General features: G+C 37.1%; 1 protein-coding gene across 2 annotated transcripts; it reads right to left on the reverse strand.

Moving 5' to 3' along the window:
• Positions 1–9,824: 9,824 nt before the first annotated feature.
• TFEC (transcription factor EC) lies at positions 9,825–47,097 on the reverse strand. 2 transcript variants are annotated; one of them, XM_082308955.1, is made up of 7 exons: positions 46,852–47,097; positions 44,467–44,562; positions 26,211–26,325; positions 25,285–25,338; positions 20,744–20,819; positions 12,438–12,585; positions 9,825–11,523 (listed from the first exon to the last, which is right to left on the reverse strand). In XM_082308955.1, the coding sequence occupies exons 1-7, from the start codon at positions 46,930–46,932 to the stop codon at positions 11,143–11,145; spliced, it is 951 nt and encodes a 316-aa protein (XP_082165081.1). In that variant the 5' UTR covers positions 46,933–47,097; the 3' UTR covers positions 9,825–11,142. The 2 variants fall into 2 exon arrangements, with proteins under 2 accessions (XP_082165081.1, XP_082165080.1); XM_082308954.1 differs by having other exon boundaries at positions 25,285–25,341; positions 46,852–46,994.
• Positions 47,098–72,089: the final 24,992 nt, after the last annotated feature.

Genomic DNA, 72,089 nt, shown 5'->3' on the forward strand with positions numbered 1-72,089 from the left:
TAGCTGTGGATTTATTAGAATTATTTTATACATGCCCACAGGTAAATATTAAATACAAAGGATGTGAAAACTCATATTTCTTTCTACTTCCTACATGGAATATATATATAGATTAATGGACACCTGACAGGTCTGAGTGTTTTAAAACAGGATCTGTTTTCTACTCTATACATTTCATTTCTTTTGTTGATGGAAATTACACAGTGCCACTAGAACTAAATTGCACCAAAAAAAAGAAAAGAAAGAAATAAAAACAGTAAACACAATAAAAAGTAGTCTAGATAACATTCCTACGAGTTGGTATGTTGTCCTATATAAATGGTTAGGTACAGCTACAATAAGATTAGGGGACTATCTAAAAAGCCAAGAAATTTTCACATGCTGTGTCTTGTTTGTCCCCACTGCATTTCCTGCTCTTCAGGTATCAATATATTTAATACTCAAAGTTAAGCCCAAGACCAAGTATTTTTAAACTTGTGGGATGTTCAGAACAAGTCTTTTCTTCAAGTCTCCTCTGTTGTTTAGACAAAATAAATCTGATTATGCTCCCCTAATCTCAGCTGAACTGCTTTGAAAACTACAAGAGTTTCCCTACATATATAAAACCAGCTAAGCTTGTTTTTTGCACCTTCTGCAAGAGAACAGCTCTAAAGCTACCTTCCTTCAGAGGTAACAATCAAGGTCAAACTCCATTTAAATACTTTGAAAAATCAGAGGTATCTGCAAGTATTAAAAATAAACTACTAAAAATCCTATTAACATTTCAATATTTTGGCCAGTATACTGGTCATAGTATTTCTTCTGAATCCAGCTTAAATGTGTAATACAAATGGCTTTTGTTGCTGAAACACAGCAAACAATTAAATTGAATGTTGTGAAATCAGAAGAAGTTTAGCTCATTCTGCAAGTACAGCTTCTATACAACTTTATTTTATGTTGATTTTTAGCAGTAGTAGATCATTCCCTAGGCAGGAATAAAAGAATTCGTGTGATGGGAAACTACACGAGCAGTCCTCTAGCGATGTTCAGTGCCTCCACGCTGCCTCCTTGTCCCCAGAAGGGCTTTGATGGAGCCAAGACAGTGATGGATCCCCTCCAGCCACTGCCCCCAGGACTCCTCTGCTCAAGGGAGGTTTACACATTGCAGAGGAAGAAAGCACCTGAATTAAAATAACTCAGTGCTAAATTGGCCAGTTCTCTCTGCTCAGTTTTGAAGAGTCCCCTTTCCACCCCCTCACCACCTGCAGTTCTTGACCTCCTTAGTGGGTTTTATAGGAGGAAGACGAATAAAGAGAAAAAAAGCTGTGGAAGCAATAGTCTACCATGCTGTGATCCACCTCCTAATGGGTGCATTGGGATATATCCCCTTGCCTAACAAGGCAGAAGAGACAACTTCTACCTGGGTCACAACTGGAAATATTCAAAACTCTGGTGCAGATTCATGCTGCAGCCAAGAGTATTTGGCTCCCGTACAAATGCCATCACTACCCCTGGGCAACTACCCTTCAGGACCAATCTTTTCACCCAGGGAGTTCTGCTCTCCCCCAGCAGGTCCTGGCATAGCAGCCAGCCCCTGACAAGAGAAAGAAGCTCTTCAGTCAGCCAGGACAATGCCAAAATTTTGCAGCAGCTATTTTGGCCCTGATGTTCTCAGAGTTAGAAGCTGCGGGTCCAAAAAGTACAGCACAGTGAAAGATGACCCTCACCTTTCTTGTGACCTTGACAAGCCTATTTCAAACCAGTGCTAGGAAACTCCACATAGTTTCAAAGCAAACAGTTAAGTTGAGGATTACACCAGTTGTTTTCAAGTGTTCAGTTCTCACATATTGCACACTGTGAAGGCAATATTCGCTGTCAATAAAGGGCGCTTGACTTGTGGTTCATTCTCCCTTTAGCACTCCTCTTACAGTGATATTGGATACAAAGCCATTTCCTTTCATAGGGCAATACATGGCAGAATCTAGGATGTAATTTAAGGGTCTCTATTGATATCATAAATTACAAGAAGTCTGCTGAAGCAGTTTATGAATGGCAGTAAAAATCTGAAACTGAATTACATCATTAGAATCATGCACCACATACATGTATTATTATTTATAATACAGACCTAAGTATTCCTATACTTCATAGACAAGGAAGATACCATAGGACCTTGTGCTAAATAGGAATAAGACTTCCACAGCCTCTTGCTAACAGATGTGCTCCAATAATGGAATAGAAAAGCAATGTTTATGGAGTTACTTCATAAAGGAGGAAAGAAACACAGGTCTCTAAGCTTGGGAAAGTGCGATATCACTGCAATGCTTTCTACAGGATCAGTTCCTTCTGTCACTCTCTGAGCAACATCTGTGCTCCACATGATAGAATTGAATTTGAGGAGGACGCTGAGGATTTTAATTATTTCAGTACACAGAATCCGTGTCCGTATTTCAGAGTACATATATGAAACTGATTTGGACAATAGCTGTCAATCAGATCACTGTCTCTGTGCTTTGAAATTCTCTGGCTGGTACCATGGTCTAGCACAAGCACTTTAAAAATACAGTTACGCAAGGACAGAAAGAATAATAACAAAGCTGCAGTCTCGTGGAAACAGTCTGAGAACGGTCTCAATTCACTTGCTCTCAGTTCGCTTAAGAATTTAGTTCCCTAAAACAAAATAATACATGGCGTGTATTGAGACTCCAGACATCTCCTTCAGAAAATGGGCTTTGAAGGGGAAAGACCTAGTAGGCACATTTTTGCAAGTATTTTCATGTGAAATGTATTTATTTCTCTGCCTTGCTACACTGGCAAAATAGGACATGAGGCTGATAGCTGCAGTAATAAGCATATTTTTATTGGCCTATCAAAAAGATAATTTTGTAAGCTCAACCATAAAACCCCTTATTTAGAAGAAAGTCCCCAGTAAAGCCAACAGACCCTTGATGTAAAGTCTGTTCCCACCAGCAAGGTTATCAAGAGCAAGCCATGTGCACCTCCTGGTAACACTGAAAAGTGCCTAGAGTGAACAACCATCCAGTTTGGGATTTCAGGGGCCTAAGGGAACCAAACATCTATTTATTAGTGGATTTCAATACACTGAGCATCAAAACTAAGTTAGTTCTTCTGAAATGGCAAGGCTTAAAGGGCAAATAAGTTTATTTTATTCCCACATTTGGTAATACTGAGGATCAAGATATGTAGAAAACCATTTCTGGCCTTTTAAATAATCATATTTGTCACCAGCAGTGCATTGGTATTGTTTCACAGTTACTAACCTGTTAAACCACTGACTGATCTGCCAGGTTCAGCTGAGGCTGCAGCTGGTCTCTGACAAGCAGGAGGAGCTGATGCTCCTCACACTTGCACCAGACTCTGAAAGAGGAAAAGCAGTAAGGACAGGAAGGAAGAATATTTGTGTTTTATCCTCCAGAATTTGGGACAGTTTGAAAAAGGAGAGAATGATGTGAGAGGGGTGGGTGAGGAGCGGTAACTTACCCCACTGGAAGCTGCAAATACCCTGAAATAAGCTCGTTTCTTTTCCTCTGGGAAGGGACAGGCTCTGCCAGAGCCCAGCCCAGTACTCCCCTGCCTGCTTTTCGGGCTGACATTTGCCTGTAAGCAGAGGTCTTCCTTTGGGTACACCAGATACCATTTGTGCTATTTTGGGATCAAGAATGTACCTTCTTTTGTTTTCCATGCTCCTTAACCTCAGCTGTCTCAGGCTTTGCTTTCACCTGCCCAAAGGATGCTCTACCCACTGCAAAAAAGCAAGTCAAATTTAGTGTAACTTAGAGTGTAAATTCCCAAGTGGAGACAATGCCCCTGGAGTGTGTATTGCAGAAGTCAGTTCTCTGGTCCATGCTTACAGTTGACCATGCTTACCTTACTTTGCAGTGAGACTAAATTGCTTTGTGTCAGTTTGTTTTTAAAGCAAGCTGGCTCTGTATATTAGCTGTCCTGCAGTAGAAACTGTTTTCCAGTGGAAACGATGGCATGGTATTTCTGCAATTACTTTGGGTATTCACTTTACTTTCCTAATGGGTCTGTAGAAATGCAGGATTTTTTCTTGGGTTCCTCCGCCTAATGATGAGGAAAAATGCCCATGCCACAGATCAACTGATAAAAAGACATTATATTAATAATTTTTAATGGTACCATCTTATGTTTCCTTTAACTCAGCCTACTCCTAGGAGACTATGTAAAATACTTAGCTAATAGATTTTTTCCCAATTCTGTATATTAAACAAATAATTTGGAGTTATTTGGTAACTGCAGGCAAGTCCATTACAAGTACCTATAATGTACAAACGCGTGTTTATGTAAAATGCTTAAAAAAACCCAACCCAAAACTCCTGTCAACCACCATTCACAAAATCAAGGTTCTCACTCGGTTTGCAGAAGGGAGAGCTCTTGGCCTGTGCTGGCCTTTGGCTACCCTCTTGTTCAAGCCCTGCTCAGGCTCAGTGGGAGGAAGCCTGGGAGGTCTGCAGAGGAGCTCAAGCACATTGCCAGATCCTTGCTTGCTATCATGGGCAACCAGATTGTGTAACCTCAGTTTTGTACTTACAGATTTTGAACCTGTTAGCAGGGTTGCAAGGTGACCCCACTCTGGATATGAGGCAGGATGATTAGGAGACATGTGCCAGCTCCAAGGAAGAAATCCAGGTGGAAAGTGAGGCTGGGGAGAGGTGTTCCTCCCTGAACTGATGAGAGGACAGGGCTCACCACCAGAGGCTTTGTTCATTTGACTCTACCGGCAGTGGGACTGGTTGCAGAAAAGAGTGATTGCTGTCACAGCCATCTGCATTGCACAGACACACTGTCCTGGGACATCCCTGGGGTATCATCAGGGGGTGACTTAGGGCACATAAATGTTACAGGCTTGAACTCCAGAGACTTAAATGAGAAAGTAAATTTCTAATCCAAGGAGTAAGTTTTTAAAATGCAAAAGCACGTTGAGGGAGACATTACTTTCTGAATGGATCCTCTTTTGCAAACACAACACCCATGTAGGAATGTTTATGTTTTGATTCCAGAAAATTAATAGATATAGTATCACTTGAACCAAGGCACTTCACAGAAAACACTGTTTATTGCCTCCTTTCACACAGAGGGAAGTTTCCAACATTAATGTATCTGCTAACGGCAGCAACCTGTGATGTAGCTCTCTGGATAACCTAGCACCAAAAAAATTATTTTTTTAATAAGTGAAAATTAACATCTTAAGTCCCACCTAGAAATCAAAGGGAAAAAAATCTTAAGCCTAGGGTCTAGGTGCTGATGCAAGAACTGCTAGGTTTTCCAGGGAAGTAAGATGATTTGGATAACTGTCCATCCAAATCTTTTGAGATCTACCCTGCTGTATCCTGCTATACTGCTGTAAAATAGGAGAGTAAAAATAAGAGTCATGAAATTTTCTGAGGAAACTACATGGCACATAGGGATGCCAACATACTAAAGTGCATGAATGAAATGAATGTATTAGCCACGATCTTAGCACTAAGTACACATACTTAGGTACAGGAATCTCATTTGGGCTAAAAATGCAGTTTGGAAAGTAACCAAGATCATATATCTCAATGACTTTTGAAAAAAAATACAGGTTATTTCTTATGATTTGGGGCATTTCCCCTTCTTATACAAAGTGTTGTCTATCAAACTCATAAGCATATGAATCTCTTTGACTATACTATTGTTCAATCTGCCTGTTCATAACTCAGCCTCTTATTCCATTATAATGCTTGAATGATTCACATGCAATGTTTCCAATCCACTTTTCCTATCTTGTGAAACTTTTTAACGAAATGTTAGCATTTGCAGGCACCAGATGTTTTGACATAAGGAGAAGCAATATGTAAATTTTAATCCATGCTAGGAACAATAGCCTGGAGGCACCTTTTTCTTATTACATGAATCATATACTTAACCACAATGTGGTGGATTATATCAAAATCATCACCACCCTGAATATAGAACACTTGTCTTGTGGTTGCCAATTAATGAAACTGATATATATTTAACTTGATGGGTACCAGCGATTTAACCAATAAGCCTTAGCATACTTCACTGCTGCAGCCTCCTTTATAATTAGACTTTTGGTCTGATTATTATCAGAACTTCATACATTTTCCTCTAATCTCCCATTGGTTGTCAGTACAAATGACGCTGACATTAAATCTGTTTGTCAATTGCAAATATCACTACTTTTAATCAAGCAGTGTATCACATAGTGCTTTTCTAATCTCTGAAATCACTTTTGATTTTATTTTCTGATGCTGTTTATTTAATCATTAAGTGTCTGAATCTGCAACAGGCTGAGCATTGCCTTTCTTCAAAGTGAACTGAGGGTTCTCAGTCCCTCACAAAGGAGCGGAGTACCTTTTATGATGAAATCCTAAGTGCATAATAAATATGTAAAAAAGCAAAGCTTCTTTCCATGGCTAATCACTGAACTTTAAATAATATTTAAAATAATATTCTGTTCTAATACTGATAGGGGTGTCTTAACAATTTGATGAAATAAAGAGCCTGGAGAATGTCTTTATTACAAACAGAATGTTTATCTGATGTACACAAACAATGAGCACTATTTTACATGAAACAATGAACTATTACAAAACTATAGCTGAAATATATATTACTACTCAACAACTTTTGCATCATTTCATGCACAGAAAGCACCAAATATCTTCTAAAGAAAGCAGCACTTTTGATATTAGGAATTCAAAATGCAATCCGAATCCTTACTTAATTCATTAAGTAAGAGTATCTTTTAGCTCCAAATGCTACCTAATTATCAGCTTTAAAAAAATGTTTTACATCTTAAAATACAATATTCTGTTTATCCTAGATTGTCTGGGGAACATCTAGTACAGTAAAAGGTTTTTGTAGAGCTTCTTAGTGATTTAACTGATATCATCATGCCTGCTAGCAATTTTGCAACATTCTGAAAACACTTTCCATAAATCAAAGCCTTAGCAGCAGGAATAAGCAGATGGCAGGAGACCATATTAAAGAATGTATCAATTATTTTTATTAATGGGAGGCTACTGGATCATGATGTATCATAATGGACTAAATGTTTAGCAGTTGTGAAGTGTTTTGTCTGTTAGGTATCTCAGATGTTCTTAGCGGATGTTATTATATTGTCTTGTGATGGCATTCTTTGAGGGACTGGATAGCGAAGTTTCACAAGGGACATATAAAGAGATGTTTTAATTTCAGTCCTTTAATTGTATTCATATGATAAACATAAAATATCAGCATGTATAAAATGTAATTTTAAAAAGATTGCATGTACACTGTGTAATAAAGTACATTCTGTCTGCATACATTGACTTAGAAAACAAGATACTATACGGTTAACAATGAAAAATAGCAATTATTATAAAAATATTCTACAGTCTCATAATAGTAATGTAAATGCCTTTACTTATCTAAGAGACTTAACATAATTTTAAATTACAATAATTTTATATCCTCCATTCATATATACAGCCCTATTAAAGTCAAAAGGTATTATAATAACAATGTTCTTATTAAGATTAAATGACTGAATTATATTTAGTTATTTTACTGTATAAAGCAACTGTGTTGCTGTTTGTTAAAACTGTTTCTGTAGGTTTTCACACTATCCATGCCATGCGCGACGAAATAATTTAGGTTTCTGTTCTTGGTATACTATCTATATCCATTTCATGAATTAAACAGGATGTTAATATTTCATCTCCCTTTCCTTTTGTGTAATTATCAGTCCACTGTTTTGTGTATTCTGTACGAATATGTCCACCAGCTTTGAACAGCTGCTACTGAAAGGAAGCAAGAGCTCCCCATTTAATACATCTTGACAAAAATAGCCAGTTTCCCTCACCCCCTGCCCTGCTTGAGGTCAAACTCTCTAAGTCCTTAAATTCTTTTCGAGGCCCGGAGCCACAGACATGTTATGCATCTCTTTCATGAGATTTCATTAAACAGATCTCTGTAGGAAATAGCTAAATGTGTATTTCGCTTGCACCATGTTTTAGTCCAATAAAACTCGCATGGACAGCAAAGAAATTCTGCCTGAGGAAGGATGTCAGGATTTGTCCCTGTAGTCATGAAATCATTTTCCTTTGTGCAAGCTGGTAGGACCATGCTCTGCTCTGCTCTAAGTCCTCTCAGCTACACAGCAGCCTCACCAAACCTGGGGTGGGAGAGGGAGTGCTTATTCCAGAAAGTCTGGGATATGGTTATCAGCACACACATCTTCTAAATGCCTTCAGTACCATCTATTTATCCCTCGAATGTCCTAGATTACAGTTTCTTGCACCCTGTATCACCACTTAATTTCAAGAGTGATGCTGTAATACAGGATATAGTTATTAGCTAAAACATTAATTATGATGATTTCCTACTAGAAAAACCGTAATGGTAGTGAAACAACATTGCCATAATACACACCTACAGGTACGGATACATTTAGTGTTTTGGGAAAGGAGGTTGGGAATTTTGTGTGAATGAAGAGAGCTTGAATATGTTTAATGATAGATGCAATACGGTATATTGCAAAAGAAGCATTCACTATCTTCTGTTAAGTAAGTTTCTCATGCAGGAAGAGAAAAAAAAATCTGGTGCTTCAGACTGAAGCAATTGTCAGAAGAATGAAAATCAACTTTAAAAAATTTAATGGATACACTATAATGTTTTTTTAGAACAGTGCTTATAAAAGTGATGAAATTCAGGATGTTATTTAAAGTCAATATAGTTTAGAAGTATGATCTAACTCCCATGTAAGAGTTCAATGGGAAAATCATGTAATATATTCATATTTAATTTCTTTTCCTCCATTGTGAGCAATCCACACTGGTGCATTTAAAACTAACGTATTAGAAACTGCAGTACAAGGACAAATGGCATTTGATATCAACTAAGTATGCCCTCCTCTCATCAGCTGAAATGGACAATATGCATCCTACACTAGACATAATGTGGGCATAATTGTTACTTTTAATTCTTCACATTTTGTATTCAAATGTCAATATTAGCTAGTCTTTGGCAAAACTATGACAAAGGGGTTCCTCTTCTAATGAGTTTAATTTATAGAAGCACTCCAATTAAAATGCTGATCAGTTCTATGCTCAATTGCCTTTGGTTAATACTCATTTGTCTTTCCATTCCTTTCGTCCATGCTAAAAAATAAAAGAAAATGACCAGAAGACTGTTTGTTGTTGTTATTATTTTTAACCATGCAGTAGAAGCATATCTTAGCCTCTTCTGAGGGTCAGGTGTGTGCTGGGCTGTCTGGGACCCCACACATATGCAACAAGAAGATCAGTTCTGCTCTGTTCAGCTTACATCCAAGTAGTTTGCATTGGCTCATAAAAATCCTTAAGTTTCCTAAAAACATAAATATTCTTGTGAAATTGGATACTCCATCGTCTTCTGTAGCCATCCGTAATTTATTATCCCACTGCTAACTTTCCAATTAAGAAACTACTGTGACTCACTCTGAGTTGGTCAGGAATGGGCTACGTCCCTGAAGGAACACAAACCTCACAAGGACTGTGAGGAGGACCCAGGTACCAATAACAGAAGAGGCAACAGGAAGAAACAATTGCTCTGTTCTCGAATAATATGTTTAAATACATTTAAAACATTAATGCAAACAACAATCCATTTTAATCTCTTTGTACTATTTCCAATCCTGTGACACTTCTGGGGTGTGAGGCAGGCTCAGTGACAGCAAAATTAATACACACTTTTGAAACGTATTTTGAATCATCAGAGAACTCCCTAATGTGATATTTTGGCTCTGGTTGAGGAAGAGCTATGAAGAACCTGTGCCAGCTTATTTTCCCATGTATTAATATTACAATTAGAATGATTGCACTTAATGTCCTCCAGGAACATACATCACTCTCCAGAATTTCACTATATATAAAAATGACATGCCTTCTACCTGCCCTCTAACTGCCAAGACTTTACTAAGTCATCAAAACACATTTTCTGAATGCCCTCTCCTAGCAAGCTAGTTATGAGAAGCAGCGCATCACATCAACACTTCTGAATGTCCCCTTCGGTTTGAAAAGTCTTCCTTTTCAGCTCTTCTGTAGTGAATCCGAAGCCAAATTTAAAATGAAATTCTCTTTGTTTCAAGTGTATGCAATGTGAATCTTGCCATTTCCCTCCATTTCCAAATGGATCAAAGGCACGCGTATAGAGAAAGTAGAGTCCCTTTGGAAAAACCTTACTGTACTGCCAAAGGACACTGAAAACATTGTCCAGAAGCACACTGTTGTGTCCCTGAATTCTGATCTCTTCTACACAAAAAAGGACACAGTTTCAATATTCTTGGAATAAGAAGCTGACATAGCACTGTTACCGGTAGTGCTTGTTTTAAATTGTGCTGATTGTAACACAGAGTATCTTTATTGAGTCTTGTACATCCATACAGTCTTTCTGCTGAAACGTCATATCTCTGCCTGAATTTGTTTGAGTCTCTGTCATTATGTTAGTTTCCATTTTTCTTCTGTATCATTAAAACATATATTAAAAGACTGTTCTTTTTATACAAATGAAATTTTTAAAAAATGGAATTCCATGAAAAGCTTAATGGATTTTCTCCTTTTAAAGAGAAGCCTACACACTTTAAATTTCATGCTCACTCCACTTGTGCGAAAGCATTACTGTCTGGTTTTTTTGATTTTAAGACCTGTAACATCTCTATAGTTCCCAGCTTAAATAGTTCCCTGTTTTTTCACATTTTGTAGAATTTTTAGTTATATAAAAAAGAGAAATTTAAAAATGACTAAATCATGTTTATAGCAGAGAATAGTGAATGCAAATTGAAGAGAGAGTTGGAATATACTTTTGTAACATGGGTATTCCTTTTGTGGTAACCATTTTCATAGCACTGTAAAAAGTCATGGAACGATAGTAAAAACATCCCAGTGAAGAAAGAGTTGTGCAAATGTCAGCTGTGAACAGATGGTGTGAATTTGGGGCAAAGTGATTTGAGTTCATGTCCATCTCATTTTCCTATGAAGTAAAGGTTGATTTAAACGCTTCTCTTCACAGTAGCTCTCCTTATTGGTATTTAAAATAAGCACAAACACCATGCTTACATTCAACTCAGTCTTTTAGCAAGTGGTTTAGAGAAGTATGAGGCCCTTTCTGCTTTTATAAATCATCTCCATCATCTGTGCTAAAGCTGCTTCTCCTGCTGCTCTCTTTCGATGCGGCTGGAGATGTGGAGGACAAGAGTGGGTCTGTTCCAAATGGCGACACCGTGTCATCCAGTAAAATTTCCTCTAGCCGTTGTTCTTCTTTTAAAGCTGCACTGAAGGACAAATCCGTGAAGTGTGAAAGTGGATCAGAAAAGGCTGTAGATCCATCGCAAACATCTGAATTTGGTCCATGTGCCAGAGGCATTTGTTGAGAGTAGTCTACAGAGTTCTCCTCTGGATAAGACTGTTGCTTGATGACCTGGGCAGCTAAATCAACAGCACTAAGTGAAGACATGACTGGAAGGCCATGTGCACGTGCCTGGATCTCTAGTTCCTAACATTAAAAAAAAAAAACAAACAATTAGATAATGACTTTAAAAGACAAAACAGTGTCTTCAGAACTATTGCAATAAGTATACGGATTGTACATGCAAATTAATTATACCTTTTGTCCAGTTGTGAGACTACATTTTAAAATGTGAAATTGTTAATCTATGAAAATTTGCTACTCAAGTGTTTTTATTTCCCCTCCTGTTGTTAAGCAACTGTCCTATGGGAACATGAGGTAGGACAGCCTCTCTAAAACCATTGCATACTGAACCCAATGAAGGTGACAGAAAAATGTTGCAACTTTCCATTTCGTTAACCACTGCTATCCAGAGAAACAGAAGATACTTTACTTGATGATGCTTATGATATACAGATTTATGTGTAAATCACCATATATAAGATGATTGATTTTATGTCTGTCTATCATCTGTCTCATCTTCATGTGTCTGTATTCAAATCTTGCATTTCAAGCCATGCAGGGCCATATTCTGCTGCTTCATACAAGCAGGTATAACATGGCACACTATACCCAAGGAAGTGTAACGTGAAATGGTTACAAAGGGAAAATGAAAATACTGAAGGGAATTTTGTGTCCAGTATCAATTTTTGGCTGCAGGGACATACTTTTTTGCTTCCTTTTTTTGTCTTGCTCTGGCTCTAATACATACATAAGGAAACTGTTTGTACAAATACTTCATTAACTTTCTATGTATTCCTTTATATAAGGTCTAATTATCAAAGGAATTTCCTAGAAATCTAAAAAATACCTCATCCCCAATATACACAGCAATAAATAGGGAAAGCCAATTCATTTTTAATAAACGCCATTTGGGGAAAAAATGATATAGATTAATAAAATTTGATGAGGGATAAGTACTTAGAAAGCTTTGTAGTTCCTGGCGACGCTCTTATACAAACCTGAATTCGGAGTAGAAGTCTTCTGTTAGCATGCTCTAATTTCTTCTGCCTGTGTTCTAATTCTCTGGCTCTCTGTTGTTCTTTTTGTAGCCACTTGATGTACTCCACTGATGCTTTTAAAATAGTTCCTTTGTTCCAGCGCATATCACTGCAGAATGTAGAGATAACCTTTTCACAATTGTGCATGTCAGCAGAATTCATAAGAACTTACAAAATCTTTTACATTAATATGAAATAATGATTTACATGACTATTATTCACTCTTAGATATTATTGCTTCTGAATGGAAATTTTAATAGAATAGTTAAGAAGCCCTTATATAGTAAAATTAATCCCAGAATGAAAATAAGTGTCAAAAGAAAGTAATAAAGTGACTTTTTGTGGGAGAGCTAAATGCAATATCATGATTCTACCATTACAGTTTTTATATTTTTAGTGAAAATTGCTTTTATTATTAACTCTAAGATTAAAATCTATGTGCAGTATTTCTGCATTAATGAACTAGGAAATATACATTACTGAGGACTTAAGCCTAAATTTTTAAAGATCATTTTGAATATACTACTCCTTTTTACCTGACTTACTAATGAGGTTGCTTTTACGCTTGTTGAGAAAAAAATGGTCTGTGCTGAATGCCACTCCTCATTGATGACAGACCAGACAAATCACACTTTGGTAACCATAATGGCTATGGAATGACAAAAATCCCATTCAAAAATCTTGAAACAATATAAACCAAGTTAAAATCTACAGCTACATGCAGACCTCAAGTCAAAATAAAAGCCTTACAAAAAAGTAAGATTAAACACGTCCATCATTCAGGAAATCATGGTTTAACTTCCAGCTTACAAGCAGTCTTACTAACAACAATACACATGTTCAAATGCATCTGTTCGAAGACTTTCATGTACCGCTTTATTGACTTTCCATGTATTCCTTTATGTAAGGTCTTGGAGGCCTTGGAACAAGAATGAAATTTGTTAAAAATATTTAATTTCTAATAAAGTTCAGTATTTTATGGTACAGGATGGGCTTGCTGCATTATATATACAAACAGAAGGGTTTATCCAAACTATCCACTTCATGACAAGATGGCTTAGACCGAGCAGAAGATTGGCAAAGGTTCTGATGCTATAAAGCAACCTGAGAAGGAAAAAGCTGTTTAAACCAATAACAATCTGAGGTTGCGAGTGACAAGTAACCACCTTAGCGCATTTTTTTTAACTACCTATTCTAAATACATATACTGATACTCTGGCATTTATAGAGTCAAAAAGAAATATAAATTATACTCCAGTCAATCTTCACTTTCCATTACTACTTGGTTGCTTTACTTAATGAGACTTGCTCTTACTCGCATGCTCACCTACAGTGAGTAAAACTGTGATCTGGAGTGGATTTATTGCAGAAGTGTCTATGCTTTACATTCAGCCTCTCAGAGTAAGTGCCTAAGGAACCTTGAACCCTTATCCCAAGGCTAAGCAGCCTTAGATACTTCCACTGAGGCAGTTGTCTTTCTACTGAATGTATAGGGCAAAAGCCAGGCAGGTACAGGATCTGGGGACCCAGACTGCCTGGCCTTTCCTGATGCACTGTACTAGGAATAAAACCTGACAGAGCTGATAGCTTTAAAGATTCTCAGAAGAACATGCAAAATTATTTGTGATAAGACATCACAGTGTTTAACCATATCCTAGAATTTAGATCATTTCCTAGAGATTTGAGAGAACCAGCTTTTTGATCAGAGAGGGCTCGAATTCACATCTCTGTCCTCTCTGGGCAGCACAGAAACTGTGGGCTTCCAGCACATTGGGATGTCCCTTTGTCTCAGTGATGTGGGCCATGAATGCACAGCTTTTGGGATTAGGAGAGGAGCTCAGAGAGAAAATAATTATTGTCTCCGACCCTGATGTCTACAAAGCCAAAACATCAGAGGCTGCTCGCTGAAGTGGGTATGTATTCTCATTTAGACCACCCCTGGTCAAAAAGCTAAAGCAGAGGTGGGAGTGGGAGCCAAGAGAAGAACCTGTCTGCCTCAGGACAGCTGAATCATCTTTTGGCAGTCCCTGTGCCTCCTCCTTCCTCTCTCTGTACTTCTTGCCCAGGTGGGAGGACGGAACATTTTTCTGCCAGCATCCCATAGACTCCTTCCTAGGAGAGGACTTTCTTCTCACATGTGGGATACCTATGTTTACAATGTAAGGGTTAAGGAAGTGTTTAGTACACATGATGTTTATTTTCTGGACAAATCTTTGACTGCCATCACCACATTATAATCTTGTTTTCTTCAGACCTCTTTGGAAAGTTAGGTAAAATACTGAGAGGTCCCTATTTATGCCTGAATTGCAGTGGAATTTGAAAGGCAGCGAAGTGCCTGTCTGTCTACACCAGAGCACTCCTGAATAAATAGGAGCACCTAAATTTAGGAGGACAACAACTTTTCAAACTGGGAATCTCCAGTGCCATGATATGATGTATGATATGAGCTATATGTGCTATATATAGCTCATAGATATGAGCTATATGTGCTATATATAGCTCAGAATTACAGAAGGGTTTTGTTTAATTTCAAGTGAAAACGACTGATTTAGGACATTTTCATGACAAATTTGAAAAGCGCTACAGCAATAAGAAGACCTATATCATAAGCTCTAGAGAAACACAATCTGCCTAGGCAAGGGGGGTCAGCTCCTCCTAACATGTAATTAAGACAAAACTAAGCCAGTTTTGGACTGATGGTCTGAACAGAAAAATGTAGCACTATGAAACTAGAAATTAATCCATAGCTGGCAAAATGGGAATAATTAAGAGGTAACAGTAAGAGAAAAATATGCATATATCACATATTTGGCAAATACTTCATAGTGATTTCACAAACAATTTCATGTCAGTTATAAAATGTTATGAATCCAAAATCAAATTCAGAAAAAATATTTTTGGTTAATTTTTCTAATTGACGTATGAATAACTCATATATTCATGACTGTATTTGGAATCTTTTTGTGATGAAATTCATTCATGTTACACATAATTGACAACCTTTGTGATATTGCTTACTCTTAATTCATGTTGCCTTAATAGTTTGAATTTTTACATATATGGTAATGATATTTTTTCTCATAGGTTGAAATAAATCTTCACTGGAGGGCTAATTCCTGGATTCAAACTGCCAGAGAGATGGATCTGGTCAGCTTCCACGAGATACATACCGATAGATCTCTTTTGTGGTAATATTTACAAATCTGAGAGGCAAAACTGTTGTGGAGATCTAGGATGAAAATGCTGTGGTTACTATTGTCATTTAAGAGACTGTTATTTTGCGTGTGTGTGCATATCTGTGCGTGTGCGTATATCCCACATACCTTCTACATCTCTACTCATATGTACATATACTGGTTGGTGTCTCATTAAACGAGGAATATTGAAGTTAAATTTTCCAATGTCTGAAGGCAACACAGCAAAGGATCAGCTGGTGACCTTAGAAGTAAATGTCTTTCACTCCATGTCTCTCTATACCAGGAGCACAAAAAAAATACCAGAGATGTCTGTGCTGGTTCTGCATCACAGACACACTCCATCCATTTTAGCCCAGGGCACCATGCAGCAGTCACAGGACAGTGCTATGGAGAAACCCTGCAGATGTGCAGGGTTGGAAGAGTAGCAATATAACTAGTGAGGATGAAGGCAAACGGCGAGAATAGCACAGGGGCGGTGCCTGCATAGCAATAGCCTGTGACGCATCTAGCTCTGATTAGCAGGCAGGCAAGCAGATTCATCTATGATGGGAAGAAAAAAACACCTCAGCATTTGATGGTGAATTAAATCCAAGCACAGCAAGTGCATAAGAAGAATTCAGAAATTCTCTGATCAGTTATTGGTTTTCTGTTTTTTCTCTGAAAATGCTGAATTCTAAATTGGGTGCAAATAAAGTTATCTGAAAAATGATAAAAGTGGCACTAGGAAATTGTGGGGTTTGCTTTTTAGAGATTGATACATTGTGCTTGCTCAATATATAATAGGGATAAAATTTGAAATGACAAATTCCGTTCCTAAAATTCCATTAGAACCTTTAAAAACTGTGCAGCCACTGGCAGTTGTTAGTCATTTTATTGGAAATTGCTTTATTAAAACAGACAAAATAGTTGCATTCATAACTGTTTGGAACCTACGAAGTTCGATATAGATCAACTAGTCTTTGGAGACAGCAGGAATTCTTTTTTTCATTTTACTTTTTCACTGTCTATTAATTCCTTTCTTTTTTTTTTTTCCTTATTCTTCATTTTTATTGTATCTATGTAAGGCTCCATCCTGTAAGTATTGAAACACATGGGAAACTCTACACATGAAACAAGTCAGTTGAGAGCACTAAGAAGTTTTGCATGTCTGGTCATCAGCGATGACCTCTGCAAAGGAGGATTGTCTTTGCCTCTCTGTTTGCATATGGTACAATAATTTGAAATTTTTAGCAAGCTACACATGTGTTATCTAGTTTAGTTAACAGAGGTCTACCACACTTAACATGATTTGCCTGAAAAAGTAGCAAATGAGTAAAAAAGACATTCTGTTTTATTAGTCTCTGAATCCCAGCTCCTCCTAACTTTACCAGCTGAATCTCTCCACAGATCTCAAATGCCCAAACGAAAACATGTAACTCTCACCTAGGAGAGTTTCTCATTTTGGAGAAAAGAAACATAGCCATGAGATTGATCTTCAGCTCATTTCCATTAACATAACTTTGTTGAAGTCAAAGGAGCTTCACTAGTTTACACAAGTTGAACTCCTGTAGGAAGGACGAGAGCATCAGATCATCTAAGATTAAAACAAATTAACAAAACCAGAGTTTGGGAGAGTATGATAGTCACAGAGTTTGCCAGCCACAGAGCATTTACTAATAACAAATACATTTGTGAAGCTGAAACTATGTTTGTAGACCATTTCTTTCCCTATTTCTGAGAAATTAGCTTTAAACTATGCTTGCTCAAAGAAATACTTCGAAGGACTTTGTACTTGTTTTGATGACCTGCACAATTACAAGGTGTATTCTCCTGAAAGGGGCAGCAAGTTTCCATTTTATAATAGCATGAGTGTACACAAGCTTTTCCTTTACAAGAAATGTGGCCGTGCTGGCTGTTAGCAGGGCTGTCCACAGACAACAGACAGAAGGTCAGGCACAGGCAGATGCAGAGAGAGAGAGAGAGAGAGCAACCCACTACTTCTGCCTAAATCCTCAGTGGTTCCCTTAACATCCCGGTTCTGTAAAATGACTAGAATTCTTAAAGGAAAGATATTTTTTTCTTAGTACTTCTGGCAATCCTTGTTCAGCTACCATAAAATAGTTCTTGTGTAGGCATTTCCAGACTATCACAACGTGAAGTCCTGTTAACCACCTAAAACTGGGTTCTGAAAGGCTGAACACAAAGGGCCCATGAATGGAAAGGTAGGTATATTCAAAGGAGCAGGTTATGAGTTTTTCAGCAAAATATGACTGGGTATTGTGGGCCTTTTTTTATTGTGTTCTTGAATTATTCTGTATAACTGTTTTGCATTTCTGAATCATCTACCACTTGGATATCTACGCATTGAAAATCAAACAAAAGAGTCAAAGTTCTTTGCAACTTATCTCCATTTTCTAACGCTGATGAAGTGAACTTAAAACACCCATTCATTTAAGCAATGTAATCCACACTTTTCATCATTAAATTAAAAAAAAAAAAAAGTGAAAAGAAGAGGGGTTTAAGCCAGTCAAAAGAAAGTCCCTGTGGAAGCTCTGCAGGAGCCAAACAAGTTCACTATATAACTAACAAAACACAAGTGAAATAAAAACCCCACACACCACTTCTAAGAAATATAAATCATAAAAGGTTTCCAAATAGCATCAAAAATGTCCTTTTCTGTTCCTGAGTCTGAATGCAATCTTCTTGAAGCAAGCCATCTGGGACAGGCATGCTAACCACAATGGCTTAGTTATAGTAGTATTTGCTCTTCAATGCAAAGGCTGATTTGCTTCACTGTCATTAGTCCAAGCATCAGTAAGGTTTTTTCCTTTTCCAGCTAAGTTGCCACTATAAGAAGAATCTTCTAAAATCAATATATGAGGTGAAAATGCTATGTGTGATAAAATATTACAGATAAAGTATTGTAAGAGATGATACATCTCTTTCTTTCAAAGAAGAGGGCAGATTGGGGGCACAGTAAGGTGTTATGAAGGAAAAAGCAAGAACTGAAAGAGAGGCTAAGGACACTGAGTTATGATTTGGCAACACAGGACCATACCAGAAAGAAATAATAATTTTGATCTGCTCAGCCAACAAAACAACATGATCAAATTAATGTATTTGCACATACAAATGTAAAAAAAAAAAAAGTGTTTACACTTCTTTGGATTACTTTAACCTGGCACCAAGCTATAGCAAAGTTATGTTATAATCTAGTTTTTCAAAAGCATCCTGTACTTTTTGATGCCTCTTTTTTCTTAACACCAACTTGAAAGCTTTTAAATAAGCTTATTTTCAGAAGCAGTACTGATTACCAGCCTTTTGAAGACAGCAGTCCTCAGAACGTGAGACACTTAAGTTCACCTTGTGCTTTTGTGAACACAAGCCACTCTGGGGCTGTCACACTGTTGAACTCAGTCATGGGTTTGCAGACTAAAACAAGAAAAGGCGATGTCTTCAGGATCTATACCTGAAACTTTTTCATAAGGCAACAACACCAAAATCTGTGAATCCATCATTCACTTACTGCAGCAAAATTACAGGTCCAGATTATTCATTTTAAGAAGAGCTTAAGTGATTGCTCTAAGTATTAATGCTTTGAATCAGTTCATAAACTAAGCCTGAATCCAGACAAAAACATGTAATTGAAACACCTCTGTAGGCAATCAAAAATTGCAGCTGGAATTTGTACCTCATGCCCATTTCTAATTGCAGTATAACTTGCTTCCATTATTGCTTTATAGCTGCAAACCAACAGTGCCATCCACTGTTTTTCTGAGAAATCTTTCAATTATTTGCCCAAACAGTCTTGAATACTGAAAGATGCACCAGCAAAATTAAAACTCTTCTACCAGTCTGTGTTTGCAACGGATCACATATGGCCAAAACTTTATTTAGGTATTTAAAGCACTTCTTGTTTTAACTTAGCTGTAACACCTAATTCTATATTAATAACAAGAGCATGCCCATTTATCTAATCTTGGGTGGATGCTGTAGAAGGAGCTGAGTTCGTGAATTCTCTAAAATGGATGTGGTATGTTAACTTTCTCTCTGGTGATTTCACTCCAAGTGGCTTGTTATGCCAACCTTGTATTTATGTAAGTCTCACACAGCTTTATATTGTTATAGAAATTCTTAATATAATCAAAAGTTTCTCAGTCCTAAGGAAAAAAAAAAAGCCTGACATATCAATAGATATTTTCATTTGAAGTATCATGCAGGTCTGTATTGACATGCAAATGATAAAGACAAAATCTGTATAATCAATTTTATGCGAGTCACAATCATGCTAGTGCATGCTCTTAAGGCTTCCCTGAGTGTCACGAGAAATCTGAGGCTAAAGTTCAGCATTAAGTATCATACTGAGTTGTTATTGCTAATCCTGCAATAGGCTTTCCTACCGAGGCGGCTTTTTTCATATTGATGACAAATATAAGCTTTAAGGGAATGCAGGTATAGTTTAAGCAATATGCATTTTGTGTTACTGTAAGTATATGCATTAGTATAAAATGCTATTATTATAGCAATTATAGCAATTATTATTTTTATCCTTGCATTTTAGGACTTGTTTTCCCTGCACTGAGTGGAGGACTTTTGAAAAATGCTCAGTCTACAGACTCTTAAGCTGATTTTTTTTTCTTAAGCAAAGGGCAGACAGTGACAACATGCATTTTGTTTTATCCCACTAGAGGGCCCATGGCAAGGGCTGAAAGCATCACTCCTTCCTTCTCCAGAGACACCACAAAATTGCTTCCAGGGACAGAGAGCTGGGCTTTCTGTTGTTTGGCTCATCTTCTTTTTTTCTTTTTTTTTGGTTTTGTTTGGTTTCTGTTTTTCTCCCTGATGTGGCAGTCTCTTAAACACCCTGGAATTGTTTTCATTTTATTATCGTTTCACATAAGTTTTCCCAACAGGCACCAAAAATCTGTCAAAGGTTTGTTACTTTGACAGCCTGATCTGAGCCAGTGACCCAGCATGGAAGACTTCATATCCCATTATTCAATCCTATAGCCAGTATATGCAACTGTCTTTTTTTTTTTTTTTCTGTATTTAAACTATAAACTTTATTATAGGAAAGACTGTTGAACTCACGGATCATTAGACTTGGGGATGAGTGTGCCAAGCTCCTTGATTCGGTAATTAATATTATACCTTCTTCTTCTCTCAACTGTTAAAAAGGAACAGTTACTATTTTTATGGTGAAATATTCTTGAAGAAATTCAACATAAAACATTTCAATTAGTTAAAAACAAGTCAGTTGATGTACAGAAAATTTCTTCCTCAAAGAGATGGCCCAACATGGTCTCTTACCTGTCTCTGACTTACTCTCAGGACAAATTCCATGATTAGTACCATCTCTGTATCTTACCCTACCTGTAGGTTTCTCCCCCATTTACAACTAGAGTCTTAGAGAATGAAATAGTCACATATTGTCTAAATGTGAGCTAACACTTCCTTTTTTTTTCTGATGTTTATGTATCCTTTCTCCACCCTGCTCCCACACAATGGAGTTTTCAGCTTAGTGGAATTTGCTAATGATTTCAACAGGGACACAAGACAACTCATCCAGCATTTCATATTTTGTCACAACTCCTGCTACAGATCATGGTTAACAGCTTCATTATCCCTTATCTACTGTTATCAGCATTGCAAACTACAGAGAGGACATAACTGCAACCATATCCCTTCATTGAAACTTAGAAACACTGTGTACCAGAAATACTTCATCCCCAACAAATTTTTTTCCTTTGATGATGGACAGCACAAGTGTATTTACAATAACTTTTAAAACATAAATTTAAACAATAAAAAAAAAATCTGTATTGAAATTTCTGCTTCCCCTAAGACAAACTATATATGGCATCTTCTTTTAGTTGCAATTTAGTTAGAAAGAAAAAAAACAAGATAAGCCTCTTAAAATTAGTTCCCCTCTCTGTGCTCTCAGTCCACTTTATCAGCATTGGACTGGTATCTAGACTGGATCGTGTGCCCCTTCTCTGCACAAAGGGTCTGTCACCTTCCTGCTTCCCATTTCACTAATTTAGAGAGAATTCTCCTCTGCTTTCTCACTAGTTTTTCTCCAGCTGCTTTTACATGCAGAGATCTCATTTTCTAGTGGATAGGCCTGAAGGACATATTGCTTTGGGGGATTTCTTGTATATACCCATCTCCTGGGTAGCCTAGTTATGACAAGACTAAAAGACAAAGTGGAAATCCTGTACAAATGGCAAAAAGTTCTCTTTCTACCAGAAAAAAAATGTTTTGAGGAGGAAGAAGGACAAACGCTGTAGGAGTCCCATTGTGGTACTGCTAGCTGTCAGAAACCAGCCGTGATGTTCTACTAGCGTGAACTTGCACTTTTGCCCATTGCCTTCTTGTTGCACTTTGACTCAACCCAAACCTCACTGAGTAGACAGGATTCAGCTTTGGTACATCACTAGTATTGCATTGAGCCATTTCTGTTATCCCTTGCTTCTTGGAAGACCTTACTTTGGGCTCAATATTCTAATGCCATTATACTCTGTCAGACCACAGCTGACCCACGCAGGGCAGCCTAGAACACAAATACATGATCCCCTCATCCGTGCATGGAGACGTGCACTTAAAGTTTGATGTCCTAATTCTGAATACAAGTACAAAAAGCCAGCCCTTAGAGCCTGGTGGAGTTAAATTAGAAGTGTGCAGTCAAGGGAAGCCTGGTGGGTCTTCCTAGGCTGACTTCAACCTTCTCACAGTCATACGAGCATATCGCTTTCAGTTTCAGCCCCACCACATAGATGACTTTTAGTTTCTTACTTCCTCCAATACATAAAGGTATTTTTTGTCCTGTTTGTGTGAGGCTCTTAGGTTTGTGTGGCAGTCAGCTATTTCCTCCGTAGCTGATTCCAGCTCAAGGATCTCCCTAGGTGTTGTTATTTACCTTGGTGAAGTGCTCTGCCTTAGCGAGATGTATTATCTTGCCTTACTCTCTCTTGAAACAGGAATTTCACTCAACAGATTAAAGCATCTCAGGTTGTGTAGTCATGAGTCACATATTCAGGAGACAGGGTTATAATCTACTCCTGAGTGTACTGTTAAGTGACCCCTTGCATCCCATTGGCATGAATGTGTTGGATCTTGTAGGAGAACACAGTGTACCGAAGCACAGAGCAATCGAGCAATTTAAAAGATGTATTTCAGTTATGTTGGCAAAATAATAGCAGGGTAAAAAGAGTTAAAGAGTGTGCATTAACTGTACAGTCATATGGCATAATAGCTGTTGTTTAATGAACATTTACATTGTGGAAAATCTCTGTGAGAAATTCATCAAAAAGTAGTCAATTAAACATTGGCTATAAAACAAGGCAAAGAAAAAATTTCCTTTACAAATTAACACTTACAATATTCTTTTTCTTTCTATTTTTGTGTTTTTTACCTGAAAATAAACTCCAAATGATTATGCTAGTGAATTAGGGGGGAAATTTTGAAGTGTGGAAAAGTGTTTCAATAGAACTTTCCTGATTTATGTCTGTTGCAGTTCCAGTGGTATCCTGAGCTATCAATAATATTTCAAGTACTAAATTATACCAAAGCCGAACCAGAAAACTAAATTGTAAACTACATGGACATGATGACCATATAGCAAACAAACATTATACCCTTAATAATTTGTTTGGAAAAAAAAAAAAAGACAAAACCAAAAAACATTTAGTAATGGTTTAAACTCTTGCTGTTACAAGAAGATGTTCCATTTTTAGATATGAATCCCTTTTCAAGTTGTCATTGAGGATCCAGTTTTTCAAAAGGAATGTTTTTCTAGTTCCTCCTTGGTATGAGGAGGTAGAAGAACATTTCTTTAAAACATAGACCTTAATTCAACATGAAACACAAATGTTTGTAAAAAAAGGTTTCGAAAATTGCTTTTTCCGAACATCTGTAAAAAACTGGTATTCATAAAAGAGTAAATCGCACCAGTAAAGCCTTTATATGTAATCAATTAATATGTCCAAACCACCAGATAGTAGAGCTGTCTCCAGAGATACTTTGAGCTCTGAAGTGTACACCTAGAGCCAAACCAGAAGAGATGTTGCACATCTGCATGCTATCATCCTGGCACACAACCTTCAGCTCAGTTGCCAGTGGTGAGGGACAGTTCTCAGGCATGTCTTCTATGTTCAGGAAGGATGATCTCAGAACCAAAATAAACAACGGAGGCAAAGGTAAGCCCTGGCATCCCTAATGTATGTGTGTGCCTGTCTTTTCCTTTCTCACACTTCCAGACAACTCCCACCCACCACCTTTCCTAGTCCAGCAAAATATCCCCATTCCTGCCCAAACAAGACAAGCAGCAGCTGCACTGGCACTTCAGGGAAGATGTGCTAGCAACAGGCCTAAAAACCTACATGGTCTATATCTGTAATACACAAAAACATACAGACAGGAATAAGGATGCCTTCTGGAAAGTCCAAGTAGCAGAAAGTTGTCCGCAGTGATTGCTAACACATTGTACCAGTGCATGAATACTTCCAGGTACGTAATTTCATGCAAGTAAAGCCATAAATCCCTCTAAGATTAACAGAATAGCCAGAGAACAAAGATCTAAATAGTGGCTATTAACTAATTACCAATTTAGGTTTAAATTCATAGAATCATAGAGTATCTCAAGTTGGAAGGGACTCATAAGGATCATCGAGTCCAACTCCCAGACTATTTCTGCTGGAAAAAGTGGAGGGGAGAACTGGAAAATGTAATTGCTTTATTCAACACTTTACAAAAAAGAATTCTTCAGGGTTTTTTTTTTCAAATTACTCTTAGAGGGAAAAATTGCCTAATTTTATAGGCAATCTTCCTTCAGCAATAAAAATGATTTTTTTTTCTATTCTGGATAAACCAAATTTTTTTTTTTATTTTTATAAGTTTAATATTTAGACACTGAACTATGAATTTCACTATGTTCTAAGCCTAAAATACAGAAGACTATTCCTGTAGAACTGAAATGCCCAACATCTGTACATGGCTGCATTGTTCTCCATAAAGGAAACAAGAGTGTATCCCAGCCTATGGAGGTTAGGAGGCTTGGGTATCAGAGCAGAGTCAGAGCACCGTGAGTCTCACCCAGTCCTGCCCTGATCTCCTTTTGTGACATACAATTTCTGCAACTTTAAGTGCTTAACTAGCATTTAGAAGTTGTCTGTATCCTCTGTAATTTTTTTTTTCTTTTCCGTCACCCATAGAGAGATACAGCCTCTCACTCAGGTGCTTCAGCAAGTAAGGTGTGAAGATTTTGGATTTTCGTTGTTGTTTTTTTCATTTGCCTCCCTTCTTGTCTGTTTTGCGCTGTAACTCTTAAAGACAGCATCAAGTAAAGTGTGCAGGATGTATGTACAACTGTAGAATATAAACATAGCAGCAGGAGGTGATATGGAAAAAAATTCATTACAATATGCTAAGTATTTTGAAAGACAAAAGTCAGAGAAAGAAATTAATTTCAGGGAAGAAAGCTATGTGATTGATTGTGTTTGCAGACTGAGTTCAACTTGATTACCCTAGTAAGATGCTGATCTAGAAGACCAGAGATGTGGTAGATAATGTATATTATTTCAGCATTCCTCATACATTCCATTTAAGGAGATGGAAGATGAACATATACTTACTGAGATTGTGGTTATCCTTTTTTTGTCTCTCCTTTGCCATTGCTCGTGTATCTGCTTCTGACAGAAAGTAACATTTATTAAAACGGTCCTTAAGTTTCAATTCCAGTACTTCTTTCACATTTTCAAAATGGCCTCTTGTCACAAAGAGCAGCCTTCTAGTCTTTTTACTTCATTACTCTTTTTATTATTGAACAAGATCATAAGCAAATCTATATTCTACCAGTACTAAATTTTTGAGCAAGTCTGGCAGGTTGCTTAAGATTTTTTTATTGCACATTTTTTATTTAATAACATAGAGATACTATGGAGGGGTATTTTTCTCCAATTTGCTGTATTTTACATCAGGATAAAACTTACAATACACTAATGTGAATATGGATTTGTATATCCCGTAATGCAAGAGTTAATCAGATTTGTAAGATACTGAACAAACTCACTGTTTCCTCTGAGTGACACTAATAAACTGTACATGGTTGTTAGCATTCTTTGGATTAATTGAATGTAACTTTTAAAGTTGTTAATCCACTAATATAGATTTACCTTGAATAGCCTTATTGTAAGGTTTTAAAAGAACCATTTGTTCTACCCTGGAACAAATTTAATGGATGATAATTTATTTATACCGTTGATCAGGAGCCAACATGTGGAAGAATCCACTATGATTCCTAAAATATTTAGGTTTATTAGAAGCATGATGTTCATAAAAAACAGGGGGCAAACATGGTTTCTGAATTCTGAAAGAGGAAAATAGAATGAAAACATTTCTCCTTGGTCTTTGTTCTTTTCCTTAAATGAAACTACGAACTGCAAAATTTTCAGAAATTTAATTATGGGCTTCTATTTCATGGGTAAGGTTTATTCAACTTTTAAGACAAACACCATCACTTCTGAAATTATAAAATACTAAAATCTCAGAGTTCTTTTACCTGTGAGTTCCCTTTTTACTGGCAGATTAGCTGGGCAGGAAGCATTTGTGAGACCCATATTAGCTGGTGCCATTCCCTGGTCACTGTTATATATATCCAAAATGCTGCTAGATAGCTTGAGGGGTAGAGGGAGGAAAGAAAAAGAAGAAAAAAAATATTAAAATAAGTTAAAAACTTAAAAGACTAAATAAAAACATAATTCAAAGAGCAAACTTCTTTGAATACGAGTCTGATGTTCCTTAGAAGGAGCTGTGTATATGTGTCTAAAGGGAAAGTTTGCTGTTAGGTAGTATGAAGTAAAATTGAAAGTGAAGAGTCACAATCTGCCACTGTTCCATAAGCAGCTTTCTAAGTGCCGTTTGTGTTGGTTTCAGGTGCAGAGTGATGGTAGGATATGGCCCCCAGTGCCTGTTTTTTAATTACTTCTGTACAGTATTTTCCAATAACAGGATTACCACAACTGCACTTCAAACATGAATTAAGTTGAAAGTAAAAATAACCTTGCTGGTTTTGACCTGCTCCCCAGTGATTTTTTAACCACATCACTAAACTCTGATTTGGTACTTCATACTGTGCCTGGTTTAGCAGTATAAAGATTCAGTGACCCAGTTAGATGCAATAGTCAAAATTAGAGTGGACAGAACATCAAAGAATATGCTTTAAGGAAAGAAACTGTGCTGTTGTCAGGATAGACCAGATAACCTAATGGTTTTAACATGCATAACATATATGATCATGTATACCATTATCCTTATTACCTTCCAAAATGTAAATAACATTATTTAAATAAACCCATAGAATGCACTTAAAGAGAAGTAACACTAAAGTATGTTTCTATGGATTCCAGATAATCACCCAAATATTATTTTTACTTGAATAATTCTACATATCTGAAATAACTGTAAAATATGTAGAAGTTTTGTAAAGAACAGTTCAAACTTTACTCAGTTTCTATGACTATATAACCAACCTTTCAGCATTGATCATTATCTTATATATTACTGTATGTTCATGTGAAAACAGCTGTATACAGAGAGTCCAAGTGCAGGGTCACAAAAAAGATTTGCATTCATATTGCCTTCTAAGGCAATAAGAGCAATATTTATTTTCATTTTATCATGCATACAAAGTTTGTGCAGACAATTTTTTTTTTCTTTCGGGGCCAACATACAGGACTCAGACATTGAGTTTGGGCCCACCTGTCCAAGAAACAAAAAGGAGAAAAAAGCAGGTGAAAAAAGTGAGGAAAATTGTGAGTACAAATACTGACTTGAGAGAGAAACTCATGAAAGGAAATTAGGAGTTATTTAAGAAAATTGCTTTTCATAGACAAGAAAACATGTTTTTACAGCTCTGCACCCATGGATCCTGAAACACCCTGGAATTTTTCAGGCAGGTCACCAAGACACCAACCATAGGCCTGCTGGGAACCAGCTTTTTTTAGACTCTGATCATTTCTCTTCTTGTAGGGCCTGTGAACTTCACCACAAGTTATTCTGAATGGAGACACTTTCCTAATGATGTGCTCAGTGTGAAGTTGTTCCATGGCAGTGCTTGCTATATTTTTATATTAAATCTGAAATTGTAAATAAGTTTTATTTTTAAATAATAATTTTACTAAATTAGTTAATGACTTTACTAAATTATCTGACAACCTAGTTTGTGTTAAATTCTCCTAGTTGTATAACCCACAATGAAATGAAGTAATCAGGATTCTTTCTGAATACACATAAATAACATGCTCATTTTTGAAGACATTTGTAGAGGTTTATTACTTAGGAGAACTGACAATTCTTAAATACCATTAGAAATCACAACACCGAGTCAGTTTTGAAAATCTGCTTACATATTTGATCTCTCAATGAAAACACTTTTTTTAAGAATGTTTGGAATTCACTTGAGTATTACTCAAGAACAAGCTATGTTTAATATGCAGGATTTGAATGCTAAGCACATTCGCACGTTAAGCACCTTTGTTTCATTCCTGAGTGGTAAACTGACAAGTATTACAGAATTCACTGCAGCTTTAACTTTGCATTTTCTTTGTTCCAGGGATAGTATAACTATATTACAAGAGTGAACTCATATTAGCTCTCGACACATATTTAATGACTTCCTACATTCATGTAAATGAATTTGGCTTATTGAAATCATATGAAAACAGAATTTTCATATTTAGTGCTGATATGAAATATTGAGAGTCATTGTGACTCCTACACTTATTCCAGTGGACTTTTGATAAGGCTGTTATGTGGTTCAGGCTACTGTTTTTGTCAAATACTAGGAAATAGTAACCACTGAAAAGAATATACTCAAATAATCTAACAAATGAGAAATGCATATCTATCATATTTTACATATTTCACACAGCTGTGTACATGCGTTCAATAACTTGCATGAAACTGGTGGTAATCTTTTTAATTTATAAGATTATCAATACCATTCATGAAAAAATCATAATTGTAAACCACAATTTGATACAAACACATGAGATGAGAAACATCATTGATTACTTCTAATTTTCAAGCAATAATTCATCTTTATCCTCGAAATATAGTTAAATGTCTATAGTCTATCAACAAAGGTGTGAATTCAAACAACAAGGCCCAAATCCAAGAGGAAAAGTCATGAATGGCCAGCTTAGCTGGAAATGAAAAAATTATAGCAACACACTTAGAATTTCAGTGTGTCAGGTTCAAAAGAGGGTGAGCAAACTCAATTTAAAGCCAAAGGTAGGCATTTCAGCTGAATTTGATCACCCAGTTGATGAAGGTACTTCCATCTAACTCAGCTGCCATTGTCTGGAGTGGTAACAGTTCATACACCTCCTTCCACCAGCAGAACCAGTGGGGTAGTGTCATCCTACACGGCCAGGGCTGCAAGCGAATATCTGTCCATGGTCTATGTCTGGTTGCACTAATGCTTCCATTGAGCAGTGAAAAGCATGAAATATTTTCCCAAATGTCCCATATCATCTTTGTTTCACACAGATGGTCTCCAGCATTTTTTCTTTCATCATTTGGCAATTTTTATCAGTCATTAGGAAAGCAGAGTCATAATTCCATGTGGAGATGATGAAAATGAAACCCAAACCCAAGTCATTCATCTACTGATGGCTACAATCCAATAACCTTACTAATTAGAATGATTCACATATGTGTTAATCGCTAAGAGTGTCAAAAAACAGTGTTCTGCCATGCCATTAGAGAGAAACTTCGATCTAATCTTAACTGCCCTAAATTCTTCTCCAGAACTTGGACATCAGAGAATAACCCTATTCAACAGCACTGTCACAAAGAGCCTACAAAATTCTCTACTCATTTACCTATCCGAAAGCACTAATTTCTGGGCTGCAGAATCTGTCTTTCTAATTGAAACATTCACAGGTGTGACAAATATGACCATTTTTAATAATCCATAGGTATGGTACTCTTGGGGAGTAGACAATGGTAAGTTTGACCCTCCTGAAGACTGTCATCATCTCAGTCAGTGCACTGAAGGATTGGATAACAGAATAAACAGCTTAGTCATCTGGCCGTAAAAAGGACACACAAAAAATGGTTTTCTTCATACCTATATCTCTTCCAGACTTAGGTGTGCTGTCTCCCTTCAGCATTTGTCTGGGTGATTCTGCTGAGTGCAAAAGCAGTTGTGCCAATTGCACTATCAACTGCCTCTTTCTTCCTGTGCATTTAGCAGAAATCTCAAGTACGTTGTAACGGCCACTACAATGGGTAAGTGGCTTCTCTGGGGACAGAGCCACTGGTGATCTCCCTTTGACACTGGCTTCATTCTCCAGCCAGCACAGCATTTTCACACTTACAGTAGGGCAAAGTGGGTATAAAGAACCAGTAAATTAGACTACCTTTGATAGGTGCTGTGGTCCGACAGAAATGGTAACACATAGAAACATCTGCTATGAATTAGTGTGTGAGGAATAACTCTCAATGTCAGGATTCAGGATCAGGAGAAGAAATAGGAGGTGATTAATCTGACCTGTCTTGGACACTTAGAGTGAACTGAATCACCTCTGTTTCTTCTTATTGACTCCAAAGGAAGCCTGGGGTGACTGCTACGGGCTTCCCACATGTACCTTCCTTCATGAAACCTCACTGTGCTCCTACTGTTAAAATTTCCAAACTCTTATTTTTTCAAAATGACATAGGAAAAACAAAGCAAACCAGACTGGGTCTTTCTTGACAAATATTCACATTTCTGATTATGGGGGAGTTTTAAAAATACAAAGTCAAAAATGTATCGAACTATTTTGTTGAAACTCTCTAGCTGAATTTGCTCTGCATTGATATCAAGCATGGAAAATCCCAAGGAATTTCCTTGCTAATGTTATGAAACACTGAGAACAATCTTAAAATAGAAATTGGCCAAGTTTGATACAACATGAGGAAAGATACTTTTTTCATCTGTCAAAGCAGGAAGGTCTTTTAGAAATTTAGACATCTGGGATATAATTTTTTCAAATTACAAAATGAAAATATATATTACAATATATTATAGAAACTGTGTGTCAAAATGCATCTAGTTGTTTGGATATGCACTAAAACTCCATACACCATAATGAAATTTATTTCTTACAATGTCATGTAAGCAGGGCAATTTTTTGCAGTACTGAGGCTTCAAATAGCTTCCAGTTAGACATTACAAGATAAATATATACATTGACATAATCTTACAAAAATCCAATGCAATCTTACTAAAAGTACAACTCATTTGGAATGGCATAATTACATGATATGTGTACAAAGATGATCTTAAATTTATATAGCACTGTCAAACCTGATGAATCCCGAAGCATTTTAAAACTCCAGCTGATTACACTGCGTCAAAGGCACGTTCTTGCTTTTGGTTTAGACATGTGGAAACAGACATTTGGGAATGAAAATTCATTAAGTCCCAGGAAATAATCTATTTATCCTGCAGGTGTCATGAGCTATATTGTTTCACACCTGCATTGTTCTGAGAAGTCCTGGTAAGTCACATAATTGCCAACCTTTCCATTCATGATACACATATTTATGTGTGTGTGTCTGAGAATTTAGATGCAAGTGGCTTGGAAAGGGTGAGCCCACACATAGTAAAAATAGCAGTGTATAATTAGCCATTTTTCCTGCTTCTAAAATGCAGCCAGCTTTGGACAAAAGATTAACAACCTTTAACACAGCAAATGGTTAAGTGGGAACAACTAGTGACAATGTGGTACAGGAAGAGAATAATACCATATCTAATTAAAACTGCAAGGAGAATTAAAGAAAGCAGACTGTAATTAACAAAGTTAGCATTTGGCAAGGACACTGGGGTTAACGTTCTTCCTTTTGTATAAAGTGTCATGGGATCTTCAATGCCTGTGTGCAAAGACTGGAACATGAGAATTTCCATTCATGGGGCTCAGTCCTGAAAGATGCTCAACTTTGAAGCTTAGACCAATTATAAAAGCAAACTTCAGCTGAAGTACCTGAGCGAGTGCCTGGCTTGAGCTCAGCAGCACCTCGCAAGAGCCTGTGACCTTGTGCTTGCTGGCGGTGTCCAAGACAAGTACTGCAAAAGCCTCATCCTTGTTATATTCAATACTTGGGTCTGAACTGCTATACAGGCGGGATTGTGTGGCAAATATTAAGGGTTCGTTACCCACATGAATGTCTAGCAATGGACAGCTGTGATCACAATTTGCAGTCTCTAATAACAAGTCATGCTTTTTTTTAAAGGAAAACATTACTAAGCTAGGAAAAACATCGCCTCATTAAGGGAAATAATGTGGTATTCCAAATCCCATAGCATGGCAGCTATTGGTAAATGCCATGTAATTTCAAGGAAGACTTAAACCAAATAGCATTTCCATATCTTCCAGGAAAAAAAGAGAAGGATTCTTAATACGATAATAAAATACATAATAAAAATACACATAATACATAAAAATATACATAATACATAATAAAAAAATAAAATATGATAAGGGTCATCTGTGCCTGCTCACCTGTAGTCCCTAGACAGCTCTATGTCATGATAGAGTTCACTTACATGATTACATACTATTTAAGTATTTTTTCCATTTTGGCTAATATTTGCATGATGTGTTTGTATTACAGAAACATTCAAGTCTGTAAGGATCATGGGTCTATGATAACACAGTCAGTGTTGCACAGCTAGAAAATAACCGCCCAACCCTCTTCCGAAGTCAGCTAGATTTTTCTTAATTTAAAAATTCTGCTGAAGGTGGTAATGACCAGTCTAGACTAGAAAGCTTTTCCTGGATATTGGGTTCATTTAACATATCACCACATAATCCGTTTCATAAATGAATAATGCTCTGTCTAAAATCAATTAGGTTTCACATCTCCAATATTTTTATTTGGAGTATGTTCTGAAAGTTGAATGAGTGCAAATTATTTTTAAAAAGCTTTCTTTTTATTTCCATTCCTAGACAAATTTTGTTTTGGTTTAGTGTTCCTTTAACTTATATAGTTCACTGTTTAACAACACCATGTGATTATTGTGAGTGACCATAAGCCCTTGGTTTGCTAAGTTGTACAGGCCATGCTTCTTTAGCCAGACTTCCCATGCTGTGATATGTCTTAACAGGCCTCTCTCTACCTTTCTTTCTTTGAATTAGTTTTTCTGACGAGTGGACACCTTTATTTGTCTACAGCATTCTAAAAGTTTTGTACCCAGTGAATTCCACAGTGGATATTTCCTTGTGTCTCTTGGAAATCTCTCTCGTGATGGATCCTAAGATCATATTTATCTCCTTTTTGCAGTCCCATCATTTTGATGGCTTATAGTCATCCTCTGAGCAACTAATGTAACCAGATCTTTCTCTGTCATCTCCAGTTAATGAGCTCTCAGCCTACTGTAGACATTCCTGTTATTAGTATTTAAATGAATGACCTTGCACTCAGTACTATTACATTCCTTCCATTTATACTATTCTGTCATCACAGTCATATAATTCTTCCTCTATGATATCCTCATCCTCCTTTGTATTGGCAATACTTTCTACTTTTCCTTCCTCAGTAAATTTCATCAGTATAAACGTATTTTTTGTACCAAGGTCACTAATGAAAATATTAAATAAACTGAGACTCAGGATTGATTCTTGGAGCACTTCATTAATATCTTCTCTTTTAACAAAATCTTTATCATCTCTTTAGCTTTTCCCTTAACCTGAAAAGAATACAGTTCAGTTACTTTCTATATAATCTATATTGCATTTTACTAATATACATACATAAAAGTAAGCTACAATTGACAAACCCTGGATTTGCAGTACTAGCTAGAAAGACTAATTCCAGTAGCAAACAGCTCTCCATACATCCAAAAGGATGTCACTAATCATGGAAGTGATGGAGGGTATGTACATTTTTAAAGAGCAGACACCTTACATGTTCTAGTTACCTAAAATGGCTAAAGACTAGGATAGCAAGAGATTTTCACCAAAGGCATCTGGACTGTCCTGACAGGTCAAAAGAATGCATCAGTTAGTCTGCTTTCCCTTGAGGGACATGGGAACAGGCAGCAGGATGGACTGTCCTGTTAGTGGAAGCTTATTTCCAGCTACCATTTCTCTCAGGGTCTTCTTTCCTCAGTCACATTTGGAAGCCCAAGTGTATGATCAAAAGGGTTAAGATGCCCCCAGAAAATACAGATGTCAGGACCAGACTGCCTCTACCAGAGATCTTCATTCTGCCCAGGTCAGAAGAGCCCATAAAAAACAGGGCAAGTGGGAAACAAGCTGCAGGAATAGTCCTGCTAACAGAAACTTCCTTTGCTACCCTCTTTTTCGGAGTTAATAACTGCAGACATGCAACATAACAAGTATGTCTACATACTTATATCTCCTGCAGTAACAGAAATATGGCATACATGCAGAGCAGCTGATGTGCAGTACAGACTGTCCTGAGGATCATTGACTCTATTACACATGATCAGATTGCCTGTACTGCACCTACAGAGTTGGCAAACTCAAATAACAGGGAAGCATAAGGTATGCTCCTTTACTCGTCACAAGAAGAAACTGTGTAGCTGCCTAAACTGAAAGGTTAGGTACTACATCTGCAAGAGAAAATGTCTTTTGGTGCTTGGTAAAAATTAGTACTTGCTCAGGCTGCATCTAAAATAAAGTGTTCACATGTGAAATATTAGTACAATACTTTATTCTTTCCCCCCCTAAATATATCCCACTTAAATCATGTTCTCATGAACCTAATTGATAGCATCACTTCAAAGAACAGTTTTGTAAAATGAGGCTACTTCTCCTTCTTAGCCACAAAAAATATGTTAGCATCCATCCATTTCAATGTAGTTCTTGCTTATTCATTTTAATTAAAAAAAATTGAAGCAGGGATTTTACAAAGGTTTTATACTACTATCCCATATATGCATCCCAAATGTAGAAATCTAAATTTGGAACTGTGTCTGCAGTTCATTTTACACATCAAGTAAAAGTTTGTTCGGTATTTGTGTTACTGGGGTACAAAACATAAAAAACACATACTTAATCCCTTGTCATTCCTTTCCTGTTTATTCATGACAGGTAAACAAAACTATTTTTCAGTCTTTGAAGTTTGCAGATGAACTTCAAAATGTGCACTGAATTTGGCCAAATAGTGAGTTAATCAATAAGTGTATAAACCCAGTCACTGCAAATCTATTTTCTAAAGAGTAATATTTGGTATACCGGGTGTTTCCAATTTTTGACAAGGGGAAAACTGGCGTAATTCTTGTATCTTCAATGTGCGTTTTAGTGAATTGTGACTTTTCATCTAATTCAAAGGTATTGCAGACAGGATGAATAATCTTCTGGGTCAATACAAGTCCTGTACTGAGAAGACCGGGGTTCAACCTCTGCCTTTCTTTTGCAATTGTTGTGTTGCTTGAAGAAAGTTGAACAACATAAGCTGTGATATCCTTTTTCTTTGTAAAGATATGTTTATGCTGTCAACTGTCAAAAAAGTTGCAGTATACTGGTTTTAGAGTCTAGAAAAAGAAGATCCCATTCACAGCTAAATGTTTTAAGTCCTTTTATAATTGCAATACAAAATACTTACATTTGAAAATAGATGGTCTTTAGTAATAACTAATACCCAAATATTCCAGTTCCTCTATTTATTATCTGAAGAGAACAGCAGAAAAGGAAATGCTTCCCTTTTCAGACTTGTTTTCCTTTGAACAAATTATATCTGCTTCTATATTTATCTTTAACATGGCTCATAATTACACACTCCTCAGCCAGGGACTTAATGTTCAGATATATTATATTACATATTATATATTATGCATGAAAACTGGTTCATTTTTTATCTTCAAATAATGATCATCAAGCTGGTTCATTATTCATCAGAGAAAAATGAACTCTGTTCTTATTCCCAGTTACAGTACATTCCTGCCCTGATCATATACGTAGAAGTCCATTGTCTAGATAAATGTCTGATCAAATATGACCAAGCAAAGGAATTTTCTGGAGAATCAACCTTTTGCAGGAGAGTTCTTTTCTTTCAGTTATCATCTCTTAATTATATGTTTTTAGCTGTTCTTGGCTTTTCCGGTTACAAAACTAACATAACAGACACAGACCAAAAGTGAAGTGAGGTTGTGATACTGTCATCATCCAGTTTGCAGCTGGAAATCAAACATCACAAGAGTACTGCCCCACTAACTCCAGGGTGTGAAACCCAAAGATGACAGTTAAATGACAGCTCTGTTAGCTGGTTTACTAAGATTATTTCACTGGTAACACCAGCTAATGCAATAGTTCCTGGTTCCATCCAACTTCTTCTGTTTCTCTGGCTACCATATGTAAATGCATATACCAAATCATTCAAATTCTTCCTCTAAAAACAATAAATAAACATCAGCACAAAAAAAAAAAAAAAAAAAAAAAAACACAACAAACAACACAAGAAAAGTGAAAAATTGAGGCTGAGGGACAAGTGAAAACCAGATTTTTTACAGGATTAGAATATGGGGCCTTTTCTCTTAAATATAGATGCTAACATCTCTATTACCAGTATTTATATTACATATTATATATATATAATATGCTTTATATTATATACTCTTACATTTCACATATCACCTAAGTATCTCAATACATAACAGTGAGAGATTTACTGATTTCTGTGATCTGTTGTGTTCTGATGGATTAACATGTACCATGCAGAGTTTTGTTTTGGTTGGAATTCCTTTCTGTAGCGGTTGATTTCAGATATATTCACATGTGTTTATTTATAGTGTAAATATAAATACATAGTTAACAATTGCATAAACTGCTGTACACATATAGTAAAGGTTGTAGAAGGCCTTGGTTGATGGAGAAGGAGGTGCTAAGAATAGCAATTGTATCTTTCAGGAGTTTATTTCTCAAAATGGTCTTCAAGAAATCTTTATGTTTTCCACAAGTTAGTTTCCACTATCTTGCAGTAAGAAGCTTGACTATGCCTGGAGAACAAAGTGGCCACTGTTGTTCCATCTGAGCTCACAAGTCTTTTATTCAACCTATGTAAATGGCATTAACAGAAATTCATAAAGTTTAGCTCCAGAAACGATCATAACCTATATGTTACAGACCCCAAGGAGTTTAATGTAGCCTTCTCTATTATCTGTCATCTACTAAGGACTTTAGGTCTTGCACTGCTGCATACCGACAACAGCATGAGACATGCAGCAGAGGCTGCGCATTAGGGCTTCAGGATAAGATAGAACCTGCCTGGTGGCCCCAAACAGCAGGAATTTGCTTGCAGATCCTGCTGCACCGGAGCCTAGAACTAGTGAGGAGTGCATATTAGGAGAATAGAAACTTATCTATCCTTTTCTCTTACCTCTGTTCAACATGTGTTAAGCTCTGAGATGAAGACCATGTTTGTAAGAGGTACTTACATACAAATAACTGTATATTTTAGAATAATACTTCCATTTATGTCTATTTGCCTTTCCGAAAGAGAAAACCAAAGAGGAAAAAAGGAACTTTTCCTTCATTTCATAGTTATGAAAAAATTTACTCCAGTTGCATGAAGCTTGAGTCTTCTGGCTCCCTTCAGCCAGAGGTCTACCCCCAAAATAGAGAAGGGTTATTACAATGTCTAATTGTGCTTTTAGGGTGTTAGAGACAGAGGGGAGCTATTTGGGCATTTTGCACAGCTTTTGAGTGCTGCAGCTGTGTAAAAGTGGACTTCTCCAGTTCTTCTCCTGGTCCAAAGTATTCTATTCTCTATGCTATAAAGACCTTTTCTATAGCATGAGGTAAATTGCAAACACTCATACCCAATCTATTTGGAGTACTTAGAGCATGCAAGAGAGCTGTACACTGCCCCTTTCAGCCTCAAAGTACTATATTGTATGAAATACTGAAAACAAACTTTCATCTGGCACCTGTATGACATTCAAAATGGCAGTGGCAGTGAAAGCAAAAGACACCTCCAGCTGCAGAAAACAGGCCTGAGGAGTTCTCAGTTTGTGCATTTCACTGTTAGTTCTCTGCAACTGAAAGACACAATTTCTTATCTAGCACCTTTATACTATTGAAGAAAAAGAAAATATTTGCTCACCAGTTTTATTTTTGAGGAGTCTATTATTTCCTCAATAGCTACGGACTGTTCTTTCTCCTTCATTTTTCTTTTTCGTTAAACTTGGAAGTGATACCAGGGAGTGCTAGACAGAAGTTTATATACTTAGGTGAACTTTGATTCTTCCTTGGACTTTAAGACTAATCTAGTGTAGAATGTGATTGACAAAGCATTTTCATTGATGTTATGCAGCCTTTTCAAGTTACCCAACCTAAGCAAATGAGGTTGTTAATGTTTAGTCTGGCCCTTTCTCTAAAATGGTTTTGAACTTTAGTAGATTTTATAAACTTATAAAGGTTGCCAAATGACATCGGTATTCACTAAATAAAAAATACTCATGATTATGCAGCAGGGGGCTGCCTAGATCAGCAGTACTATATGCAACTCTAATGGAAATCTGGTTTTACTTCATGATTGAATAATCACAGCAATTATTGAATAAAATACTTCGGAGGATACCCACTCAAATTTCTTTTTTCTGTATGATTTCTGGGAATGGGACAGACAGCAGTTTTTGTAATCCATCCAGATGGTAACCATCAGTATTTGACAAATAATTAATACAAATACAAATTATTAATGCCATGATGAGAAACTGTGACCTCAAAGACCTTGTAATAGCAGTGAGATTTCACTGACAGACTGCACTGCGCTTTTATCAGTAAATAGTGTCTCCATAAAATCAAATGCAGAGTTAACAGATTTAATCAGAACTTTATACCAGCTGTAGTTAACAGAATCATAAAGTTTAAAGAAGGAAAATATCTATCCAGTCCTGTCCTGATCTAACCTGTAGTCCATGCCTGTGCAGCACAAGACTTTTTCAAATGCCAAAGGAGCTGAACAAATACAAGTGAGCCACAGGGCAACTGAGGGGTTTGTCCATAAGCTGTTTACCTGCAAGAGTGACAGAAGTGGAGCAATGCAAATGGAGTTGACTCCAAAGTGGACTAGAAGCAGACTGTAGCTCCCAATCTTATTGAAATAGTGTACTGTGAATGTATGAAATGAAGAAATGCAAGTGAAGCAGTGAAGCCTCGCAGGATCCCTCAAGAGGTGACCTATTGCAAGGCAACGCCTTTGCACAGCGCTCCCTGCGCTGCTGCCATTCCCCACGCCCGGCTGGCCCACCGGCTCAGCCCGGGCATCCAACGGCTAGCAAAACCCCTGCCTTTCAGCATGCCCAGGTGCTTTTTCTTCCCCTCTGTGTTAGTGATTCCTCTGTCTCCCAGTCTTTACAACCAGTCCGTTACAGAGGCCTTTTAATGATTTCACTAGAGGCCCCTTTATCTTACAGACAGCCACTTGAGTTCTTAGAGAGGGAGCAAAGCAGATGTGAAAGCTGAGCAAAATCTATCTACACCTTCCCTTGTTACAGTGCTGGGCAACACGAAGCTCCTTAGCGTGCAGAGGGAAAGAGCGGCTGTCTTGGCTTCAGAGCTGTATGGAGATGGCCCAGCAAATGAACAAACCATGACAGGTAGTTCATTCTTTCTTTCTATCCTTATCCAAAACCCAAAGTACCAGACAAGCCAGATCTGTGCTGTTCTGTTTCTGCCTACACCACCCAAGCAGGAGATGACTAGCAATGGGATCTGTGGGATTTGCTGGCCCTTAGCTGTTGCTTCTAATCATAACAAATAATAATAGATTATTATCCAATATAATGTCTTAATGTTATGTAATTATTCTTTGATTATCTAATAATTAAACCAAGTTTCAACTGAGGTGCAGTACCATTTAATTAAAATGGCACAAACAGCAATAATTTTTTTTTTTTAATTTTCTTTTCCCAGTATATAAATACCACATATATCAATTCAGATTCAAAGAAGGACTGAAGAAATTTGGTTAGATTCACAGATAGACAAAGTTCCCAACAACAGATTCATTGTTTGTGACAGCTCCAAATCTCTGAGGTGATGTGAACTTCAAAGCACCAACGACACCATAATGATTTCAGTATGCAGTTAGAGCTGGAGCTGTTGAAGGAATCAGTGCTGTTTCAATCTTTAAGTATTTCTTTCCTTTAAAGGAAAGAACAATTCTGGAAAATATTTTGCAGATTTTTTTTTTTTTAATAACTTGTTTTAACAGCTATTTGTTCCAGCTTTGTCGAGGACTACCAAGGCTATTCTATTCCCTGATTAAGAATAATCCTTCAGATCACACTTATGGTGCATTTATCCATATGTAATAATAAAATCTGTCCTTTCCATTGGTTAGAAGCCATTGCTTTCAGGAAACGTGCCTGCTGGCAAGCTCATTCAGGGGAATAATTAAAAAACCCTATTTCTTAAACATTATGAATAAATCAACATAGAAACATTTTTTTCTTGGCTCTATCTACTACTGGATATGGTAAAAAAATCAATGAAAAGGTTTTCCATGGAGAAGCTTTCCATTCTCTTCCAAGCGATCTGAAAGGAACTGCTCCATTTTGTTTAGTCATTCAATACCTCCTACTCTAGCAACAGTGAGCCCACCTGATTCAATGGATCACCAGTTGGGCCACTGCATGGGATTTTTTGAAGTCCAGTTTTATGGTAGTGCTCTGCCCCAAGCACTACTCTGCACTACTCCTTAGCTCTCACCACCAGCCATCTAACTGCTACACAGCCTCTCTCCCTCGGCTTCTTCAAGAGTACTTCTGAAAGCTCTTGTTTTCTTCTTCACCAGAACAAAACACAACTTAGAATCCTTGGAAATGTTCACAAAATTAAATTATTTTCCATCCTGTCCCACCCACCACAGTGCAAGAGAAGCCTGTGCCCTTGCAGAACATTAATATCCTCTCATTTTATTCTCATTCCAAGCCAGTCAATCTCCTACTGCTTTTGATGTAAGTTTTAGTGGACTGCATGTCAAGTAGAAGATATTATCCCAGTAGCTGTACAGTGATTATCTGGGCTACAGCAGTTATTTCTGAATGAAAGTACTGGTAAGATGCCAAATGTTTTCATAGAGATCACTGTTGTGCTTACTAAATTACTGGGTTTTCTGGTGAGCCCTAGGGCTGCATACATATATTAGCAAGACAAAACAACATTTAGTAACAAGTAGAGATTCACTAGGTCACACACTGTCAAATCCAACCCTGAAGAGCACAGAAATCCTATTTTTTAACTCTGCTCTTTTCTGGCTCTCTTCACTGTGACTAATGCTCTCCATATTTCCCCTGATACCACATGTTTCTTAAACTTGCCTTTTTCAGATATTAAAAGGAATGGAGACCACAGCTTTTTAGAACTTGCCCCATACTTTTAATGATGGTATCATATATGCTTTACATTAACAGACCTCCACAGGTACATTTCCTGTGGTCTAAGCATTTGGAAGTTAATAAACTTTGAATTCATTACAGAATGTTGAATAGACTGTGAGGATTTTGAATAAGAATGAAAGTCTGATAAAAATGAAAAATGTTTACTTTTCAAATGCCTATCACCATATCTGATATAAATAACATTATTTAGCTCATACTCACTCATATAGTCTTTGTTTCCTTTTTTTAATGATTCCTATAAGGTCAGGAAGAAACCTGTCGCTCCTAATATGATACTCAAAGAATAAATGGATTTCTTACAATATAGATAAATATGTTGCTGTCGGTTAGTAAAGAGTTTCATAAGACTAAATTATTATGACAAGGAAAAAATGACTTTAAATTGGTGTTATCGTCATGGTTTCTTTATTAAATCCTACCTTCTCCATGGTGAGCAATTTTCATCAAGTGATAGTTCATAAGAATAGTTATGATTTGATTTCAGCTGTGTTTTCTGGACAAAGATATAAGTGAGTTTACAAATACTTTCAGAAGAATCAAGACCACTTGCATATAGGGAGGACCTAGTCATATTTTAATGCAACTTCTAAAAAATAATTATAAAAAGTAGGTTTCTACAATTAGGTTACTGTTAAGAGCAATACAAACACAGCCAGAGAATTCCCTACTTTGAGCAATTCTTAAGTTGCCACCCAAAACCAGAGAGTTTTATAAAATTATGAATTTGGGGCCAAACACAATAAAAGCCAGCCAATCTGCTGTTCAGAAGCTGTAATAATTTTAATGAGAGATGGAGGGATGTTCTTGTTTTCACTTCTCTGATTCTACTAATACATGACTGTAATTCATTAATTCAGGGTCAGACAATGAGCCTCTGAGCAATTATTCACATGAGTGGTCTCATAGAATTGAATGTCCTCATTTAATGTGCCATTAAAATGGTACATGGGTGCATCTAACTAAAGCAAACATTAATTCACTGCAACACACAACAGGTAGCACTGCAAAGTCTCTAATCTCAGCCACTATTTATTGAGAAAAATGAGAAAAGAAAATGGCATCATGAATTTGGCTTGTTCAAGAAAAAATTTTGCTGAAAAAAACCCAAGCCTTATACCATATTCAGAAAACCAGGAGAGTCAGATTTTTTCATAATTTTAGAGAGACTACTTTGCACAGTTTGGACAAATTCAAGACAACACCAAGAAAGGAAAAATCTAAGATGCAACCCTAAAAATACTTAAGCATTACACTGGAGAAATGTAAGGAGGAAGCAAACATCCAGTCAGCCAGGCCCATGGGCAACTCAGTCTCATTTGTGATCTCACTTACTCTATGCGATGGCAGCCACCATAGTCAGGCACCTTGTGCCGAAGTACATAAGAAGCAATAAGAATCTCTGTTTAAGTGCAGCACAACCCCAGTTCATCTTCTCAGGGGAATTAGATGTTCTCTCATTTCTAGTCATGTCTCCTAGTCCACACTGTTGTAATATATATATTTTTAATTCATATAAACAAAATGTCATTATGTTTAATGTGATGTTGAAAAACTGGATCTAAAGAACATATTTTCTACCTGCCTCTCTATCTTTCTCTATTGCACAGTTTATGACCAAAATTTTGCAGGCATGTTTAGGATGTTGCCTGAAAGATGCCATAAAACCCTGAGTCACAAGCTAAATGCCTTAAACCATCTGCCCAATTCTTTCATGTATTTTTGGAGTACACATTGCCAAAAGAGAAGACAGAAGAGGCAGAGGCACTGCTTGATTGCTTCCACACTGGCACAGTTCACATGCCTTGTTGAAGGCAGGCTTCATTTTGCCATAGTATTGCACAGAGAGATTTGGAAATAGACGCTATTCCCTGGCTTACCTAGCAGCCTGGTGATTTCCTCAGCACAAACAAAAATCTAAATACAATTACCTGGCCTACAGGCATTGCAGGAGTCTCAAATTTTTGCAAGTGAGATACCAGCTAGGCCTAAAAGTCACAGCATATTTCTTTGCTCGTCAAGAATAGGGTATTCAATACATTTTAGAGAGATATGTCCTTCATGGCTGAAGATAAAGGCTAATGAGGCTGGAATTAGCATAGATTAACATCATCCAGTTTTAAAAGGTGTTGAGGGAGTGTGAGTCTAATCCAAAACCCAGAATTCATGCCTCTCATCAGCATCCCACGGTACCACACCTGAAAGGATCCTCCCCTGCCTCATGTTAATTTGAGCCAAAATATTAATTCACTCCCCAGGGAGCATTTCTTTGCTATGATCTGTACTGAGATATGTATAAATTAGACTGACTGTATTAGTTCTGTAGCTGGCATGCAAATGCCAGGTATTCGTGGAACTATTAATTGCCATTAATAGTGGACTGTGTGGCGGGCAATGCAGAGGCATAGAGATCTTATCTCCTAATACATTTTTGTAGCCGGTGATGTTCTGTAGTCAGAAAAAGATGTTCCTCCAGTGGGTGATTAAGAGCAAGCACCCGACTCTGTATTCTGAAATGAACTTTGTAGACTGTCATAACCTGTGAAAATCCTTCTGCCTTCACTAGAGTGAAGATTCCCTTTATTAGTACCCATTTTAAGGCCCTGAGGACAAAATCTGTGCAAAAAGGTTCCCAAGATAAATCAGGGTTGAGAGAACAAAGAACATCCCTTCTATAAAGTGTGTTGCATTACATTTATTGATAGATGTTATTTTCACAAATAATAATGCTCTATGCATTGTTGTGTCCAGAAAAGGTCCATCCTTCCTCTTCAAATATGTAACATATATGGAAATGTAAGTAGCCTTTGTTACTCCTCTGTCATTTCTTTACAAAAAGACATTACAAAATTATAACAGTTTGTTACAATTATTCCTATAAAGCATTTCATCTGAAAAGTGACATTTCTCATCTTTATTCTTGAAATTATTCAATTAAGTGCCACTTGCCTTTATGAAAGTCAAGAAATAGAGCCCGCCCTTACTTCAACATAAGACACTGGAGAAACTACTGTACTGTAGAAATTATTACATGGGGAAGTTTTGACTTTTTTAGATGAGGTAGAAGGATCTTTAAGCAAGACTTTAAAAGGCCTTCTAGGGTCTAGAAACTCCTCATATCCATAGTCCTGCATGGGAATTAGTACCTCCAATTGGTTATGCACTGGACCTGGTGCTGGACTAGAACCCCAAATGCTATTCATGCCACTTAAAACAGCTGTGTCCCCTACATTGGAATCCTTTCCTATAATATTTCTTGACAAAAAGACAAGAAACTGAACAGAAGGGAGAATAATTCACTGATAGTACTGCTTTAGCCTCTGATGTGTGACATGTGCTTGAATCACTCAATGAAATTCTCTATTATAAACAGCAAGAAGAAATTCCACAAAATACTTACAGTTCTTTGCATTAGTAGAGGAGTTTCAGAACAACCTATCCCTTCATCATTAAAACTCGATTCCATATTGATTATGTCTTCAATCACCTCTTCCATCTGATAAAATAATATTTTAAAACGAGTAAATACAAATAATAATGGAAACAATGTTATTCTGAAAATACAGAGGAAATAATCTTGAGTGTTTATTACATCAATAAAACTGAATTTCAGAAGTTTATATCTTAAAATTCAAATAATTCAAGCACTTTTACACAATATTCACAATTTTTACTTCTTGTGAAAACAGTTTTTGTGGTTTAGCAAGTTACTTCTTTCCTCCCAAACACCAGCCCATTCCCCTTTTTAACCCCTTATTGCAACACCAAGATCAGATGACAGGAGTGTGTTGCTAAGTTGTAACTGTGGTCTGTCACCTTCATCAAATGTGTCATATCCACAGTGTATTGTTGCATTGGTGCAGGAAGGCTGAAAGGAACCTGTGGTTCTGCAAGAGCATGAGTCACTCGAGATTTGGTGTTACACACTGCTCTCAAGATTCAGCAGGCAGAGGTTTGTGTTGTGTTTGGCAGTACACTGGGTACTTCTCCAGCCAGCCTTCTGGTGCCACTTTTGTTCTAATCTGAATCAAAAGCTACTGAAGCAGATGGAATAGCTAATTAATTACTTGGGATGAAACAGTGAATACTTTGCAGACATATAGACATATACAGATTTGGACAAGGTACAGCATGAGTTTTCAATGATAATTTTGGTCTGGTTCCATCCACAAAATAACTTTGGGAAAGATCCCATGATGAACCGGTCACTGTTAACTCTACTGTCTGCAGGAGCAGTTGACTCGTGCTCTGAGGCTTTTCAAGCAGCTCTTGGGATGTAGCTGAAGGAAATTTAGAGGGTCCTATGCAATGAAAGAAAGTATCATGCAGGCCAGAGACCTTTCAACACAGACTTTTAGGCCACGTGGCCCAGCACAGCTCATACATGCACTCCTCTCCCTCTCCAAAAACCAGACGTGCTGTCCAAGGAGTGGTGCCCAGACTTATTTGGGAAAGTGCTGTCTGGGCCAAAAGGATGCCAGGAAATGCCAGCAATTAGAGAATAGGAATGAATACAGTTCAGTGCACCAACCTGTGTGTTGGCTCTGTATTAGTTACTAACATGCCTACCGCCTACACTGAACCACAGGGCACATCTGCCACTAGGAAATTACACTGTGCCCTTCATCTGCCTGAGATTCTGGGATGGGATTATTCAAATTATTGGAGTGATGCCTACAAGGACTTTGGCTTGTGCCAACTATCACTCTCCCTGTCATCACCAGGCATAGTTCAGGACAGTGGTTTATAAGCAGCCGTCTTGCTCTCAAGGACAGAGAGTGGTACTACAGTGGACACCGGTTGTTCCTGGTCAAATACCCAAAGTGCTTGAGAACGGTTGCAGCGCACTGCACTTGCCAGCACAGAGGTGACCACAGCAGCCTCCACAAAGGCCATCTAAAACAATCTTTGCAGACTAGTGGCTCCAGTAATCCATAAACCTGACATAAAATGTCAGTTGTCGATGCAGAAGGAATGGATGGGCCCCAGATGAGCTCTCCAGGAAATGTTGGGTTCATTTTTTTCGGTTTCCTCACGCTTAGCTGCGTAATGTCCAAATGCTCAAATGGGTCACAGTGTATTTGTAAGATTCTTCTGTTCTATTAAAGCCCAAGATACGATACAGAATCTCCATTTTTTATTTCTGTAGGAATTCCCCTTTTACGTAATAACAGTCTCTCTTGAAATCTATTGAAGTATTAAAGGCCATAATGATCTACATCTCACACTGGCTGAGAATCTGACATTGTATAACAGCTGTACCTCTATTAAAAACAATGGTGGCACTAAAATTAGCATATCTACGCCAGTTTACCCAAGATAACCCATATATAAATATATCAGCTAACTGAAAAATGAATGAGCGATTCTTTCAGTTACATCTTTAAAGTAATTAGTATTTAACTTTGTTATGAATCTAGGATAATACTTTTAGACAGGAATAACTGTCAACTGAAAAAAAAAAGTTTTGAATTGCAAAATACATATTCAAAAAACATACAGCAATATGACACATCATAGATAAAAAGATGCAACAATACATTTTAACTGGCAGTAATTTAGAAGCCTGATCATGCAACAGGCTATTCACAGGCATTCAAGGGAATCACCCACGTAATCCAAAAGGATTCAGGGAGCAAGTACTGCAACCGAAGGCCCCATGAAAGTAAAGAAAGTCATCTCTTGCCCACTACCAACACTAACCACCAACAAAGTGTGTCATGTAGCATTTTTGTAGACGTACGCAAAGCCCATTTCCCCATTCCTTTCACCAGCACAGCCCTACCGCATTTTCGTGTTCTCCTCCAAGGGCCAGCAGCTTGGTAACGGGACTTTCTGGTGTGCCAATATCGCTAACAGGAGGCATGTGTCCGTTTCTTAAAATGGAGGTCACTCCCAAGGGCTGGATTGTGTGGGAGTGGGACAGGGAGAGCGTCTGGCTGGACAGCTTGGTATCGAGGGTCAGGTACTGCTTCACCTGGTGCCTCTGGCTTTGCTGTATGTGGTATCTAGACTGATTTTCCAAGTGTGTTTGGACCTGTGAAGGAATGAAAATAATTGCTAAAGTTTCAAGCTACTGGCACCAGTATTTGTCCAGATGTTCACTTAAAATCTTCAGAACAATAGATTCAGCTTTAATAACACTTGGATAGAATTATTATTAACCATAATTTTTTTTTCAGTTTTGCATCCTTACACATTTCTTATTTCTGTACTATTTTCCCCTAACACAGCTGAATAAACCTTCTGAATAATTATCAAAGAAAAAGAGAATTAGAAAAGATAAACATGATCCTGAGAAAAGACCAGAAGTACGCTACACATTTTTCTCTTCTCATTTAAGAATGATCTCTGTTGAAATCACTGATCATTACAATCAAATCTACAAGCATAGTACTCTAAAATTAAAATCACAGTGTATTTACTCTTTCGTACTTGAAAGGGTAAATAAATGTATAAAGAAAAACATAATCCAACCAACTTCAAGTAATATCAACAGCAGTAGACATTCACTCATAACTAAATCCACATTTGACTCACCTTGTAATAAGTACAGTCAGTTAAATGAGGCATTGCTACACTTTTGGGGAAGAAAAAAAAAAAATAAAGATTCCAAGCTATAGTCCTGGATGACTGTTCACTATCCTCAAACCACGCAGTCTTCTTGAAGTGCCTCTTGAGGACAGATCACTTTTTGAGTTGGTAGGACTTTATGAACTCAGTGGTCATGCCAAAATGGCTAATTGAGTAAGACTTTGGGCCATCCTTTGATTACAGAGATTGACAGTTGCTACTTCAAACAGCTCCCATTTCAGATCAATGTCACATTCCTGCAATTTAACTACCAGAGGAGCACTGCATACACAAACCTTACTGTCATTTCAGCCCTGTGGCTTTCTCCTCTTCTTATGGCATGACTGGTCACAAATTTCTTGTAATAAATTTTTCTCAAGTGAACTCTGTGTAAGCATGATTAATATTTGTTAAATAATAGCAAGAATTGCTTTGCCACCCTTTTTGCTAAAAAAAAAAAATTAAAAATCAGTCATTTAAACTTCTTTTTATTTCCCCTAACATACATAAGCAGAGCTAAATAGCCCATAAAAGGGGTTTGCATTTAAATTAGTTATATTTTTTGTACAATATTGCAGCACCTACTTTATTTTTAATCATGTTATGGTGGCATGTCTAGAATTATTTTAATTATGCTTATTTAAACTAATTTTCTAGTCATATAAAAAAGATTAAGCCATGCAGTAATGAATATAATATTAATTATTTTGATGTAAGCCTTAAAGTTATTAAATAATATTCCATCAAAATATTGATATAAAATCTTAAAGACACGGTTTAGTTTTTCCCGTTTTATGTTAGGAAGGTATGCATCCCATGCAAGGTTTTAAAAACTGCATGTGTATTTGGGATTTACTTAAATCATGATATTACTTGTCTTAACTGAGATCTTTGTGTTAGTTTTAGAAAGTGTATAATGCACTGTTAATTTAAGCTCTGACTTATCATGTGTAAGGATACATGTAAAACCATCCCAAATCATTCAGATTCTTATGCATCTATTTACTCCTTCAGCCTCAGTAAGACTTAAGCTCACATTGAAAGGCAGGCATGCAAGCAGTTTCCTAAATTAGAATCCAAACATGAAATCTACTGCATGCCAGTTTAACAAGAGTATCGATCTTGGGCAAAATGCAATGTGCTGAGGGAAAGAAAATATGTCCCGTTGTATGGCCAGAGCAGGAATTTGCTGTGCACCCTTGTTTTCTGCTGCTGTTTCAGAAGCACCCACGGACACTTCGTGCTTGTGCTGGACTCTAGGCTCACTGAACGAAACCATGCAAAGTGACCACTACCCAGACCCTTGCACCACCTAAACTGATGAAGATCTCTTTTCAGCAATGCAGAACACTTCAATCAACAGCTTTGAAGGCACAGCTTCTTTGCATAGCATAAACGGGAGTGGGATCAATGCATAGGCTACAAATGCATTTACTGCATTTCAGCCCAGCAACTTTTTTCTCTTAAATGAAGCTGATGATCACTCTGTAATGAGCAACAAATTGTTGTCTTAGAAATTCTACCGGCCTACCTGAAGCGTGAAATCCAGAATATCAAATATCTTCAAATTAAATGGGAAACATGAGAAATTTTCAGTGTCCAAAATCTATACTGCCTTGTTTTAAAGTTTGTTTTTAATAAGGAATTTTAATAAGGAAGTGGGTTCTGCCAAAAGAAGACTGCTGAAAAGTCAATGGCTTGCTTTTTCCTTCCTCTGGACTTCAGATTGCCAGTGGCAGACTGAAACCTCTGTGCAGCCTGATTTCATAGTGAAGCACCACAGGGTCATCCCACTGGGTTTGGGGGAGGATCTGTAAAGACAGTCAGCTAACTGCTGACTAAGTCAAAAATCAAGTTTATCAGGAATGCTTATTTTCTATTATATTCTTTCAGTGCTTATATCCTGTTGGTACTGTCCTGAACTTCCACAAACAGGAAAAGAATTTAAAGCTTTGCGAATGGGATCTGTTGCTATGGTTTTGCAAGCCTCTCCATCCTCCATCCCCTTTACTGTGCCAGTTGCAGTCATTACAAAGCAGAACCATTGAGGTTAAAAAGGGATCTATGCCCTGATTTTCAAAAAGTACATAAAGCTGCAATCCCTGACCATCTTTATATGTCTAAATAAGTCTTAGAAGTCAATGCTAATAACAAGAAGTAAAGCACTTTTGAAAGTCAAACCACTGTGTAGAAACAAAGCAGAGTTGGCCTATTATTTTTATAATTGTACTGCTAGTGTATAATAAATGGGGAAAAAAAGCCACACTATGCCAAAGGAATACTAAGATTGCAAAGTCAAGCTCTCAAAAATTAGAAATGACAGTTAAAACTGCCCATGTAACACATGTGAAATAAGAGCGGAAACTCAAAACTTAATACTTCTATGAAACCTGATAGTCAAGTGTCAAATACCAAGTATGATTGGTTTATTCTCCACTGGGACGCTGGATGACTTTTATTATCTTATATCAGTATTATTAAGCTCAGTTTAGGTTTTCTGAAAATTTTGGATTAAATAAACTCTTTTAAATAACTATTCCCATAATTACAAACATTAAACATTGACTTGAAGTTCTTTTTAATGGTGTAAAAAGAGTGGCTAAGCACTGGCACAGGTTGCCCAGAGAGGTTGGGGAATGTTCATCCTTGGAGGTTTTCAAAACTTGACTGAGCAAGACCCTGAGCACCTGAGAAAGCAAGATACATCTAGAAATAGCCAGGGAAATTTGAATTGGTAGTCTAAATACTGAAACTCTGGATAATCTTTATTAAGTCTGGGGGAAAAATGGTAGCAGATTAGGGTATTCGGTGAAATAAATGTAAAAAGCAAAATAACTGGAAGATCACTCCTACACATAAGTATTCCCACAAGTAAAACAGCTCAGAGCAACATGCACTTAGCTGCTTAGAGACCTTGACCATGTGCATATCTTAGATCCACCGGATAAGGTCCTTCCACAGAAAACTGAAGGGAAAAAAAAAAAAAAATTCAGAGTAGAAGCTTCCTTATTTCACTCAATAATCCAAGTATGGTATCCTCTAGCAGCTTTGGAAGACTAATTTTCTAATTCCTTATCTTTTGAGGAGTTCCCATAACCTGTGAGAACATTTTATCAGAGACTATGTGAAATTTTAAGGTGAGTGTATCTGAATCTCTCTGATCTAGGAGTCCTCCTATACATAAAATGACTAAAGTTTCTTTGGACCAAAGACCTGCAATGTTGATGCTGACACACCCTTTACTGCCACAACAGTCTGAATATAGGGTTACCTTCCTTTTTTCCTCTCTCTGGGTCAATGAATATTTAATCATTTGTTTAAAGGAGAACAGCTTTAAAGGAAGACCTTGAGATGATTTTCAGGGTAGAGCATCTAAGAAGCTGGCGGCTCCATGGAATCTGGGTTCTCATCTCTGACACAAATTAGGAGTGTGATTTGATAAACCATATTTTCTAGCTCTCAGCAGACCATTTTCTATTAAATGTCTCTCTGCCTTCCTATTTTTTTGTGAAATGGATGACCCTGCTTGTTGATATGCTTGATTTCTGGGAATCCCTAGCAGAAATAGGCACCCAGTGATGACTTGACAATCCAGATCCTGACTCAGAGAAGCCTCAGACACAGCCCAGGACTTAATGTTTTCCTACTGGCACACCTGCTCTAGCTCTCAGTATAGTCAGTGACCTGGTCCTTCCTCTCAAGTCCTCCTGAAGTTATATAGGCTCTTTTGACTGTTGTGTGTGCAAGCTGTAACAAGGTGACAAATTTGTGCAGATGAAGTACTGGTTCTCCTCCCAGGCATTCTCTTGCAGTGGCTGTTGACATGTACTTTAAATGTTAATTATTTCAGATTGTGTAAGGAGTGAAGGACAGCATAAAGTTCAACAGTAAATAATTTGCTCCCTACCAGGTGCTGCTTTTGTCTATTATTTGGCTTTCTAAATGATGAAACTAAAGCCTATTCAGAACCAGAAACATCAAGCATGCAGGGAGCCAAAAGCATCCAGCCCAAACTCAAATATTTTAATTCCACCAGAACAAAGCTAGAATAGAAATGAACACTTTGAGATGGATTTTGTAATCCAGAAAAGATCCCAATGCACATGTAACTGACTGTACCTATTTCTATTTTATATCTCACTGACAAACCAGTTCTGAGAACAAGAACATAACAGCCTTTCAGAATTACAGATTCATATTCAAACTTCTTCAATTGCTGTTTCTAATTTGAGCACACATCATCATGTTGTAAAACTGCGGTAGAGTTGTGTAACATCTTTTCCCACATTCACACTAATTTTACTTTCATTTCTAACGTATTGCACAATGGCCTTCAGTAGTTTATTTACATAAACTATTTTACTTCCACATTTGCTGATAAGATTTTTTTCCATTAGTAAAAGAATACTTAGCATGCCAAAAGTAAGAAAAAGGGCATATTTAGGGGACCTAAAGGAGGCAGGAACAATGTCAGTGATATTCCAGTAAGTAGCAATTTTACATCTTGTATTGGTATTCCACTAAGGGCAAACAAGTGAAACCTGTACTCCCAGGCTGCTTAGCCCAACATCAGTCCTGGGAGAAATAATAGGAAAACTGAAAAGAGATTCAATTAATAAATTATTAAAAGATAGGAATATAATTAATGATAGTCAACAGAGTTCTCTGCAAAATAAGCCTTGTCAAACAAATCTACTTCTGTTCTTTGATGAGATTTTAAGTTAGGTTGCCAAAGGTAACGATGTAGGTATAATACACTTCAACTTTTGTGTGCCTTTTGACTTAGTATCATTCAATATTCTAATTAAAAATATAGCACTACACAATATCAATAAAGCATGTTTTAACTGGATTAAGAATTGGCTGACGAACATGCATAAGAAAGTAATCAGCAAAGGCTCAGCATCAGAAAGAGGGGCTCTTCAGTCTTATACTACTCAACATTTCCACCAGTGATTTGGGACTAATGAAAAATAAAACCGACTGAACAGAATATTTTTTAGTGTAGTGATCCCATTGAAAGAAAATTTGTTCCCAGTCAGCCAAATACACATCTGCATGTGTTGAAGGAAGAAATACATGATGCAACAATGGAGAAAACTGAATGGAGAAAATACTGCAAGCAACAAGTCTGTAAAGTAATTGAGGTCTTAACAAACCAGCAACTCAGCAAGAGTGTCCAGGTGATGCTATAGCAAGAAAGGGAAAATGGCATAAAGGAAGTAGTGAATAGGAGCCTGGCTTTACTCTGCTTTTATTATGGCTCACGTGGGATCAATAATGGAATCCTAAAAATATTTTTACCCTAAACATTTTTAAAACATTGTTGAAAAAATTAAAAATGATGCAGAAAAGAACTATGGAAGTAACTGAAGACTGAGAAAACAGTGTTTCAATGAAAGTTTAAAGAAACTCAGCTCTATTCCTGTTATCAAATTGGAATTTGTGAAATTTGTGGGAGATGCTGAACGTGACAGGGTCTTTCAGCTAGCACAGAAAGCATGGCAAGAGCCACTGGCCACAAGCATGTTAGGCAAGCTCATATCGGAAATGATGTGAATAAACAGTGAAATACTCAAAAGGAAATGCTCTAACTGCTGTTTTCTTCAAACTAAGGGTCAATGACTTTCTGGAAGAGCTGCATTAGCCAAATTGAAGATATACTTTTTTCAAACATTCTTGGACTCAAAGCTGAGTACTAGGATAATAACTGAATAACTGGAATACAAAAGCCTTTGATTTTAGAGGAATTAGAATGAGTGATCTAATAGCCCTTTCTGTGTTTAAATTTTATGGATTTTTGGATCTGAGAACTGGCTATTATAAGAACAACTTTTTCTTTGATGAACATTCACTCTGAATTTAATAAATGTTTAAATTTCTGCTACAAAATAATATGTTTAAATATGGTCATAGTATATGGGACAGAACTCAGTAGACTTCATTACAGTTCACCATTTATGCTGGATGTTAATTTCTTCCAGTTTTTTTAATAGCTTTTGAAGTAAAATTTCTCACCCTGATGAGATCACATCATTTATCTTTAGTCCTGAACACAACACCTCTCTGAAACTGTTTGAGTTATGGAGCTTCATGTTCTTTTCAGCCACTGTACCGGAAAATAAGCATCTAATTATGAACTTTTTAATTATTAAAATGTTCTGTAAGTACCCAAAAAGTCTAATTCCATTTTAAGATAAGAAACACAGTCACAACACAGACTATTTTAGCTCTGTTTCTGAGGATTTTCAAATGGATTTTAAGGTCTAGGAAAAAAAGCTTTTTTAGTGATGGAATAATCCTTTTTAAATTCTATTACAAATGAACATCAGTTGTTTGTTTGTCCTGCTCTTTCTATTAAAAGTTTTGAGAAAAGTATATTTGTGAAATTATTTCATAATAAAATGAAATTTCAATTTAACTTAGCAATTATACACTTCTGTTCTATCTTAAAAACTATCACCAAATAATGTAGCTGTTCACTTTAATGTTTAGTTTATAAAAGCATGTGTGATTATGTCAATTAATTACTTAAGCTAAACACAGTAATTAATTTTTAAATGTGAATATTTTTCTTTCTGGAACTTTGATCTGACTAGATGAGACCTTCTCCATTAATATGCATGAAGAGAGAATACAAAGAAAAAGACATCCAGTCTGGCAACTCACAGCTGTGTTTAGTTGGTGCCTTATAGTAGCTTTCAAGTCAAGAAAAAATTCTCATGTGACTCTAATGCACTGTTTTTCATCTTATTTAACCTTTGACATCATATTCATGAGGAACTTGTGAATGTTCTTTCAAGGGTGAAGAGCCTGACGAAGAAACATTTTAAAGTTCTTTGACAAAGGCCATGTCTTCAACAATGACTACTGCTTCTGTATTTTGGTATCTCAATGTCTAAAAATAGCTGATAATTATAAACGTGGCATAGGATGGGAACAATCGGAAATTCTCCATCACACTGCCAACCATTATGAAATCCAAGATGATTGTGGGAGCAAAAGAAGTGCAGAAAAGACTTTGCAGAAACCAGTGGTGGGTAAGGAAACTTTCTCTGCACAGCATAGGCAGCAGAAGAGCGTTTCTCTCAGAGAAAGAAAGGCAGCAGAGCTCTCTAGGCTGTGGCTATTAGAGCCTAGATCTTACAGCCAGCCATTTCCTATCAAATCCCCGTACAGACGCAGGGATTTTGATAACATTTCCCCATTGTGGTATTTTCTAGCACTCACTGAGCACTGATGGTGCTCAGTCCTTTCAGGTATTCTTCTGTGCTAACCTCCTTGTGCAATCAGAAATGAGTTGGGGGAAGCCAGCTACCTGCACTGAGCAGCTACAGAGTCATTATCAAAGCAAGCACTTCCATTTGTGCCAGTATACTTGAGACACTCTTGGCTTCTTAATTGAACTCCTGCAGTTAAGATACACACATCTCTGATGGCTCCTTATCCATCACCAGCTTGACTTCTGAAGAAAGGATCCCCAAGGTCTTAAGGCCAGCTTGTCATGTTTTAAAATAACAATGAGTCTCGATGACTTTGTGGTCTTCACTGGCAGAAAAGACTGAAGTTTTTGACATTGCACTATAAAAACAGCCTATAAAGTTAAGCAAAGCAAACTACAGGAAGTATTTTTACAAAACTATCCCTTTGATTTAAGTTAGAATTTAAGTTGAAAATCTAAACTGTGAATAAAACCAACCACTACAGTTAATAGGCCACACAAGCATAAGACTGGACCACAATCAAATTATGAAACCCTGGCTAATATCCTCACTTTGACTCTGCACAGTGACCCTGTCCATGCTCTCATTGATTCATGAGCTCTGTGAATACAATAAATCTTTACCGTTCCAGTTCCTCTTTATTGTTGATGTTATTAAATGACAGCAAATGTGGCTCTTGCATTTGAAGAATGGAAAGAAACTTTTTGTACGGCTAGCTATGTTTAAAGAGCTAGGTCCTGGTACTTTTATTTAACTACTTTGCTCTATCTCCAGAAGTCATTCAAATTAGGTCAGCGAATAAGATGCTGTTAAAAGGAGAAGAAGGTATCACACACATATTCAAGAAAAATCAGTTATGAATATGGAAAGTACAAGCATCTGGTTTTTAGTTAAAAATCATCTGCTAACGAACTTCCACCAGTGCAGTTTGTTCGGTTCTTGTAGAAGAAAAAAAATAGCAGATTTACAAGTTCTGTATTTGTCAACTGAAACAACTAACACAGATCCATAAAGATTACAGTTATAGCAGCATGGGAAATCCATAACTAGAATGATGTGTTATATTCAGAGATTTTTCTGACAAATATCATATGTCAAAAAGAAATCTACTCCAAAATATAGGATTCATATAAGACAGGCTGATACAAGGATCAGGAATAATGAAATGGTTTGCAGACATGAAAGTTTATATTTTAAAGTCAACATTTTTTACTATTTAACTTTGAATGAAAGCACTCAGAAAAGACAAAAGATGACTGTATTATGAAGATCCATATAGTCTATTTTGTTATCCATAGGTCAAGTCTGGAACACAGGTCTAACATTGGAGAGAACCAGTAGGTATGTGGACTACCTTTATGTGTAGATGAGAAAGTCAGGTGGCTGAACTTCAAAATGAATGCACCAAAAGAAGAACGATCACTGGTGTGATGGCTAGTTTAGTAAACTCCAAAAAAAGATTCAAAAAATGCCAATTTTTTCTTCAATTTCTAATCGTTTTCATGTGACAACTATAATTTTCTCACTTGTATCTCACTTTAAAGGTTAAGAGAACTCAGCAAGAAGTCAGCCTTAAAAAGTATGAAGAGGGAGCATGAAGTAGTAAGTTTCTCATTGTGTGCTACACGTTTTTTCTGGCTCCTCAGGTGAGCAGACACTGTATCATTCGAGATGCAATGATGGCACTAATATTCCTCCTGTTCAGTTACAGACAGCAAAACAATCCTAGAAGATAGATTTGAAAAGTGTATTTTCCTTGTATGTAACAATATGGACATCAAATACAATGTGGAAAAAAGTACTGATGGTAAAATTGTAAGAGGAGAAAACAGTACTTTGGCATTTGAGTCTACTGATATTTCTGAGGCAGGAGTATGTCTTTTTGTCTTTACTTCTTCATTCCATTGGACAAGTAGTGTTTGCACACAAATAATAAAATTTCTAATGTGCTTTCCAATAACTTTGTCATATTTTGGCAGCACAAGCTAAAGAAGAAAAAGACAAAATCTGAACACAGTAAGCTTACCTCTGGCATGCTATTCTTCTTCACAAATAGAGTAAGTAAGTGCAAAAGGTTTAGTGATTTTGGATAAAACCACTGGGTTTGCCTATGTCTAATATGGAAGATTCATGACTGTATGCCAAGGGGACTACATTAATTTCCCCAAAAAAGTGAAACCCATTGATTGAAAAGCATGATCAGTTTGTTAAAAGTGGTAACAATTTCACCACCAGATGACAGCACTGCTTATTACTAACTCCTTTTTGTGTGTTTCAGTCCTCCCTCATTTTGAACACAAGCTGTACCGAGGTATGCACCCCCCAGCCCATGCACTGCAAGAACTGAGGAAACAAAGCCGGTGGCATAAGGTGGTTTGGTGAGGTAGTCACATCAGGGAGGCTAATCTGTTGGACAAGTTATTTTAAGTCTGTGAAGGGTTATAGCTTCTGTAAAGACACAGACAAAACCAGCTTCAGCCTAAGAAATGTGCTTTCTATTGCTTTCCTCAGCCTCAGAATGATATAGAGGGCAAGGGGGGAAGCTTTCAAAGTAGGCATCTTAGGTTCAACTTCACAACACGTTTTTTGTGAAATCAAGGCAGCAACATCATTTTCAGCCAGCTTAGGATATGGCCACAAAGTGTGCTTTCATACAAGGGGGGCAGATTGGGTTAGCTGACAGCAGTAGGTGACATTTCCGTCAAAAACAGGAATAGCACATCAAGGATAGCTATATGAGAAAAAAGTAACAAAAAATATTTCATATCAGTTGTTAAGAGCATTTTTTTAAATCCACCTGGTCCATTTTGTGTTCAAATATGTTTTATGGCTGTAAGTGGCAATGAGTCTGACCATGTTCATGCTTCAGGATGCTGTTGGCATTCTGTTCATGGGGTTAGAAAACATTACTTTCAGTACTTGAACACCAGCTACAAATCAGTATATTCTTCTGGCAATACACTTCCACTTATGTTCTGAGAGCAGCAACGGTGGATTTACAGTGCAGTAACTATGTGGTCCTTGATATATTTTAATAATTTCATAAGATTTCTGTTTGCCACTGTTCTTACACAGAAAAGTTAAATAAAGAGCCTAGCTGTTAGTGAAAAAACACCTAATATTGCCAGAAATTAGAATGAATATAAATTTTTACTTAAAATAGTATAATTTATTTTGAGGAGTCTTTTCTGAACTATAGTTTTGCATGTTTGAGTCTGAAAAGATACTCTTCAGCCTAACATGAGCGAATATCTGGTAAAGAGGAAAAAAGAACACTTACAGAGTGCAAGGCTCCTAACACTTATGTTTTGCTGTACTCTGCAGTTGACTGGAAATCTCACAAAAATAGCATAATTGGTACTTCCAGTACTGAACTGAGCAAGCAGTCTTGCCTTTTGACGTGTATTTAAACTAATCTTAGTTCACAACATGTTCCATTCAGCAGTAACTGAATTAGGAAAAAAAAAAACAAAACGATATTAATACCATTTCTAATGTACAACAGATCACAATTCAGTTCCTTTTATAATTACTTAAATTCTGAAATCAGCCTTTAAAAACCTTTAGAATAAGAACTGTGTAAAAACACCATAAATAGAATCAAAAGGCAGCCTAGGAGAAACAAGCACATGTCCTTCAGTGTTAGAGTTTTACTTTACAGCATTTCCATTTCAATTCAGGTACAAGAAACATTTGTGCACTTAGTAGACACTACAGAATAGGAGCTGGAGGAGTGATATTAGGGTAAGCTCAAACTATTCAACAGTTTTCAGCCAATAACCACTAAATAAAAACATGTTAATTAACAAAAGATGATTGATTTTACTGGGATTAATCAAGAGAAACTCCCACTTCGTTTAAATGAGAGTTCTGTGTGAATATGGAATTAAAGATTACTACTGGTAAGTCATTATTAAGAGCATTAATTATAAGCTGTATTGTACAGAACAGGTCTTTCAAATGCAACGGTCCTAATGTGGAAAGGAATGTACAAGTTAAAAATATGTTAAGTTAGAATTGCCTAGAAAAATCATTTCCATAGCTATGTATCTGTGTGAAACCTTTCTGTCCCCAAAATTAATTTTTTTAGTTGAAAGTAAGAATATTTCATAATGATAACAGTATTTTAAAGAGTCTTCAGTATGTTGCCACAGAACTTTCAGCAGGAAAACATGTCACAGTGTTTGTACTGCAACAAAGTGGTGTGCTGTGAATGTTAACACTAAGATTTAGTGAGTGAGTTTGTTAGTATTAACAAATGTATTTAATTATCAAGTGAGTTAATTAGCATTTATGAGCATAATCAGTAGGCCATGTTATGGAAAGAAGGCAAACAGTAGTCTCTCTGGTCTGCCTTAAGAAGATGGCAGATAAAACTGTGATTCTGTCACACATGCAAAATAAAGCAAGAACAGATTAGCCTGATTTTCATCACAGTTAAAGTGCAGAAACATTAGTTTGCCAGCATAGTTACCTACCAGCAGTGGCTGGATTTCTATCAGTTTTATCACCTCTACAAAACAGCATCGCCCCAGAGCCCAGGTACCCGAACACAGCAGGGCAAACAAGAAAAGACTAGTACAAATCTGCCATGAATAATGTATGCTGCTGTTTGTGTATATCCAGTTGGTTCAAGGGAAAGAAAGGAGAAGTGGTTCATAAGGGTATTTCCTTAACTCTGGCTGGAATTTCAGTTAAAGAAGAAGAAATGATGCAGCACTTTTAAGGAAAGAAACTTCCTATCTGTGTCTTAAATGCATTATTAACTGAAGAACAGATGCTGAAAGAAATCAATAGCATAATGTAATGGCCATGTTAGCAGTTTTCTTCAATTGTTTTGTCAGTCTGTCATCACCGTTGCAGTTCAAAAGGCCACAAAGCCTAAACACAGAGGCAGAACTCTTCCTATTACAGTTGTTTATTATTATAATCTAGAATGAGTTAATTATCTTCAGCATCAAACACTAGGGTTATTCTCAACCCACTTCACAGTCCCAGTTTATTCAGCACCGTTTCGAAGTAGTTTAACAACACAATTTACTGAGATTTACTTTATACCACCTTTTCTTTAGCTGTGTGCAGAGCATAAATGTAAGACAGTTACATTTTGGTAACACCGTTATTTTTCTCAGTCAAGTCCAGATTTTATCCTTACGTTGGTGGCCCTCAAGACCATCCCACTGAATTAACAGATGCATAAATGCTAGCCAGAGTGGGGAAGGCTTTCCTACAGAAAACTGACAGAAAGGACAGCATAGGTAAATGTGGCCTCAGGCTGTAGCTGTGCTGGTCTCTGAGCTGTTTGTTTGCCTTGTCCTTCCTTCTTTGACCACAGCTGCACGAGTGCACAGCTCACTGTTACAGTCAGGATGCTCTCTACAATGGGCAAGAGTATCCTTCCCTAAAGACTATGAAATCCCACTTCTTGAAGTGCAGAATTCCTGCTGACCCTCCTCACAGCTGGCTCTCCAGCAGAAGAATTTAGCTTGTTACATTAATCCATGATTCTCCAGCCCAGCTAAATTTAACCCACATTTTCAATTCCTGAAGCAAGATTTTCACGTTGACTACTAAAGTTTCATTTTCACTTCCAAAGGTACACTTTACATTGTTGTAGATTTTCTCTCTTCAAAAACATTTATAGTGCAGCTGAGTTGAAATTTACATTTCAATGTAAGTGAAAAGGTCCTTTTCAATTATACCACCAACTCCCTTTTCTCCTGCACAAAGGCCTCCATAAACCTTGAATGAGAAACTAAGCATAGCGGTATCAATGGAAAATACTTAAGTCACCTGAGATATGCAGATGGCATTATCCTCCTATTTGCTGGAAAGCTTTGAGGCAATGTTCAGAGTAGTGGGAAGAGCTGGAAATGCTGAATCAGGATGAATAGGCGCAAAATGAGAACTGAGTTTAATATGAATATGAAAGAGGAAAACACCATGACCAAGAAAAATTAGAAAAGTTAGACCAACTGGCTAGATTAGGCTGATAATGTAAGTAGAAAAAATTAGGGCTCAATAAAAATCTGTCAGAAGACTAAGCAATGAAAAGAACATTAAGTTCAGTTTCTACTTAGAAGGTATTTTGGGTATCCCTCTATTCTCAACCAGAATACTTGAAAGCAAAACTCAAGCCCTTCACCAAGAAAATAGGTAGAATAAAACTGTGAGGGAAATGAAAGACGAGTCTGCCATCATAATGAAAACTAAACAACCTTAAAAGCAGAAAAGGAAAACCAAGATAAGGCAGTTACACAAGCTGAGAAGTAGATAAAAACAATAACAACCAGAGAATGCTGGAACATAAGAAGAAATTTAGACCCTATTCCAGTTTTCCAGTGGATAGGTTACTTAGGCGCCAAGACTAAAACTGCCCCAGGCAGTAAGAAGCACAAAGCAATGCTGCCATAATAAAGGTAAAGCACTGGAGTTCCCAGTTTGGCACAAGAAAATATCCTGGGTGGTTATGTACAAGAAATGGTTAACTATTTAATAAAATGAAGAAATAGAACGTGTTCAACCTAAAAACAAGCTTAGATGCAGAAAATCCTGATTATCTCACTTTCTGTATTTGCAGAGAACGAAGGGTCCTGATGTTACACCTGAAGCTGAAGAGATCACAGGTGTACATCAGCCAGAAAGTCCTTTGCCAGCGTGGGCTGGGGATCATACAAAAGACTACCAGCAAAACAAGAAACAGTGATACTCCCAGCAGGGCTTTTGATCATCTTATGGATACAAAGTAGATCTGGTTTTTTTGTTGCTAGGGTTTTCTTCAAGATGGCAAATTTTGGACGGGACAGTGAATAGGCAGACAAATAATTTAAAAATAATTTAAACTGCTTAATTAAAGCAAATCCCAGTCTATTCTCCCTCACAGACAGCAAGACAATACCAGCAGTACCATTTCACTGTTTAGAGGATGTACACAGAAACTTACTTGAAATAGATTTTATGTCAAAGTGTGCAAAGTTTGTGTCCACTGTGCAAAAACTGCCATGGATGGGAGGGGAAAAGTGTCTCGTGGAGGAGCAGCCCTGGGCAACAGCTGAGTTGGTTACTAACCATACTTCAAATACTGAGAAGTGAGGGACCTGGGATTTTTTTGCCTAAGGACTCAGTAAAAGCCACAGAAAACTCATAGCAAACATTTCTTCTCTCAGTCCCAGTATACAGATCTCAATTTCAGTGCACGGGTTGTCCAGTAGTCCTAGGATTTAGACTTCAATAATAAGAAATGTGTGTTACAAGAGAGATGAACGTGGATATTAGTTTCCCAAACGTACCTTTAAAGCCCACCATCTGGGAGGTCTGATATAAGACACTCTAGGATTCCCTTGATGTGACAGATACAAAAGAAAGTCTTTGCATAGAAGCAAGACAAGTTAAAATGATTCATGGTAACAGTAACTGCTGTACAGTAAAATTCTAAGTCTTTTTACTGTAGGCTTCAGATCTGGACACCGTCTCTGAAGAAAATATGTGGAGGATAAGCAAAAGAGAAAGGCTAATAAGAAGGTGAAAATAGAGGATTACAGCAAGAAGTGGCCTGCACAGCAGTAGGAAATAGAAGTCTACATATAAGCCTTTGTATATAGAGATCATTCACACTTTGATCAATGACATAAATTCCAGATTGTTTTACAGCTGTACAGTAAAATCAATCAGTATTAAAATAGAGTATATAGAGTATTGCAGATTAGAAAAAAAAAGGGACCTTTTGGAGTTGGGACCTTCTCTACTAGTGACCAATGGAAGTTGAAGGCCATGTCTCCACCCTCCCGAGTCCCAACTCAGTAGCCTTAACAACACAGTGAAGACAGAAGGTGAACACAAAAGAGGCAGTTGATTTGAGGTAGGGTGAAGAAATAAATGTATTTCATAAATATTAATTCTCAAGAATCACTTGATTCCTTCCATATTTCTGTTCCTTTAGAACTTTTTGTGGTTGCATGGTTTTTGATTCCACAGTTAAATAGTTTTTATTTAATCTACTTATTTCCAATTCCCAAATTTCCCCTTAGCTAAGTAGGAGCTTACTTTGTCTGTACTTACTTCCATCTCATTGGGGGGGAAGTGGAAATGGGGGGATTGTTTGTTGTTGTTTAATCACTGCTTATTGGTACAAGAATGTTTTTATCCTTACTAATACCTTTCTAGGCCCTGATCCTGCAACTACCTACACTTTTCCTATTTTATCCTACAAAGGGTTTTCACTGATTTCAGGGAAATACTCACATGGACAATTGTTTGTCGGACTGAAGCTTTAATCAGTAATTGTCAAGGGCATCCTGCATTAGTGAGCTATGAAAAAAGTCCTTAAGAATTGTACCACGCTTCAGTTGTGCGACAAAGAGGCCATATTTTATGCCTATTTACATTACTGAGAATTGATCATAAAATTTTGACTAGCCAAAGGGCATGTATGTCTTGGAAGAAGCAAGATGACAAGCTGGCATTTCTTAGCTTAAGTTAATATTCTTTAATCACCAGACCATGTTGTGGCTCCACTGGATTCTTCCTGAATGCAGCAAAACAGTCACACCATTCATAGGAAAATCACTCTTTCCACAACACTTGCCAGTATTTGAATTACAGTGGACTGGCACTCAGGAGTTCTGTGCATTCAGTCCCTGCCCTTGCTACATTTTCCCTATATGGCCTTGAGCAAAACATTTAATCTATTTTCCTTGATAAATGTGAATAATAATATTTATTTATCACTATTATTATATCTTTTTCATTTTGGAAAATCTTTGGGGCAAGGGTTATTTCAGTCCCTTTGGGACAATGGCACCACCTCTTCACTGGGACCTTTAGTTGAAACATCTCTTCTACTACTACTACTACCTTACTTATATTCAGTAAAAAAATAGACTACACAATTTTATTTTTCAAGATAGGACATATGGCTTTGAAGCTAAATATAAAAAATTCAGGCTTTTCTCTTTTTCTAAAATTTCAGAACCAATTAATCCCTGTTAGTAGACTGGTAGTTTATGGACAAGACTACACATGCAAGTATTTTTTTACCAGTGTAAGCTTTATTCTCCCAGAGTTCCTATAACAGCTTATTAGAAAATGAATTTTTGCATCACAAGAAAATTCACTGCAGCCTAGGTTGCTTTTTTTTTTTTTCTTAACTAGTGAAATATGTTTGCTCTAATATGTTTACAATGTAAACACCCATGCAGGGCATTTTTTCATCTATAAGGGCTTGACAAGACTATATACAAGTCTGGATATACCTTCTCATTTTGTTCTTTTAGTGATAGAACTTGATGTTTATATCCTTAACTAAAAATGTCTTGCCTGCTCATGTTTATGCAAAACAGACTTTTTGGAAGAGAAGAAAAAAAAAGAGGTACTGTAACATCAGAAGGAAACATCAAAGGACTAGCGGCAACATCTTAAGGCTTTTATCAAAGCAGTGAGGGAATGCATTAAAGCAACAATATATGTAGCTTACAAATGATAGGACTATCAAATTCAACAGTATGTCTGATGAACACAGAGGACACATTTTTACATGCATTCTTTGTTTTAAAAGAAAGACTCGAACAGTGGGTTTGCTTTCAAAACTATGACAGAAATATAAAAAAAATTTAGACTCAGGTCTTTAGGTTGTGTCAATCAATGCCGCTGCAGTGGAGTCAAAGGCAGCCAAGCCCACTTACACCTGATGACAAGTTACACTTTTATATTTTTTAAAGTCAGTGTCTTCAACACAAAAATATACTTTTTTTTTTTTTTTTATTCCTCTCTACTTTTGTACCTATATGAGAGTTGAGGAACAAAGTACTGGGATCTGGCTTAATGAATAAGAAATGTAGATAGTTCTAGTAGCTCAGAACAAGTCTGTTATGAAATGGTGGAGCACGTCCACAAAATACCTTTCTGTCAACCCTGCTTCCCAAAAGTATTTCAAGAATCTCTAAGTTGGCTTCACTTATCAGGAAAATGTTATTCGTTGTTTCCTATTTAACCCTAAATCCTGCATTAAAAAAGCTTTGTTTATACAAGTAGCAGAACCACCACGAGGCAAAAAACTCCAGAACTGAATGAATCATACACAGTCTTACCTCAACCCCAACCCTTGTGTGGAGCACAGCTGCCTGTTCTGTTCTAATTTATGGGTTTTGCAGACTGCTGTAGGAAAAAATACAGATTATGAATCTACCCCAGGAAGACACGGCTCCTCTCCCAGTCCTTTCAGTAGTAGTCAGCTATGAGTCCCACCTAACCCCAGACCTAGACACCATGACTTGTTGTCCCAGCAAGTCCACTGACTGCTCCTAATATTTCACTAATGCTCACTGCCATTAATATGCAAAAAGGCTGCATACGCTGGGGGATAATAGCCATTCACCAGTTTTACAGATAAAATAACTGGGAGTTCATATAAAACTAGTTCAGATAGAACTAGGATTAAAACCTAGTTCTGTTATACATGTGTATGTGTGTGCATATGTATATTTTTTTTTTTTTTAAAAGCCTAGTCTCAGCCACAGTGTCATACTGAGAATTTAGAAGTAAGCTTGCCACTCATAGCAGCAAGACAACATACAGAGAGGCATGGGAACAATTAATTTCCATAATAAGAGATGTGGTCATTTAGTTCATGAGAAGAGTACACGTAAAAAAAATGTTCTGGGTCTAGTTCTCACAAATTATTCCTGCTGGATCATTATTACAGCAGTTACGTTTTCTGGAACCATTGAACCCTGGTCAAGAAGGACAAGGAAGAGATAACAAATGTTCAGCATCACTGTACTCCCTCTGCATGTCTGCTTCACCCCCCAGTGATGTGCCTTGACTGTGTTGCTCTGTGTAGGGTGGTGCAGGGATGCTAAGCAGCTGCTTTCTATCGATTTGTGGCTCTTATAACATGTTCTGTGGATCTGCAGGCTGTAAGTTCACAGGCAGCTGCTAATCCATGTGGAGGTGAAAAGCAATGGATAAAAATTAGCATAGGGACTTGGAAATGATGGACAGAATCACAAACCTCAACTGCTGGAGTTTTATTGCAAAGCACAGAATTTAGAAAAAAAAAAAAAAGTGATGATTCGTCTTTACTGTGTCATTTTTATTTGGTTTTGAATATGGGCACTCTTTTTTTTCAGTATAGGATGTGACAGTTAGGGTGTATTTCAGGCTGGCAGCAATGCCTATATGGCCCGAGAGCAGAAGACTCTCTTGGGGCAGGAGGCCAAAATTCAGAAAGTGGTTATTATTCTTGAAAGCATAACTCTGAAGCTCATGGGAAAACCAGGACATATGCTTATATGCATCAGGTACCCAGACTGATTAATGCTCACTACAGCAGAGATTTATGGATCTTTCTTTCTAATAGCTCTTCCGTGAGCCCAATACAAGATGATTTTTGCACATCCTAACTCTCTCATCACAAGCTCTCCGCCCATTTATACTACTTCAAAAAGTCAGCAGGCCAAAGGTGTCCATTAAACGTTATTATTATTTATTAATTGCATTATAGCAGCACAGAGAAGCTGTGGTAGAGCACAAGCAAGGAATGAAATGGGGTTCCAGCCCATCATCACCACTTACATCTACCTCCTGATATCTTGGCAGTCCAGCACCTGCAACCTGCTTGATCCATGCAGCTGCACTGCAGGGACACTTAGTAGCCATGTTGCTCCTAAGAGCCTGTGATATACCAGAAACCCCTCATGCTATACATTTCGCAAACTCAGAACAAAATTTCAGGCTCTGCCCCACATCGCAGGTTGCTCAGGCGGCACAATCAGCCGATAGTTATAACCACCAGCTTTACAACGTGGCAGATTTCCTGCTTTTTGAACATGACTGGAAATTTTTGAGCTCCAGGAGTGCAACTCTGATTTTTAAATAAACTCTGAAAGTCTTGTTTCTGTAACACTGGTAAAAATCCAATATATAAAAACCTCTTTGTTAAAACTGAGGAAGTCAAAAGGGCTGAGAAATTTGACAAACACCCTTTTCTGTCTATCTATTGGAGCGCTTGATTAGGATCTCACAGATTTATGAAAGAAGTAATAATAAATACAGCTCTGAACTAACAAGAAAGAGAGCAGGAACGAGAGACTGGGAATACACATTCAGTGCCTATTAATTGCCTTGCTATATGGTCCTCTGTGCTTGTGGGAAGTCATGTTTTAGAAACATTCATGGAGATATCCAGCAGAGAGCATGTTACTCTTTTCAGTAGGCTTAGTCATACACCTGCAACAGCTAATAAAATAATGTCAACTCTTTATGAATATTCAGAGTGCTTTTGTTAATAAAAAAAGAAGGCATTATAATAGCCATCCATTATGTAGGCTGGCACCAACTGTTCAACTTTTCTAACAGAAAAAAATAATTGTGTGTGTGAATTGTATTGCTCATGAAAGTGAGACAGATATAGGAAGAAGGCAGACAGACACCGCAAACACTTGTATCCCACCTCAAGCTCCACCTGGAACAGCAGTTATTCAATTACCAGGGCTTACCTCTACAATCCACACAACCTTATGCAGCATTTGCACAGTAAGATGATGTGGCTAAGGACTAGTTAACATATGCAGACATTTTTTCAAAACTACAGCATGTTTGTAGACCTACATCTTTCAGTGTAGGAATTCTGAAACAATAGCACTCAATAAGATCAAGACCCCCCCCAAAAAAAATGTTGTCCATTTATGGGCTAGTTTAGATCCAAAATGTTATGTAAAGTTTTACATTCCTGCAACAAGTATATCAACTGGGATATGGTTTCTAAATGTATCTAGGAGGCATGGTAAACATACAAAGGCACAGTGACTCCTGCTTAAGTGTGGCTCCTATTCTTCTAGAGAAAGTAGAGCTGATAAGCTGCTATATATGAAAAGGGCTGTCTCTGGCAGCCTCACTTGCCCTGCAAAGGGTGGGTTTCATTTTTAGATGAGGGAATTCTGATTTCAGATACATAAAGGGGTGTAGATATCATACAGCTGAGCAGGCAGTCCCTAACTTGAAGCTATCTGCTACTCCTTTCTCCCTCCACCCTCCCTTCCAAATGAGAGCTCTGTCCCTGAGCACAGAGCAAAGGCAGACAGAAAGAGGTTTAGAGCATCCAGAAGATGATTAATTTTTTTTTTGCTAATTGGATCTTTCTTACACACTTATCAGAATTCCTCCTCGTAACTGAGTGAACTGAATTAAATTGCAATGACATAATTCTGTAATATTCTATTCATACAAAAAAAAATCTAATAAACAGCTGTCTATAAATCAAAGTGCCTATTATTATTGGTGAGTTTGTCTCTTATTCTGACCTTTTCCACAAATATTCTTCCTGTACAGGCCCTCTTTTCAGATCCAGCTCTACCATGTCGCTGGTAACAGATCCCCCAATGGGAGATGACCAAGATGTAAGGTAGGTCAAAACAGCTGGCCTTTACTCAACCATAAAAGAGAATATCTCCTTCCCATCTGTCTGTTTTGTAAAGAATGAGTAACTGAAATGATAACCTTAAATGGTAATTTATAGACAGTATATATATAATATATAATATACAAATACATATGTATGTATTTCTCTCTGTTTCTCATACATGCCTTCCTATAGATGCGCAAACACACAAAGAGCTTTTAAAGCAGAAAAAGAGGCATGCAGTTTATCTCAAAACTCTCCATGCACTTGAGTTTCTCATCTTATTACATTAATTAATCTTATTGGCTTCAACATGTATTTTTTATATCTTGAAAGGAAAATGTGAGGTCTATTATGATTACTGATATTTCTAAATTAGCTTTCCCCTCAAACTGAGACAAAACTCTGTCTTCTTTGTGTGCTTCGAATTATGAGCTTGGTTCCCTGCTCACTCTCACCACTTTTCCATCAGTAGGACTCTGTAGACAACAAAAGCTCTCTCAGAGCAGGACAGGAGCAGGCCCTACTAATCAGTCCATGATCACAACTAAGAAAACCACAAAACACATCTTTAATGAACATAAGACATATCTAAATAAACCACACCCAAATACCTGAAGTAAGTACATAGAGCCACTAACTCCTCATGCAGTCAAAACGTTGAGGTGGGTCAAGCATTATTTAAATTCCTACCAGTGAAAACAAGACACAAAAACTTCAAGGGCTGCTTCAGCAACCCTAATGAACAGACTGAACAGACCACAATGGGAATGAGATTTTATTCTCCATTGTGGAGTTTCACAAGATGCAAGCACACTGTTGGTCTTCAGCATGTGTTATACATGGCTCAGGACACCAGCTGACACATGGATATAACAATCCTAACACCACTTCATAGAATGGTTTGGGTTGGAAAGGACCTTTAAAGGTCATCTAGTCAAACCCCCTCTGCAATGAGCAGGGACATCTTCAACTAGATCAGGTTGCTCAGAGCCCCATCCAACCTGACCTTGAATATTTCCAGTGATGGGGCATCCACCACGTCTCTGGGCAACCTGTTCCAGTGTTTCACCACCCTAATCATAAAAAATTTCTTCCTTATATCTAACCTGAATCTACTCTCTTTTAGTTTAAAACCATTACCTTTTGTTCTATCACTACAGGCCATACTAAAAAGTCTGTCCCCATCTTTCTTATAAGCCCCCTTTAAGTACTGAAAGACCGCAATAAGGTCTCCCCAGAGCCTTCTCTTCTCTAGGCTAAACAGTCCCAACTCTCTCAGCCTTTCTTCATAGGAGAGGTGTTCCATCCCTCTAATCACTTTTGCGTCCCTCCTCTGGACCTGCTCCAACAGGTCCATGTCTTTCCTGTACTGCGGACCCCAGAGCTGGACGCAGTACTGCAGGTGGGGTCTCACCAGAGCAGAGTAGAGGGGCAGAATCACCTCCCTTGACCTGCTGGCCACGCTTCTTTTGATGCAGCCCAGGATACAGTTGGTTTTCTGGGCTATGAGCACACATTGCTGGCTCATGTTCAGCTTTTCATCCACTTCTGAAGTTGCGGATTAATGCACTTCACATATGCGATGGAGCAAAATATTCAAACTCATGTCTTTTTAGAGTTATGGTCCACTTTTGCTTTAGGACATTCAGTGCAAATGAACTGTTTCTTTCAAGTATGGAAAACCACGACCACAGAAAGCTATACGGGCTACAAAATACCATAGAGAGTGGCTGCTCTCAGGAACACTTCTATCTAGGTTTCTAAATGTGAATTTAGAGAGGGAAGTCTGGATATGAGACAATCTTAGCTCAGGCATTAAAGATCATGTGCAGACATGGCACATGAAGCTAGCATTAAATACATGCTTCTGCTATCCTAGACGTCTGTTTGTGCACCTGGGGAGTAAGTGCACTTTGAATTTCTTAGTCAAATTTAAATTAATTAGCATGCTAACTCTCATAGATTCAAGTGACCTGTAACATGACTTGCATGATAGTATTCATTAGATTTTGTTTTGGTTTAATCCTGGTAAACCCAAAAATATGCACACTTTAAAAAAAAAAAAAACAACAAAACACAAGGCTGACATTCAAGTCAGAGAACAAAGGTCTTTATAGGAGACCAAAGTTAGGATCAGTCTCTGAATCTTTTTCGTCCTGGATGCAGGCAGCAGCTTCATGTTCTTTACAGACACAAGTACTTTAAGGAAATACAAAAGTCAGCAGAAAGAGGAGTCAAGTGTTGATGTTTACCACACAAAGAGAAACATGACTGTTTGATGCAGACCGACAAGAATTCCTTCAGATGCTACCTAGAGTGACTACCCGGCTTTGTTGAGCTCTTGTGCATACTCTCAATCCCACAGTTAGTTTTTATGATGATTGCAATAGTTCAGCAATTTATTAGTTCTTATCACATTATATTATTCTGGTCTTTGTAGGAGTAGTTGAAATATCACTTCCACCAATTGTAATTACATTTTCTAGAGGCATTAGTGTAATTTGAAAAGCAGTGTGCGTGTCAGTTCCCATCATCAGAACAAGACTACTCTATTCCATGCCCTGGTTGGATCACTCCTTTTTAAATACTTAATTTTTGTGGAAGATAGTAAAAACTGATTCCTAAATATACCCTAAGCACCGTTTTAATCTGTGTTTTAATCCTGTCTCATGAATTGAATATATATATATATACACACACACACACACACACACACATCTATACTCAGAGCTCGGTTTGGTCACTTAACCTTGAGTTTCTACAGTTTTTGGACAAATTAGGCTCAGTTTAGGCAGCTTAAGCTAACATAACAATCAGAAAAAGTAGTCCAACTTATTTCTTGTCTCAAATGGTGTCCATTTTCAGGTATTCAGGAAAAGGAAGGGAAATTATATGATCACGAGAACAGCCATACAGACAATCCAAATAACGATGGGATTCACTGAGCTGGAAGTTAGTGACTGGCAACTTCCAGCTGAAAGTTAGTGTTGGTGAAATAGGAAGTTCTGAACAGGAGCTCTCTGAAGATGTTTTACTTTAATGTTCCATAACATTCAGTTATGAATATTCCTCACTTGCACAAAGTCTGCCCATCTGTAGTGATGAATTCCACAGGCATATAAAGTTATGTTCAAAAATCTTAAATAACAACGATGTTTATATGATATTTTTAATTTCCTTGACAGTTTTTTTTGCACCTGTTTGATGAAAAGGAGCAAAAAAGCAATGGTATTCCCAGACTTTCAGTAGCTGCTGAATATGTATGTCTTTGAAGCTATCTTATTTAATTTCATTTAATAAAGTTGTTGACATTTTCCAAATATGAAATCGTGATTTTCCTCATTGTCATACGCTCTTGGCATAGCTTCCTAACATACAAATGTAACATAATTTCTCCTCAGCTAAAATTTAAAATAAAATCTAATTGCAATGCTATGAATTCAGAAATAGCAATGTGGAGAAAAATAATGAAGTCAATAGAATTAACATGAAAGATCTTTAAAGTTAAAGTCCTGTGAAAAAAAAAAATGGCTAGAACAATGTTTGTGCATAAAAATAGTCAACTTTAAACAATATTCAAACAAACAGAAAATAAATTGTTTCAATTATTTTCTGACATAAATAATTATGGTGATTCCAAAAATTGAATTTACAAGAATTAAGTTTTATCATTATGTATGAGGTTACATTATTAAATGTAACAGGAAATCTACAGTTTGGATCTAACCCTGTAGAAAGGCTTTTTATCATTTAAATATGATTTGAAGGAGGGAGAGGCTGTCCTGCATGTTACTGTGTTCTATTTCATCTTTAATTTAACCCTCTGAG

Source organism: Platalea leucorodia, assembly GCF_965183815.1.
Source record: "Platalea leucorodia genome assembly, chromosome: 4".
NCBI classification, from domain to species: Eukaryota; Metazoa; Chordata; class Aves; order Pelecaniformes; family Threskiornithidae; genus Platalea; species Platalea leucorodia.

Bases quoted from the DNA above. Each gene is read 5' to 3' on its own strand.
- TFEC (XM_082308954.1), bottom strand. From the start codon at position 46,932: ATGCCTCCTGTTAGCGATATTGGCACACCAGAAAGTCCCGTTACCAAG. The intron at 44,563-46,851 runs GTAGGGCTGTGC...TTATTTTATCAG, and splicing joins GAGGAGAACACGAAAATGCG to ATGGAAGAGGTGATTGAAGA. The intron at 26,326-44,466 runs GTAAGTATTTTG...CTACCCCTCAAG, and splicing joins CTCTACTAATGCAAAGAACT to CTATCTAGCAGCATTTTGGA.